Below are 72,089 nucleotides of genomic sequence, written 5' to 3'. Positions count from 1 at the left end.
GGATTATTGGAGTAGAGATTCTTGGGAGACAGCAGTACGAACTATTTTGTGGAATTGAGGATTTTATTATTATTTTTATGGTATTAAACATTGTATTAGAGAATTATTTTGAGGATGTTTTGTCTTTGGTGAATTAGAGCTCTGACTTTTGTGATGAGATTTAAGGTTGCTGGTTCCTTTTATTTAATATTTTTATGGATTATTCAGATTAAATAGACTTTTATTGCTTATGATTTTGGGGTGTTACACTTGCAGTGGCTTGTTCCATCAAATTTGAGTGGGCACGTGTGACACCTTGCATTCTGTCTCCTTCACTGACGTCAATACGTTCAAATTTTTTTGAACCTGAGTTTCTCCAATCTCCAGTGCTACTTGATAGGCCCTCGCCACCGTCGAACACAGAAGCAGAGGAAAGCTTCATTGTAGCAACGTTATTTCCTTTAAATCGGTCCGTACTGCCTTCTTCTCGGTCTCCACTGCTAGTTGATCGTGATTTTTCCAGACCCATCTTTATGTTTCCTTGAGCTCGGATCCAGTCGCCGTATTGCTTTGGATTTTGTTGATTTGGGGGCTCTTTACAATGCTTCTCATCATGACCTAGCCTCCCACATTGAAAACAAAAGGTTGGAAGCCTTTCATATTTGAAGCTCACCCAAAATTTTTCACCTTCCACACTAGCAATTTTACCCCTTCTTCTAAGAGGCTTATCTAATTGGAGATCCACCCTAATTCTCATAAATTTCGCTTGATCCGACTATCTTGCCCGCCGGTCTACTTCAATGAACTTTCCTATGTTGTTCCCAAGCTCTTTACCAACTTCATCTGACATAAGTTCAAAGGGAAGTCCCCATATTTGGACCCAAAAATGGGAATGAGTAAATTTTATATTTGTAGCTGAGAGCCCTCTTCGCCACCTGCACAGCAATAACAGATTTTTGTCAAAATTCCACAGCCCATTTTGCTCCACCCATTTCATTTGATACTCCAATCTGAATTTGAACTACATAATACTATTTCCCACATCCACGATCTGTAAATCTGAACCCATTTTCCTCGCCATCTGTAGCATGTTCTTCAGTGCTCTTAAGTTTTGGTTTCTGTCCGCCAAAAGACGACCAAATAGACTGAGTGAACATTCCTCCAATAAATCTGATTTGCATCTTGACTTAATGGAGATTTCCTCTTTTTCCTCTTTTGTGAGATGTAGATTGGACAGACCCTCCACCACCGTGTGGTCCATGGTAGTGTGGGAAGGAAAAGAGAGATGAAACTCTACTAAGAAAACCCTTGCTGCAGACGAGAGGGAGAGAAAGACTCGACTAGAGAAGATGAGAGAGAAAGACTCCTACTTGGGAGAGTATTCATCAGTAGACCAATAAATTTGATACTACTATATTCCTTTTCTGTCATCTAAGCAATCTTGTTTGTTTGTTCTCTTCTTCATAAGTTCCATTTTATTTTATTTTATTTTATTTCTGTTTCATTTTTTCCTTTTTCTTTTTCTTTTTTCATTTTTTTTGGGTGAAATCTATTTATTTTTTTCTTTTTTTGGGGAATGTGCGTCATCAACGTCACCGACTGTGAAAGTCTGTGAGTTAAGGACTCTTAGAATAAGACCAAAAGACAGTCCTGTCCATGTTTGAACATTTTTTTGATGAAAATATCGGGGATGTTTTTGTCTTTTAGTAGTGGATGATTGACTAAGGAATGGGAGTGGGAGGTGCATTTGGGTGTGCCTTGTTTGTCCGATATGGTCATAGACTCATGAAGAGAGAGTGACATATATTGTTCGAACCAAGAATGTGGCACTTTTTGAAGGCTTCAAATTGAGCCCATCTCTCTCCTTATCTAGAACAATGAAGTCCCACTACCTCTTATTCCACCCAAGATTCTAAAAAAACCTACCATTCCTTGCTCCCATGTCTCAACATACCAAAAGTGTGGACTGATAAATTTTGTGGACCATGCTAAACGAATGAATATGAAAATATTTTTGCAAAATATTATTTTGATCCCTATATTTTGAGGTGGCAATTAATTTAATCTCTATATTTTGGTAGCATTCAATTTTAACTTGCAGTCAATTTAATCTTTACCATTATTTTACTAACAAAAAAAAAAAATCCTTAACATGACTTATAGACCTTACAGTTTGCACATTTAAAGTTTAATAAAATATTTTAATTGCTAGTTAAAAATGTCATGTCAATCTCGTAAAAATCCATGTCAGAGAAAAAAATTGAATTACTAATTTTTAAGGAAAAAAAAATCAACTTAGCAATTTCATTTTTCTTTCAATTTCATTTTTTAGGTTCTGGGTTTGGACCTGAAAAATGAAATTGAAAGAAAAAGGAAATTGCTAAGTTGATTTATTTGATTCATTTTTATTTTTCTTTAAAATTAGCAATTCACTCTTTTTAGACTTGGATTTTTATGAGGTTGACATGCCATTTTTAAATAGTAATTAAATCATTTTATTACCACTTAAGCTTTAAGTGTGCCAACAGCGCAAATTCATTAGCCACGTAGGCATTTTTCATTAGTAAGTTAACCGTAGGGACTGAATTAACTATGACCCCAAAATGTAGGGGTCAAAATGGTGTTTTTGCCAAAAATTAAAGCTAGGGTGTGATATTTTTTCATGATTACAAATTATGATTAGAGAAATATTATTTTTATTTTAGTCTATTTTTATAACTGTGAATAATATTTTATGACATGTAAGAGGTGTATTTATCATGCCAAATTTATCAACCTTTGGAAAGAGATAATACCTCTATCTGTCTTTCTCTTTATAAAGTTTAGTCTTGTTATTCAGTGAAAAAAATATGCTGATTCTAATTGTGGGGACTCAAATTGGATTGACCCTGAGTGATGGGTTTTCAGCCCAATAAGCCCAAACAATAAATTTATAGAGAGTGGGGTGAAAGGTTTAGGTGCTGGCCGTCGATCACCAAGCATGAATTATCTTGCAACTAAGAAAAGTGCTAAGAGTTTCTCTTTCAAGGGGGGAGATGCTCCTCGGCCTGTGGCCGAGGAGGCCTTATTGTTCTCCCCTTCTTTTCCCTCTTTTCTACCTTTTCTTTTATAGTTTTCATCTTCCTATCCCCTCTTTCCATCTGTTGGTCATCTATTTGCCTTCTTATCTGGCCATTCGTCCCATCAGAGGCCTTATCGGTACTCAAGTGGTTCACTCTGATCAATGTTATCCTGCCAAGGGGTTACCTCCCCATTAATGCGGCCAGGGGGAGTTAGTTGAATGCATTAAATGTGAGAGTGACAGCTTACTCTGGGGTTAGTCTCTCTCTAAAATCCCCCTCGTCAGGCCGAGGATGAGGTGGTCCTCGGTGTGGATTGGGAAAAGAGGCTTCCCCCAAGTTAGCCTAACAACACCAACAAAAAATGGCATATGCTCCTCGGCCTGGGCCTTGGGCCTATTATCGGTACTCAAGTGGTTCACTCTGATCAACGTTATCCTGCCAAGGGGTTACCTCCCCATTAATGCGGCCAGGGGGAGTTAGTTGAATGCATTAAATGTGAGAATGACAGCTTACTTTGGGGTTAATCTCTCTCTCTAAAATCCCCCTCGTCAGGCCGAGGATGAGGTGGTCCTCGGTGTGGATTGGGAAAAGAGGCTTCCCCCAAGTTAGCCTAGCAACACCAACAAAAAAATGGCATATGCTCCTCGGCCTGGGCCTTGGGCCTGTTTCGTGATGGGCCGAGGCTGTGAGGCTAACAGGCCCCACACTAATAATTCATTCATTTGTATGCACAAATTTGTTGTGGTTGTGTGTTGTTCTTAATATTTGTGCACGTTTTGACTTCTTTAGTAGAAAAATAAAAAACTGTGAAAAATCCAATCATAGGCTCCGTTTGCATAGCTGATGGCTGATTGCGTTTGGCATTTTTCCCTTTTTTTTTTTTTTTTTAAGCTCAGCACCTCTTGCACTGTTCATGAGACATAAACATTGCATTTAGGTTTTGCTACAGTGTTAAAAGAGTGAACAGTGTTGCAGAAATTATTTTCAGTTTTCAGTTTTCAACAAAATAAGCGGTATCCAAACGTACACATAAATATCCTCAAATTCTTTTATACACACCTTGTCTCATTTTGTTAATCCGGGTCAAAATATCCGATCTTTTAAGTGAACAACATTTAATACATTGTGAAAAAATCCGAGTGAATTAGTATAAGTACAAGAGTATATGTAAAGTGGGGTCTTCTGTGATTGCTTACGAGTCTTCGCTTGAACTGTATCTGTACTGATAGGAACGTTGTTATATAGCACACAAGCCGTTAGTTGGGAAAACCGTGTCTTAATTTCCCATTCCTGCTCGCACAATGAATGTGTCCCTTACTGCCAATAGTCTATGAGACAGTTATCTCAACTTTCTCTAAGACATTAGAAATGGACCTGCTAAGCTGAAGTGTAGAAGCAATTTCAGCATGGCCTTTGTTTTTGTAGCCTTGCCATGGCCCATAGTTCACATAGTTGGCAAAAAATACACATGTAATAAGAGTGGGCTGACAGCCGAAGGGCAGATAGCCCAACATTATTCCATTTTTGTTTGGGCTTGACCTGGCATGTATATGGGTGCCTTGAATCATCTAAAGCTTTGAAACATAAGCTAAAAATAAAAACCCAAGCCGAGTACAAAGAAAAAGAAACATCTAAAGCTTCGAAATATATCATATGATACGACAGGGTTTGTTTGGGAGTGGACCTTGCCACATTCTTTATGGCTGGCTTAGATGATGAAAATTGGGGCCAAGCCCAAATCCCAGTAATCATCAAGAAATTAGCCCTTTCTAAAAGAAAAATTGGGTTGACAAATGTACATTCAAGATAGGATGAAGTCGTACAGGAGACGAAGATATCTATTCAAGAACCTTGAGTTGAATTAACTCTATATAAAATAATATGTTATAAAAAAGTAAAATCATGGTATAGTTTTTTATTTTATTTTTATTTTTATGTGCAATATATTAAGTTCTCTAATCAAATTTAAATTTAATTTAATTATTTTTAGAAAAGATAATATTGTTTGTATTTTATTGGTCAATAAAACTATTTGTTTGAATGTAATTAAAGAGCCTAATATATGGCATCTTATAAGTAACTATACCTAAGTTTTATTCTAAAAATAAATGACTTGTTAATATGTTTTTACAGTATTTTTTAAAAGTTGAATTCAAATTGTGACAATCCTATATATTATTGAAAACTATGTATGCATACACACCAATATATCATTGAAAAATATGTTTTTCATTTTTGAAAAGTGTGCATTGACGCTCATAATTGAATATAATTATTCCTTAACTTATATTTTTAGGCCGGTCGTTACCAAGACAAAACAACTAAACCCCATACTTTCAAACGTGTTACTTCAAACCCTTCAATTTCATTATTGTGCCAAACAATTGAAAATTATTAAACACTAATGAAATTATGGGTTGGAGCACTAATGAAACTCTTTTGATGTGTTCATTCTACTCTTTAAGGTCATATTCCTCCTCCTTCTCCCCACTTAGCACAGATTTGGATGGGAGTTTTGAGGCCAATTAACAATGGTTAAAATTATAACCATTTGGATGGGAGTTTTGGTGGCAATCTTTCATGATCTATTGAACCTGAACCTTGTAACACATAATAATTATAACTTTTTCACAAAATTTAAGTTCTACATACTTGAATTATATGCCAGTACGAAAAACAATAGAGAAAACCTTTTTTGACATTACTTTACTATCTCCACCACCTTTAAAAGAGTAATTAAATAGGTATTTTTATGAAGAGATTTTCTGATACTCAATTAGGAAAACAAATAACAACTTCATATTTCATTTTCAGTTAGAGAGGGGAAAAAGCATAAAATAAAATCTTAGTTCAACGGGAAAAAATTAAATTTTTTTTTTTTATCAAAACTGTTTGCATCACAAATGGAGTATAGAATTTTAAATTGATTATGCATAAAAGCTGCAGGGGATTTAATTATACGGATTTCTGATCTTGGTGTCAAAGGTAAATATTAAAATAGGTTTCAAACGTAAATTAAATATTACTGATGGGGTATAAACTTTTTAAATAAATTTGATAATCGGTTTAGCATATAAATTTAAGATACAAATTAAAGAATGCAAATCCTCTGTACCACTTTTGTGTACTACTTTATATTTCACTAATCACTACTTACCATGTGTATAATTGCTTTCTATTTTAAAATTACAAAGAAGCTATTAGGGTTGATTAACTATCAAGTAGGAGCATTGGCCAGGAGCATATAGGGTAAGTATTAGCTGTATCACCAATCGATACTTACCATGTGTATAATTGCTTTCTATTTTAAACTTACAAAGAAGCTATTAGGGTTAATTAACTATCAAGTAGGAGCATCGGCCAGGAGCATATATGATAAGTATCAACTGTATTTTGGGCTATATCCAATTTAAAATGTATTTTAAAAAGGATAAAAATTGTTATAAAAACACACTATTATACACTCATTTTTTAAATAGAAATTGTGCGTTAAAGACACAATTTTAAAACTGAAATTGTGTTTTAAAATCATGTTTTCAACTTACAATTTCAGTTGAAAAAATAGGTGTGTAACATGATGTGTGTAACAAATACTAATCTTTATAAGAATTATTTTGAGACAACACATGCATGATGCATGCAATCTTCTTTTGTTCTGGTAAGACGTATTTGTTGCAACTTGCAATATATATGTGTGTGTATATATATAGTAGGGTCAACTGTCCTTTCACGTCGTAGACATAATTTAAATAATTAGACAGATGATTAAATGAGTTTAATTTCTTGCAGTTCTGCGAGCTAGATGCACTAAAATTATTCACTCTCACATGTACTCCTCACTCATCTTACTTGTGCCTACCATATATAACACAAAAAGAAAAAAGAGGGTGTGAATATTTTGGCGAAAAACCCAACGCTTATAGACTTACGCCAAAAACCCAACGCTTATAGACTTACTGCTTTTCTTGAAGTTGACTTCAATGGAAAGTATAATAAAGTTTTGTGCCTATCAAAGTTCTGGTACGCATAATTTCTTAAAATTTATTAGATTTATTGGAATGATAGATAAGTTATGATTAGTCTAATATCTGTTAACGTGTATAGTGTTGTAGGTTTTAGGTCTAACTAGATTACTTGTATAGTACACATTCTTGTACTATACTCTTACTTGTACTGCACTCATATGCCTCCTATATAAAGATACTTATGTATATTCTTTCACGAAGAAAAACAATACTATTACGTTCAGTATTTCTATCATGGTATTAGAGTCACTGCTCTAACATTTTCTTAGCAGTTTTGTCTTTATTGGTGTCACTCTATTCTTAACATTGCTTTCGCCGTCACAACAGCTGCTACAACCTTTTGTCGTAGAACCTTCGACGCCTTTCAGCCGTCGTCCTTGGGTTCCGAACTTGCAGCTGCCGTCGTTGAGGAGTCCCGCACCACATAGACCATTGCACTTATTGTCTTCGCCGTGCATCTTGCTCCGATAAGTATTTTTCAGGTACCACAGTGATCGTCTCGCCCCGATCTACTCAATCGTGGAAACCTGATTGTCATCGGAGTTTGCATGCGCCTTCACATGCCGCCCAAAGATTCTACGAACAAGATCACGCGCCGACACGGGCCGGTAGTCTTCTTCACACGTCGACATGCGCCGGCAGTCTTCTTCATGTGCTGCCACGCGCCAGATCTACACCTGCTGACGTCAGTCCTAGGTGACGTCATCTCTGCCACGACATCTGCTGACATCATCGTCCACTCATTTGTTGATGTCACCCGCCACGTCAGCTGACATCATCGTTGACCAAGTCGTTGACCTGCGTTGACCAACAATTGACTTTCTCTCAAGGGTTGACTTTTGCAATCCAGGTACTCTTTACCCAGTTTTTCGGGTAGATTTCATTTTTGCAGTCTGTTTTTGCATATTTTGCTTCTAAATGAAGAATAAGGATATGTATTATTCTTGTTGCAATAATCGTAGCCAACAATCCAACAAACATTTTTGCAATTTTTGCAAACGTTTGGCCACAATATTGAGATTTACTATCGTCGCAACAAATTAGTTGTTTCAATTTTTGCTACTACTGTTGCTAACACTGAGAGTGTCCAGCCAATGGCTCCTGTCTCTGCATAGTCTAAATCTTCAGGACGCACTTTCACCATGTCCATAAATGACCTTAAAAACATCATCACCAATGTTATTCGTATGGTTGGTAATGCATCTTCTTCATCTTCTCTTTCAGCTTTATCTGGTATGTTTCATTCCTCTTGACTTATGAATTCCGCTTGTTACAATCACATGACACCTCACTCATCCTTATTTTTTGAACTCAAACCTGCACCACACCCTTTTAAAATTTGCATAGCAAGTGGTTCCACAATGTCTGGCCATAATATAGGTTTTGTTTCGACCTCCAACCTCTCGGTTCCTGGGGTATTTAATGTTCCTGACCTTTCTTACAATTTATTTTCTGTGGGACAATTACCTGAGTTGGGTTATCGTATTATATTTGATTATTCTGGGTGTATTGTGCAGGATCCGAGGACGGGATAAGAGCTTGGGACCGGTCCCAGAGTTGGGCGTATGTTTGTCTTTGTTAATGATTACTCTTGTTATAGCTGGATTTTTAATATGAAACATTGTTCTGAATTATTGGAAGTATATTCTAATTTTACAAAAAATGGTTGAAACTTAGTTTTTCAGAATTTTTTTATCTAATAATGCTCTTGAATACACTCAATATGCTTTCCAAGCTATTTTGCATTCCTATGGTACTGTTCATCAACTAACTTGTCTAGGTATCTCTCAGCAAAATGGTAGAGTCGAATGAAAACTTCGTCATATTCTTGATACTGTTTGTGCTCTCCTTCTCTTTGCCAAAGTTCCTACTCCTTTGGGGTGAAGTTGCTCTTCATGCTGTTCATACTATTAATCGCATTTTGAGTCCTATTATCCAAAATCGAACTCCATATGAGCGTCTTTTTGGGTCACCTCCAAACTATCACCACATTCACTCCTTCGGTTATGCTTGTTTCGTTCTTCTTCAACCACATGTGCATAACAAACTTGAACCTCGGTCAAGACTTTGTTGTTTTCTTGGCTATGGTGAAACTCAAAAGGGGTATCGGCGTCATGATCCTGTCTCTCATCGTCTTCGTATCTCTTGCAATGTTGTCTTTTGGGAACATCGCCTCTTTGTTGAGCTCTCTCACTTCCGTGCCTCCCTGTCTTCCTCCTCTGTCTTAGATCTTTTTCCAGATGAGACACATATTCCTTCTATAGCTGCTCCTGATCCTCCTATAGTTGCTTCTGATTCTCCTGTAGATTTCTCTGTCCAACCATCAAATATCACTGATCCCTTTCCTAGTTCATCCTTTAATGAACAGGTGGAAGATGAGCAGGTTGAAGACGAGCTACCCAACCCCAACCTTGAGCTTGGGTCCCCTACTCCTGCTTCGCCTGAAGATCTTGCACAAGACATTCAACCTCGTCACTCAAATTTAGTAAGATCTATTCTTGCACATTTACTTAACTATCATTGTTACACTGCCCTTGCTACACTACACGAGCCTCACACCTATCGTAAGGCTTCCACTGACCCTTTATGGTAGATTGCAATGAAAGAGGAACTTGATGCATTATCTAAAAACCATACTTGGGATTTGGTGACACTCCTCCTCGGGAAATCTGTAGTTGGTTGTAAGTGGATCTACAAGATTGAGACTCGCTTTGATGTGTCCATTGAGCACTACAAAGCTTGTTTTGTTGCAAAAGGTTTTACATAGGAGTATGAGATTGATTATGAAGAGACCTTTACCTTGGTTGCTCGTATCTCATTTGTTCGTGCCCTTTTAGTTGTTGCTGCTGCTAGTAAATGGGAGATTTTTCAAATGGATGTAAAAAATACATTCCTTAATGTGGATTTAAGTGAAGAAGTGTATATGCAACCTCCCTTTGGTCTCTCTGTTGACTTAAACAAGGTTTGTCACCTTTGACGTGCATTTTATGGCCTTAAACAAGCTCCACGAGCTTGGTTTGTCAAATTTAGCTCTACCATCTCTCGCTTGGGTTACATGGCCAGTCATTATGATTCTGCCTTATTTCTTCTTCGCAGTGACAAATGCACTATTTTACTTCTCCTGTATGTGGATGATATGATCATAATTAGTGATGACCTCAGTGGCATCCAAGAACTTAAGGATTTTCTCAGTCAGCAGTTTGAGATAAAAGATCTTGGATATCTCAGCTACTTCTTGGGTTTTAAAATCACTCATTCTACAGATGGACTTTATATTACTCAAGCCAAGTATGCCTCTAAACTCTTGTCTCGAGCTGGACTCACTGATAGCAAGACTGTTGACACTCTAGTTAAGCTTAATACGCATCTAACTCCCTCAGGGGGAAACCATTGTCTAATCCCTCTCTTAACAGATGCTTGGTTGGCAGCCTAGTTTATCTCACTGTCACTCGTCCAGGCATTTCCTATGCTATTCACTAGGTGAGCTAGTATCTGTCTGCTCCATAATCGACTTACTATGCTGCTATTCTGCGCATTCTTCGATACTTAAAGGGTACTCTTTTCCATGGTCTTTTCTACTCTACTAAGTTTCCTTTTATTCTCTGTGCATTTTCTGATGCTGATTGGGTAGGAGATCCCATTGATTACAGGTCCAACATTGGTTATTACTTTTTTCTTGGTTCTTCTCTGATTTTTTGGTGAAGCAAGAAACAAACTAATGTGGCCTGCTCTTGTATTGAAGCAGAATATCGTGTCCTTGCTGATACCACATCTGAACTCTTTTGGCTATGATGGCTTCTCAAAGACTTAGGTGTGTCTACATCCTCTGCTACTCCTCTTTATTGTGATAACCAGAGTGCCATTCATATTGCTCACAATGATGTATTCCATGAACGGACTAAATGCATTGAGATCGATTGTCATTTTATTCGTTATCATCTTGTCCATGGTGCTTTCAAGCTGATCTCAGTCTCCTCTAAAGATCATCTTGCAGATATCTTTACTAAGTCATATCCTAAGGGACACCTTCGTATTTTGGTTGATAACCTCAAGTTGGTCTCACATCCACCTTGAGTTTGAGGGGGGCTGTTAATGTGTATAGTGTTGTGGGTTTTAAGTCCAACTAGATTACTTGTATAGTACACATTCTTGTACTACACTCTTACTTGTATTGCACTCATATGCCTCCTATATAAAGGCACTTATGTATATTATTTCACTAAGAAATAGAATACTATTGCATTCAGTATTTCTATCAATTTTTATATGGTTCATCACTTCCACCGTTCCATGCTAACCTCAACCTATTATTTCAACAAATTGGTGTAAGCCATTGTGGTGTTACAAGTTTCAACTTTCAACCACTATAACAAAACGAGTGTGTAAAAATATTTTTCCTAATCATGTAATGGACTCGATTCCGGTGTTTAAAAAAAATTCGGTCCGCTTGTTATTTACTTTAATAAATATGCTTAAAAGCTATTGACCTAAAAAATTATACTTAAAAACAAAGCAAAGTGCCATATATGTGATGAAAGCCTATCCATGAAAATCTGATGGATTAGGTCCAGACGTCCAGTATAAAATCGCACAAACGTTGCACAAAATCACAATGCCAAAATCAAACTTTAATCAGCTTATCTTTATGACATGGATACTTCAAAGCTTTTCTCATTTTTATTTCTCTGGTACATGTTTGTACCTTTTGTCCTAGACCTCGCAAATGCACAGAGACTAAAAGTTGGTTTTTATGCAAAGACATGCCCACAAGCCGAGATTATAGTTAAGAAGGTTATGGTTCAAACCTTGTCAAAAGCACCTACACACTTGCTGCCCCTTTGCTGAGAATGCACTTCCACGATTGTTTCGTTCGGGTACGTATACTGAATGTCTATTTCCCACGTTTATATTTGTAGCATTTTCTTTCAATAATGATTTTCTCACACAACTTATTTTATATATTCTGTATATATCCACTCTTCACGTCTAAATGTGACCATAATTTTTTTGGGTTTTAAAATGTGTACAATAGCACTTGCATTAGTAGAAATTATGAGTATGAGTGTGTGAAAATAGTTACTGTTTTCTTCTCTTTGCCCTAAGAGCATTAACATTGGTGGTATCAAACTCCAATTTAGTGCCCAACATCACGGAGACAAAGGCAAATTTTTTATTTAGAAAAAAAATTATTTTATCACTTAATTGGGTTTTGTGGTAGAGAGGAAGAGAGATGAAGTGAAAAAGAAATTAATAAGAAAATAAAGAGTATTTGGTTGATGGTAAAAATAAGACTATTGATACAGGTGTATTGTGAAATTATGTATTAAAATAGATAAAATAATATTTTGAGGTGTTAAATGCTAAAATTTTTAGCTCTACCAATGTGGATGATCTTATATATATATATATATGTATTAATTCACTGGCATTGTCTACACTCTACAGGGTTGTGATGGCTCTGTGCTTTTGAATTCTTCAACAAATCAAACTGAAAAAAAAAACGCATTTCCAAATCTAAGCCTTCGGGGATTTCAAATTATCGATATAGCCAAGTCTGCACTAGAAAAGGCACGTCCTGGTGTAGTTTCATGTGCGGACATCTTGGCTTTGGTGGCTAGCGATGTGATTGCCACGGTAAAAATATATCCCTAGAATTTACAAGTCATTTCTTATATAGTTAGTGTTTCTTAACAAAAAATTTAATTAGATGGATTTTATTATCATCTCAGATTAAGGGACCATCTTGGGAAGTTGAAAGTGGACGAAGAGATGGAAGAATCTCAAACATAACAGAGGCTTTGCTAAATCTAGTACCGCCAAATGCTAACATTAGTACATTGAAAAAAGAATTTCAACAGAGGGGACTAAGCGTAAAAGAGCTAGTAGTTCTATCAGGTACTCAAACACCATGCAATATTTGGTCTGTGTTCGGATGAGCATATTTTCATCATCTTATTTTGTTTATCTTGTAAAAATACAATTGTTTTTTTTTTTTTTTTTTAAGTGATACTTTAAAAAACTGTACATTATCTTACAGTGTTGTTTTGTTATTAATTCAGGTGGACACACCATTGGAATTTCTCACTGCTCTTCTTTCAATATCCGTCTTTACAACTTCACCGGAAAGGGCGATACTGATCCCACATTGGATCCCAACTATATAATAAGATTGAAGGGCAAATGCAAGCCTGGTGATTTGAACACAATCGTAGAAATGGATCCAGGAAGCTTCAAGACATTTGATGAAGACTACCACACTCTTGTGGCTAAGAGACGGGGTCTCTTCCAATCAGATGCAGCTCTTCTTGATGATACTGAGGCAAAAGCATATGTCAAACTTCAAGCCACTACTCATGGATCTACTTTCTTTGAAGACGCGGTGTATCAATGGTGAATATGGGTCGAATTGGAGTTCTGACGGGCAATATTGGTGAAATCAGGAAATAATGCACCCGGGTCAACTAATTAAGTACTAGGAAACCTAGCTGGCTATATAGTTGGAGAAATGCAGGAAGTTTTTTGCATATATTGTCGCGGTTGTACTTTTGAGTTTTGAGCAAACTTGGTTGGTCAATGTTATTACTTATTACACCAGCTTTATTAATATTATTAATATTGTTTGATTACTATTTTGTTCCCACTTCATTAATTTCTTTCTTTTTCATTCCAGGACGTAAATTTTGTATGATTTGTTTCTGAAGCCTTTCAATTTTGTTTATAGGCCTTAACTCATGTGGGTTTTGTTATAAATTGTTTCAAATTCCTAATTTGACTTGGTTGGAAGATTGATTGGTGCAATTTGAGTCAAGGTGAAGATTTGTTAGAAATTGTGTCAAATTCCAAATTTAATTTGGTTTTGATTTTCTTAGTAAGGAAAAAAAAAAAAAAAAAAAACATTCCTTATCCACTTAGGAAAACACACTCCTTATTCATGAAACAAAATATTCATTGTCCGCTAATAAAAAATATTCATTGTCCACTAAAGAATTGTTATTGAAGTCTTATCAATAAACAATACCAAATAATTTTTTGTGGCTTTGGTCTAGGGGTTCTCCTACATGGAAAATTTTTTGAATTACTTTGAAAGTGCAATTAGAAGATGAGAGATTTTATGTAGAATAGACGCTATGGCCTTTCTAGACTCCCAAGTATGCTTAAAATTGTGCAAGGCAAAAAGATACTAGTAGAAATCATTTGGGTGACGGAGTCGAAATCGTATGAAATTTGGCAAGTTGAAGCAAAATGGTCTTTTGAATAATAGTTGTCCCTTTGCAGTGAGGTACCCTTGAAAATGGTGAATTCTTCATTTATACCCAAAAATGTGATTTTGTTGTTTATAGTAATTTTTGTTTCCTAAATAACTTTTTTCTTAAAAGTTAGGATAAAGTCATGTTTGTTTTGGGACAACCTTAAGATCAATAGTTTATGATTTTGCATTTAACTCAATTTTATCATTTTGGGCAAATTTCAGTATTTTGTCTTAATCGCGTCATTAGTGCGAATTAGGGTTTCAAATGTTTCCTAATCATCCTAGGGTTTTACTTTTTCAATATTATTTGTTTGTAGTCATTAAAGGCGAATTAGACTATTATCAATAAAATACAAACTTTTTTCGAATTCTTTCTCTAGTGGATTCCAGTTTATTACTTTGTGGATTCAATGAACTCCTCGTGGACTTGAGGTATTTAATACCTAGAAACTAACAATTTATTTTTTGTCAATCAAAGAGAGCATCATGTGTACTTTCTTCAGGCTTTCACAACATCAGATTTGTTTGGCAATTTGTATTTGTGGCTTGTTATTTGTTTTTGGTTAGAGAGTATTTCTCTCTTGGTTATGAGATTTTGCTTTGTTTTGTTTGTGATTACTGCTTTGTTTAGTTTTGTGTTGTAAAGTAGTTTGTGAGAGGTTCTCTCTTAGGTGGTGTGACAATTTTCATTTGGTTTGGGAATTGCAGTTATATCTTGGGCTTGGAGTATTTTGCATGTGGTGCTGCAGCTTGGTAATTGAGAACCTTTGGTTCTTTGGTTCGAGTTAGAGGGAAATGTATTTGAGGGTGTTGTGTAATGTAGAAAAGAAACTCTCTTTGTATTAGGAACAATCTATAATCTTTGTATCTGCAAGGGAAAGGCTCTTGAATGTATTGTGGTTTTGGGTTATGTGAGAGTACATCTACACTATTTTTGTATTCTCCCAATTTTTTAGTGAATCTATTCCCTATTATTTGTATTGAAGATCTTTCTGAGGAACATAATATATATTTTCACAATCAGTCTTAGAATTTGGGATTATGATATTACTACGTATTTTTCAACTAGACTTTCAATCCATTGTTTAGTGGCATAAGAGTAAGACTAACAAGATTCTAGGCTTGTAGTTAAAATTTAAAAGTGGGTTTTTTGTTTCCTTCATACTTACAACTATCTCTTGATAATAAGAAGTTTACTTTTTTGTCATTTTTCCCGTCATACCTTGGAGATTGTGTAGTAAGGTAACACACACACACACAGATATTATAACTTGTGGTTATCCATTGAATTACATACTAACTAATAAAGAATTTAACAAAACCTATAAATGTTTAAATTACTATGGCATTAAATTAAAACCGAGAAGAGTAATTTGGTGTTTTAGACATTATAAAGAACATTGTTTTACTCTTTTAGCTTACTCTAAATCATAATCAACAAAAGTACTCTAAAGAAAGAGGCACACCAGGATGAAGCCAGATAATCTTTAAACTCAAAAAATAGTTTAAAGGTTTAAGACATCAAAATTAGGCTTTAAAAAAAAACTATACATCTACTTTGGGTCTACTTAATATTTTTTTTTTATTTGAATACATAAAATGATAAATGCCAATTTACTTTTTTTATTTTTAATACATAATTAAAAAAAAATCCAACATGGCTACAAATGGAGTATTAATTAAAAATGATGTTTTTAATATAACATCTAAATAAAAACAGCATAACAATAAACATAAACCTAAACATGCAAAATAAATATTTTGTATTAATTTTAATCGGTAAACATATGTTATTCTTTATTCAAATAGAAGCATAGGAAAATATGGAAATTTCAATGTGGATATTTGACGTTTTATGCAAGTTATTTATACATTTTCACCTTCAATTTTAACATACCAATTTTTTATTATTTTAGCAAGAGAAGCTAAGCTTTAGAGGTTCTAAGCTCTAAAGAAGTTTCAATATCTAAAGATAATTAAACCATATTTTTGTGACATTTCTCTTATTAGAAATTTCATTGATTATGATTATCATATTTATTACAATAGTTTTCACTTTCAAGTGTTAAACATGAAGTTTTAATTCAAATCTAATTGTATGCTACTCAGTTGGCATTATAATTGGTGCATTGTTATTCATATAGATCAATATTCTAGGAAAATATATATATATTTTTTTTATTGCTGATTTTTTCGAATCCATTTTAGGGTTTGTCTTGACTTCTATCACCAAAATACCGTGGCATATATATAATAGACAAGTCTTTGTCGACTCTCGAGTTGGAATAATAACTTTTTTAATAATATATATATATATATTTCTTTTTTACTTTATTAATTAAGCTTTCCATATATTCTAGGCAAATTGGCTATAAGTTTGATTTTGTTGCCAATTATTATGTCAACACTTTTAATCAATAGTTGCATGGTATGTCTTCTAACTCTACATGCATTTTGCAAGTAACTTTAAGCAAAACAAAAATTTAGATTACATGTTAAGAAGTAGAATAGATAAATTCAAATTGCTATCTTCTAAAACTTCTACAGAAGCCGGCTTTTAGAAATAAGCTTCTAGTGGCAACCGTAGTTCAATTTAGTCAAACTCTTGTAGGATACAAGCTCAGGTCAAATATGGCTCCTAAATTAGTGGACCACTTCGTGATACTATAGGGAACCACACTTGTGGTTTCATTTATAAATATTTTATAATGCATGTCTGTAAAAGAAGAAAAAAAATTCATTTTAATATTATTAATGATCATAAGTTTATGGGCTAGAGTTCTTGTGGGTTTTTCTTATTTATAAGTTCCTTCTAGCTAAATGCCTCTCTTGGCTATGTCATTCATAGGAATAGACCTTCTAAAAAATTGAAATACACATTCTTTATGTGTATACTAAAAGTATTATTAATAATGAAAATGCCATAAATACATTAAAATAATAGTTATTATATTTAAATCTAATGTTTTTAATAAAAGCATTATAAACATAAACATTAGCATTAAATTGAGCATGTATGGTTTTTTTTTTAATTAATGAAATTTAAAAACAAAAAATATATGAAAAATTTGTATATTAACTAGTGAATTCAATAGGCTATTTACAAATTATTGATGACCATTTATGTAAATATCATACATGTTAGGATAATGTCCTAAAACCCAATAGTGACTCCACCTTATTAATTAAGTATTTTTATTTTTTGACATTATTGTGTGAACATTTGAAAATTATATGTCGTAGTCTATGAGATGCATTGCATATATGTTATGTAGGTATGAGAATGAGATTCGTATACAAAAGATCTATATTGCAAAACCTTGTTAACTTAGAATTTCAGTTCATAGTCTATAATATGATTGAGAGTCTTTTCTGATAAGACAATAAATCTATAATGTATTAATTATGATGATTGGTATTGATTATGGAAGTTGAGATTTCTGATTGATGTATTGGTGTATTTGGAATACACTAAACTTGATCAATGTGATATGTTGTTCTACAAACTACTATCATTTGAACAAACAATCTTTACAATTGCTATGTGCATCAAGTCTTAATCTTGAGAGGATAGTGAACTCAAACAAGAATTGTCAATTGTTTTGATGTCTGCTGAAGTGAGATTTTGTATGGCCAATACCAATATGTTGGGTAATTACATATAGTGGTAGGAGAATTTTAATTCTTAAGATGGAATCAATAATCCATTTTAGAGACGTAAAAACATTCAACAATGGTGATGATGTGATGGTCTTACCTAGATGAAAGAGGTGTTCAGCTTGGCTTTTTAGCTGAATATTATGAATTGGGTTAATGGCACCAAAATTAGAAAAGTAAATTGGACATGTGGTGCAAAATTAAACAAATTTGGATTTTGATTGTACTTCAAATTTATTATATATAAAATATTTATATGGTTTTTCACTTATGGTTTGTCATTTATAGATTGATAGCAACTAAATGAAATTCAACTATTTAAAGGATACACAATAGGCAATCTTTAAATCAAATTGTTCAAATTTGTTTTAGTAAATTTACTTTTTAGTTAAAAATTTCAAACCATCCTCGTTAATTTAAACTTTGGTGAAAAAAGATTTCGACTTTTAAAATAAAATAAAGCCACTTTTTTTTTTTTTTAATTGGAAAATTAAGGGCAAGTTATGATATCTATTTATTGACTTTTCAAAGAGAATTACATTTTGGGATGAAGGGATTACTTTATTTAATAATTCAATACAATCTTTTTTATAGAGTTTAAATTAAGAATAATGTTATATTCACAATATTTTCACAATAAATTTTAGTTGATAAGTTGTTATTGGATATAATTTAGACCCGTTATCATTTTTTCTCCATCAATAACAGCTCACTATCTAAGATTTTCATGAAATTGTTGTAGACTTAGCACGCACCCTATAGGACTAAAATGTTATATATATATATATATATAAAATTGTGGTTCCTAATTTTACTTGTGCATATGCAGGTGTTATGAGCTAGTTTTTCTCTATTTTCTCTTCTTCTTCTTTTTTTTTTTTTTTTTTTTTTTTTTTTTTTTTTTTTTTTTAAGCAAGTGTATCTCTGTTGATTTGTCTGGATGTGTTTATGTGTGGATGTGGTTGTGTGCATCTTAGGAAAAAGAGGAAGATGAGAAGTTAGTTTACTGAGTTTGTTGAGCCGGAGAAGAGAGAGAAAAAAACGAGCGAACGGAAATGATTAAAATATTCTTTACACAAGCTACAGTAACCGTATATATTTACACGGTTACTGTAGTTCGTGTAAAGAAATACACATTTTTATACAATTTTAGAAGAGCTGATGGAGTGCATTTTTAAGCAAAAATGTGTAAAAACTATGGTTTACATGATTTTACGTGATTTTAAAGACACTGATGCGAATGCTCTTATGGTTTGATATTTATAGATTTAAAACAACAAATGAAACTGTAAACAATAGGCACTCTTTAAATCAAACTGCCCGTTGATAAATAAAAAAGAAAAGGAAATGGATGAGCAAGCAAAGTACACACATTTTTTCGGCTCTTTAATTTAGCACTATTGAAAGTCTTTACCTTTCTTGGGAATTCCGAATCAAAGAAGAGGCAGATCGAAATACAGCGTGAAAAAACCCAAATTGATATGAATGAAAGATTTCTCTGGAAGATGTGAGATGGGCATTGTATTCTTTTCATACTTTCACCCTGAGTTTGATGTCAAAATTAAGGTTGTTTTAAGGCCGCTATATTCGCACCCGCTTGACTCATACTCTAAGTTATCTAGTGCAATCTCATGTGTGATCATCATTAAGTATAGTTTGTAAGGGTCATATTTTTGTATGTTGGCATATCTGATATCAAAACACACTTTTTATGCAATTGAATTTACGTTCAAGTGTGTTACATTTTATCAACAGCTGATATAAATTGAAGAAACAATATTGCTCAAGAAAAGCTAAAACTGTAGTTGTTGTGTGTGTATCTATTTGTGCCTGTGATCACAAATACAAACAATATCTATTTGTGCATGTGATGATGGCCACAAGATATTTCTTTGAGGCCGTCATCAGAGGCACAAATATAGGGGTGGCAATTCGTGTTCACATGTCGAATTCGTGTCGTGTCAAGTCATGAGTATTCGACTACATAGGTCAACACTAACTCGACATGTTTATTAAACGGGTCAAAATTCTTCAACCCTAACACGATCCATTTATTAAACAGGTCAATCGTGTCGACTTGTTTATCAGATTTTATCAAAATAAAAAGAAAAAAAATTATGAAAAAACAAACAAATAAATATTTTTAATATAAAATGCAGAATTAACGAGTAGTTGCATCACAAATAAGCATTCAAAACTAAAGCATATCTCAATATCACAAATAATCAATCACAATATGTCAAAGAAAATAAATCATAACAACTAATAAGTTTATATACCTAGAGTTTGAAGGGTATATTAATAAAATGTCATTTAATTAAACAGGTCAGATGGGTCAAACGGGTTCTATGTGTTCAACCCTAACCCAACCCGTTTATTAAACGGGTCAGCCGTGTCAACCTGAATATGACACGAACCCGTTAAGCCTCAACCCATAATCTATTAATTTCGTGTCGTGTCGTGTCGGGTTTGCGGGTCGTGTCAAATTTTGCCACCTCTACACAAATAGATACATATATAACAGGAGTTGTTGCAATGTTTGTACTCTTAGGGTTTTGTATCAAGCTGCTACCAATTCATCAAACCGTGATTTGAAGAACATTGCAAAGCTATAACAATCAAAAAGGCTAATGTGCTATTAGTCACAAATAGAAGATTTGTGCAAAGGAGGAGAAGCCTTTTGCAAGAAGTAGTCCAATTGGGGATTGGAGTTGAGATTCCTTATAGATCAGTAGGTTCTACTGTAAGTAGGTGTTTTGGGATAGGATAAGATTCTTTATACTTGTTACCTTTATTCTAGTTAGTGGAATCTTTGGGAGTACTGTTAGTTGACCTTAAATTCATCTGGTGCAGTTTTGCTTGTAAGGGATTTTTGCATTGTGATCAAATCATCGTGTCAAACTTAATTTCCACTACACTTAATTTAGTTTGGTAATTTAATTATCTTAATTGGATTTGCATGTAATTTGAATTAATTAATCAATTTGGATAATTAGTTAAGTAACTGGGGTACCCCAGTCACTTAACCGGTTAATCTGCAACCCAACAAAGTCTAAGTTACTTGTGGGGACTTTTAGAAATCTGTTTCATGTAGCTTGACAAAAGAATTTTGAGAGAAGTTATAGGCCATGAGCACATTCAGTAGGTCAATCACAAAACCAGCTACATGGGCTCTTGTGGCGCAGATGGTATCTATCTTCCGGGGCATACGACAATCCTTTTTCCACCTAAGGCATTACTTTATCTACTAAAATATTGCATAATTTTATTTTATTTTTAATATCTTTTTTGTTACGTACTATAATAGTATATTTTTTGCGTGATTTACCCATCATATTTCAAAACTTGATTATTAATCAATAGTTGGATACAAAAAAAGAAGATTTATGTCTAGACTAGGTTTTATTTTGATAGGCCAAAAATGTATTGATCCCTTTAGTAATTTAATCAATTAATTAGTCAAGTGAAATTAATTAGATTCAATTATATGCAATAAGCGTGGTAGCACATACAAATCACCAAATAACTAAATGCAGCGAAAATTAAATTTGACACGGATGATTTGTTTATGAATAGGGAAAACCACCGAGGCAAAATCCTACCAGGTGAATTTAAGGTCACAACTCCCGATAATCCACTATTATCAAAACAAACTGTTATAGGTAAAAGGAATCCCAATACCTAATACCAACCTACAGTTGAAACCTTACCCTAATACCCAATTGGTCTTGTGATATAGTGACAATCTCTCCTTTCAATGCACGGCTCCCAGTACGTGACTAACCAATTGATGCATGGATCCAAATACATGATTAACACACCAACTTGAGAAAGATGTTGACTGCAAAATTCTTTAGTTTATTCAAATGATGAAGATTAAGAAACTCCTTGGTTACAAAACCCTTGGCACAAAGATGCAGCAGCTTCTACAAGAATATGATGAACTAGAGCAAATTGTCTTTGGTCACAATATGCATGTAACAACAAGTGCAATGACTCTATGACGACCCTTAAAATAATTCTTATATATTTTTAGGGTTATGAGAAAAGAAACCCCACACAAATAACTTAGATATGCGTAAAAAACAGATTTGGGAATCTGAATTTCGTATTTATCAATAGATACTATTTTTGTCAAGCAGCTGTCAAGCACAAGCATTAAACCTCGATATATATATATATATATATATATATAAATATATTATCTGTCGAGCTTTAATGAACAATACTTCTTCACTTGTTTTTTGGACAGACTTGCATGGCTTCAATACTAAACTTAAACTTTTGTTCCTTAAAGTACTAAACCCATCCAATCTACCCAATTACAAGTAAAATACATTTTGTCAAAGGATTAAACAATTTTACATAACATATGTTCTAACAAGTTCCACATATGTCCTAACATATTTTATTTTTTTAATTGAAGTTGTGAGGAATTAATTGAGCCCAAAAACTAATTCCGCTAGGTCATTAAGTGAGATCAATAACAATGACGTATTTGAAAGATCACAATTAATAATTGCAACAACTATATATTATTAATTTTAAGAAGGACAAATCAAATTCTTGAGCAAAAATATTTATTTAGGCACAATTTGCCAATTACACATTATACGTGATTATTAATTACTAGTTGAACATAATAAAAGGAAGATTTATGAATATATAAGTTATTTATTTACTTATTATTATTATTTAGTAAATTTGTGAGGAATTGAACCCCAAAAAAAGTCCATGAGTTCATTGACTTCTAGAGTTTTGACAATCGAGATTCTCCAAAAAAAAAAAAAAAAAAAAGTGTTTAGACAATCGTATTTAAAGGATCACAATAATTGCAACAGTTATTATTAATCTTCAGCAGGGAAAATCAAATTCTTGAGCAAAACTCCTAACACAATGCATGTTTATCTAAGATGCCTTGAAGGTGCTATGGAATCGAAGATAAGTACTTCAAAACCCTAGGGTTAATTAGGGTTATATATCCATAAAATCTTGATATTTGAGTAATGATTGATGATAAATCATCAAAGCACCTTAGATAACTATAAGAATTTGATCTTAGAGTTGATGTTTGAGCAGGGGCAGCTTGATGCATCTGGGAGCCTAAGGCGAAAATTAATTATCTTGTTTTATATGAAAAATTACTATTAATTAACATAAATCACGTAGATTTTTTTTTTAATAAGTTTATAAAAACAAAAATTTGACAACTTTTTATATTTGTTGATGTAGCAGATTTATGGTAGTAAGTAAAAGAATTATGTTAGTGGTGAATTTAGTTGAAAACTAGTAAAAGTTTGCTAACTCGACTATTGTGAAAAATGTTGTGAATTTTTTTGTGGATTGCTTTCTTTCTTTTTTTTCTTTTAGAAGTGCTACATTCACAATGTTTTTCATAACAAATCTTAGATGTTAAGTTACTTCTTGTTTTTTATTTGAACCTACCACTAAAATCATTTTTTGCTGTTAATAACAGCCCTTAACAATTTGCTATTTAGGATTTTTTTTGTAAAAATGTTATGAAAAATATTGTGGATAAAACATTTTTTTCTTTTTTTTATTTGCTTTTCATTAGATAAAAAAATATTATTTTATTTATTTGTTAATATTTTGGCTTAATTAATACCATTAGTTAAAATTTAGGGACTTTTTTTATTTTTATTTTTATTTTTTTCTCTTGAGGCCCAAGGGGACCGCATCAATGGCTTACACCATTGAGCCGGCACTGTGTTTGACTTTGAAAGCAGGAGCATCAGCCATGAGAATGTCAAGTGCCAGTTGTACTTCGGCTCTCTAAATTAGAAAATGACTTTAGCTAACCCACGCAATCATCCTTTGGGCGTAGGTGATGCTCTGTTTTTTTTTTTTTTTTTTTTTTTTTTTTTTTGAGAGTAGGTGATGCTCTGTATATCTAAATAGCATGGTCAACTGTCCTCTCACATCTTAGAGTGAGTTAGTTTACATGATTGTACAGATTCAATTTTTTTTTCTTTCAATATATATATATATATAATATATTTGTTTTTTGCTATATAATTTTTCTTTCAAGAAGTCAATCAGATTTGTAGCGCATAATTCACTTATTTTTATTTTTTACGGTTAAAAGGTGACTTAAATTAAATATTGGTTCTTTCTCAAAAAAAAAAAAAAAATAATAATAATAAATATTGGTTCCTCAACAAGTAGAATTTAAAGGGCACGAGTTAAAGTCTAATAAATACTCAATTATGAGCTGTAATGAATACTTTTCTAAAAGTAAAATATAAAAAGTAAAATATATATATATATACACACAAATGTTAATGATTCATTAGCTTACATATACAAATTCATTGTGGTTGTGTGTGCTTTTTTTGGGTATATGTATACAATTTAATTCAATTTTTTGAAAAATGTATACAAACATTAAATTAATAATCTTAACCATTGCTCTTAGAGTATTCATTAAAAAATCCATCAATTATCAATTAGCAAGTTTTTGTAATTTTCACAACTATCCAATTGACTTAAATTAATTATTACATTAAAAAAAAGGAAAATGGAACTACACTACTTCACAACTTGTTAGGACATTCGCATAAACTCATGTAAAAATTTGTCTATTTTTTAGATATCTTACTTTCTTTATCTATTTTACATACTTTTTAAAATACTTCACATCAAAATATCTATTTTATACTACATTTTATTATAATATCAAGTTTTTTTAATTTTTAAAAATTATTTCACTTTCTTTACACACAACTACCAACATTCATTCTCTTCCATTATTCTCCGGATAGATAAAAAAAGAATACAAAATTAAATACAAAATGAATAATGCTAGTGTAAATTTACATAATCATTATAAGTTGTAACAACTATATATTTTTACTCACTTTTTCTTAATTTAACGTGGATAAATTTTTGGCATAATTGGCTAAAATGTAAAATCTAGTCAATTTTTTATTTATTATACAAGCACATGTACAAGTGCTCTTACATCAGTAAGTGCAATATCATGCGATAAGACAGGCGCACTTCCACAAGTTGTTTGCTAATATTACACCTTTTTATTTTAAGAGCTCGTTTCAGTTCCATAGATGATAGAGAAGCATCATGCAAAATTGTGCCTATTAAGAACTAACAATTAATACAATATACCTGTACACAAATTTTCACAATTACTAGAAGAACAAGTTGTATTTGGTCGCTTAACATAAATTTTATACTCCCCACTATTGACCCACATTCTCTTAACATGTACAGCAATCATAATTTTTTATGACTTTTAACAATTGGTTATAAAGTTCCCTCACATCAACAGCTATAGCTCAATGAAAAGAAATCAGAAAATTATTTAATCATGGGTACTTATTCCTTCGTTTTTTAATTTCAGTCAGCCAATTGCTATGTGATGACAGAATTTCCTTGAAATCTACTAGTTTTGGTTCAATATAAAATCGCACATACGTTGCACAGTATCTCAGAACCAAAAACCAAGCATTATCAGCTTTCTCTTTACAATATGTCTACGTCAAAGCTTTTCTCTTCTTTCTTTCTCTGTTTCATGTTTGTTCTTTTTGTCCTAGACCCCGGAAATGCACAGGGACTAAAAGTAGGGTTTTATGCAAAGACATGCCCAGAGGCCGAGTTCATAGTTAAAAAGGTTATAACTCAAACTATGTCAGTAGCACCTTCACTTGCTGGCCCTTTGCTGAGAATGCACTTCCACGATTGCTTCGTTAGGGTACGTAACTGAATGTCTCGTATTTGTTTTGTACTATTTTCTTTGTCTCTATTTTTTAACACATATGGCTTTGTCTATATAGGGTTGTGATGGCTCTGTGCTTTTGAATTCTTCAACAAAACAAGCTGAAAAAGACGCAATTCCAAATCTCAGCCTTCGGGGATTTCAAATTATTGATAATGTCAAATCTGCACTAGAAAAAGCATGTCCTGGTGTAGTTTCATGTGCAGACATCGTGGCTTTAGTAGCTAGGGATGCGGTTGCCGCGGTAATAAAAAAAATTATCCTTCCAATTAATTTGATAATCAATTTAGTGTTTCTTGTAACATAATATATAATTATATGGAATTTATAATTCTTTCAGAGTAAGGGACCATCCTGGGAAGTTGAAACTGGAAGAAGAGATGGAAGAATCTCAAATTTGACAGAGGCCCTGCTAAATCTAATTCCGCCATTTGCTAACATTACTATATTGAAAAATGATTTCCTACAAAAGGGTCTAAGTGTAAAAGACCTAGTAGTGTTATCAGGTACTTAAACACCAAGCAATATTATTATTATTAATTTTATTGTGTAAAATTGTAGTTTTTAGTCATAATAAAAAAAAAAAAGGTGTATATTTACATAGAAATGTGACTAATTTAATTAGTTGTTTTGTTATTAATTCAGGTGGACACACAATTGGGACTTCTCACTGCTCTTCCTTCACTAACCGTCTTTACAACTTCACCGGAAAGGGCATCGTGGGCGATGCCGATCCTACATTGGATCCCAACTATGTTTTAAGATTGAAGAGCCGATGCAAGCCAAACGATGTGAACACACTCGTAGAAATGGATCCAGGAAGCTTCAAGACATTTGATGAAGATTACTACACTCTTGTGGCTAAGAGAAGGGGTCTCTTCCAATCAGATTCAGCTCTTCTTAATGATCCTGAGACAAAAGCATATGTCAAACTTCAAGCCTCTACTCATGGATCTACTTTCTTTAAAGACTTCGGAGTATCAATGGTGAATATGGGGCGGATTGGAGTAATTAAACCTAGCTAGGAAACAATGCTGGTGAAATCAGGAAACAATGCAGCAGGGTTAACTAATTAAGGACTAGGTAATTAAACCTAGCTAGGAACAGAAATGCAAGAAGTTTCTTACATTGTCACGGTTGTGCTCTTAAATAAACTTGGTTTTTCAATGTTATATGAGCTTTATTAATATTGTTTGGTCATTCCAAAATAAAATTTCAGAAATAAAATTTTTGTTTGATTGGTTTTTGAAGTCTTCAATTTGTGTATAGTTTTTTTCTCATGTAGGTTTTCTCCAACTAGGCTTACCGTTGCTTGGTGGCATAAAGAGTCACAAGATTCTTTATGCATTATTTAACAATTTTATATGGGCCTAAACTTATGATTCACTATTTAGGGATTGAAAACAGCTAAATAAATTCAAGTGTATAATAGGAACTCTTTAAATCTAACGGGCCATTTATTTATTTATTTATTTTTTGGACAATAAATTTAATTTGCACGTCCGAAGTTGGCGAGTGGGGACGTGAAATTATCAAAAAATTTTAAATTAACTACGTAAAGTCTATGTTAATTAGCTTAATTCAGTGAAAAATTTGTACATATTTTATTTTTATTTTTATTTTAATGTATTTTTCCAGAACTTAATTGTAGTTAGGATAGATGTATTTGAGCCTCATTTACCATTTGGAAAGCTGCCTTCAGAATCTGCTTTTGACTTCAAGCGATCTCAAGCTAGTTGCTCTACCCACAAGTGACATATGGTAAACTGCTAGATCAGAGTGCTGTCTAGGCAAGTCACAACCATTTCGTGACTAGCTAGGTCATGACAAGATTGTGAGTTGCACGATTAGTGTACTCTGTTTATTTTACAATATTTGGCCATTGTGATGATGCTAGCACACACCCTCACAGCTATTGTATATGGCCAGGGCTTTAGATAAGGGTTATTGCAAACTCTAGAACAAAATTTAAATATCCAAGAGGCCATTGTTAGGATTAGTGTTCTAAAATCCTATTATATACTATATATGCCATTATGTTATATGTAATAAAGTTGTTTTATTATTATCTAAAATAATGGTAATATGAATATTTGGATATTATCATATAGTTCTTGAAATGCATAGTATGTGATTTATGTGATTTAGTTATAGAAGATATAAATCATAAGTTCTTTGTAAACTCAAAATCTTATTTCGTAGTCGATAATGAAATTAGGCATTTCATCTACAAAGACTATAACATGTTAATTAAGATGATTTGTCTTGATCATGGAAGTGAAGACTTCTAGTTGATATGTTAATATGTTTTAAGTGTATAAAACTTATTACATTGGACTGCTGTGAGACTTATTATTTTATTAATAATTGTCAAATGAATAATAAATCTTATGACTTTCATTTACATAAACTCTTGATGACTTTCATTTACATAAACTCTCGATCTTAAGGAAATAGTGAATCCGATCATGAAATGTAGATTGTTTTAATATATCAGGAATGAGATCTAAACAAATAGTCAAAATCTCAGTATATTGGACAACCACACGTAATATTGAAGGAACACATATTTTCAAGATAGAATTCATAGTTTCTTTATAGAGATATTAAATATTTCCTTGAGATAAGTTTAATGGATTTGGTTATTTAGAGTGTTAAGCCTAACCACTTTTGTAAAGAGTTACTAAAATTTATATTTTATGAAATTGGATTTCATAAAACATATATGAATAACTTAAAGTATTAAAGTGGATACTCAATGATCAAGAGGTAGTAATTTTCAAAGTGATAGTTACATATTATGACTTTGTATTACTACGAATATTTTCAAGAAAGGGTTAAATGTTTAATGAAGTTTTGGGATATAATTTATTAATAAAGTCTAGAGTGCAATTATATTTATATAGTAGTATTAAATATAATTAATGGTAACTTTGAGATTGTCAAGAGTTGACGGATAAGTCCAAAGCCCATGGAGTTAGAGTTTTATTTGTCCCTTTTTGGTCTCATTCCAAGCTACACATTAAAGCCGAATTGGGTTGGCTTAAAAAGCTAATCCAATTAGATAATTAGTTATTTATTTAATAAGAGATATTAAATAAAGTAAATTGCCAAGTGCAGAAAAATATACGTATGATTAAAAAGAGAAATATTTAGTTTTTTCTCAAGCAACTTGGTGATTTTCTTGAACAAATACATATAAAACTGATTAAGAGACCACTCATCTTAGGCACATTGTGAAATTGGAGTGAAGATTGAAAGTCTTCCCAAGTTCAATCTTGTTTTGAATTTCGCTGTATCAAGGTATGCTTTCTTATTATTTGTTTCTAAAATTTAGATGTTGCATGTTATCTCACATGAATGAAGTAGATCCGTTTATTTCCGCTGCATGTTTTTTGTATGAGATACAAAAATGTATTTTCATGTATTTTCCCAACAGCCACTTCTCATAAGAGAAGAGAGAATTGTTGGTTGTTGAGCAAAAACACTCCACATCTCTTTTCCATCTCTTTCAATCCTTGATTGAGATGTGAATTCCCTTCATCTCACCTATTCATAGTCCTTGTGAGTTGTGGTGAAGGTTCTTGAAACTTTCAGAAGCCAAATTCAAAATTCAGTCTATTTGATAGTGTTTCCGTTGGAACTTCAATGGAAGGTCTCTAGCAAGCTAAAAGGAGAAAGGGTAGAGAAGCTAGTTGCTAGTTGGAGTTTGGAGAGCTCAAGTACATTTAAATTTATGGGCTTGGAGGGTATATAATATTCTATTGTACTGCAACTTTCTTGTTAAGTGGAGTTTTTCAACGGTGTGGTTAGGGGAAAATTTTTTTCACCCGAGTTTTGGGTTTTTCTCTTCCTAAACACTTCTTAGTGTTTAACTGTAGTTTGCATGTGTAATGTTGAATTTAATCAACCATTGTATTGGCTTTATTTCGTGCTAAATTTGCTTGTATTTTAGTAATTAGTAACCTTGTATTTAGGTGGGAATCATGTAAGGGTAGTGAGTGAGAGATTGCGAAGAAATGCTTAAGTTTGTACAAGATGTAGGGATTCGCGGTTGGGACTCGTGGGTGACTCTGGACTGGTAAGCCGCCAAATGTAGCACACGAGTGAAGCGTGCGAGAAGATGAACAGTCGCTCTAGCTGGAGCACTACAGGACAAAAAGTCTAGGTTGACAGTTCTGTTATCTCGCGGCTTGAACTCGTGATTCAGTTAAGTCGCGAGGCCAAGCCGCCAGACCATCCTGTTTGGGAAAAAACTAACTCTTCGCATTCCCTTCTCACCCAAGTATAAATACCCCTTAAACCCACGAAATGTAGAGAGCTTCCAGAGAGAATTTTGAGAGAGAAATCCTAGAGAAAAATAAGATTGATTTATCCACAATCTTCACATAGAGATTCTTCAAATTCCTATATTCTCATCCTCTCCATTGTTACATCTTTGAGAGGTTCTTACCCAAATCCTTTTCTCACCATACCCGTATCTGTGAGAAGGCTATTTAGTGCTTTTGGAAGCAGTTAGGAAGAGACCAATAGTTATTGGTTAATGTTATGGGTTATAGCGGAATCTGGTAAGCTAACGAAGACAAAGGTTCGGCGCAACCTCATTAGAGCAAGAAGCTTGGAGGGCTTAGGTATACTGGGTAGATTACGCTTGGAAGGTCTTCTACTGTTCATGTATCCCAACTTTATTCTTTAGTGGATTATTGACTACTTGGAGGGCGGCGGAGAGGTTTTATGCCGAGGGCTTCGGTTTCCTCTTCGATAACATATCGTTGTGTTGTCCTTGTGTTTGCATTTCTCTTCCCTTGATCTTTACAATTTAATTTCTGCTGTGGATGTGTTTTTATTTGGTTTAGATTGTTTATCAATTTTGTTATTAGCTTATGTTCATTTTCCGCACATATATTGTTTGACATTAATCTTGAATTGTTAATTTGTAATTGTGGGTCTAAATGTTCATAGTGTTTTATACGCTATTTGAACACTCAGCGTGCTTTTACTATTTTCCATATTGCTTTACAATTTACTAGAAGAACAAGTTTTATTTGGTCATTTAACATCAATTTTATTCTCTCCAATGTTGATCCATATTCTCATTGTGAAGTTGTGATTTTCAATTATGTTTTGTTAGTTTTAATTTTGTGTCAAATTTGATTATAATTAGTCAATCATTTCCTTGTATGTTTGTGGGATTAAATGTAAGGGTGGAGTGTGAGAGTTTGGTGAAAATTTGTGATGAAAAGTGAAGTTCGCGACTTGCTCATGACAAGCTCGCAAGTGGACAACTTGCAAAAAATTACTTGAGAAGCACATGCTGGAAGCTGAATAGTCAAGTGCTAGGAGGAATTTCGAGAGTCATTTCATAAGTGGACCAACTCATGAGATGACCTGTGAAATCACTTCTTAGATGTTTTTAAATGTGCTTTCCTATTTTCTTTACATACACCATATAAGCCCACAATACCACGAAATTGTAAGAAGACTTTCAGAGAGAAAACCTTATAAATACACTTGAGAGTTAGAGATTGTAAACCTACAATCATTTATACAATTTCTCTTAGTTTTCCTCTACTCCTACTTCTCAAATTACAAATCCTTGAGAGCTTCTTATCCCAAACACATACCTCACCCAATTTAAGTGTTGAGAATTGTTTTGGTACATGTCGGAAGTACTAGAAAAAGCTATTGATTAGTGGATGCAATTTGGAGCTAATTGCGAGATTCGGATAATTAATGAAGACATGACTCAATGAAGTCTGTTGGGATCTGGAATTTAGAGGGCTCAAGTATATTGGGTAGATTAAGTTTGGAGGGTCTTTTTGATATCTTTGTACTTCAAATTTATTCATTAGTTGATCATTTTAGCTTAGAGAGCCTTTGGTTTCCTCTTCAATAATACATTTTGGTGGTATCTTGTGTTTGCATCTTTCTTCCTTTACTTTTTATCATTTACATTTATTGTTTATTATTTATGATTATTCACTAGAGAGTAGTTTCAATTTATTGTATTTTGTAAAGTTGTGATTTACAACTATGTTTTTTATTGGCTTTAATTTCGTGTCAAATTTGATTGTATTTTTGTTCAATCATTTCCCTGTATTTTTTGTGGGATTTGTTGTAAGGTTTGAGTGTGAGAGTTTGGCGAAGATATGTGAAGAAGGTGAATTCGCAGCTAGCTCGCGAGTGGACAAACCATGAAAGGCCACATAAGAAGTACATGCTGGAATCTGAATAGTCTCATACCAGGATGGATTTCACGAGTCACTTCGCAACTCAGGCCAAGTCACAAGTGACCCGTGAAACTCACTACCTGAATTTTTTAAAGTGTGTTTTTCTCATTTCTTTACCAACATTATATAAGCCTACATTGCCCACGAAATGGTAAGGAGTTTTTTCAAGGAACTTTTAAGAGAGAAAACCCTAGCAATACACTTGAGAGTTAGAGATTGTAAACCCACAATCATTTACACCATTTCTCTTAAGTTTTCCTTTACTTCTACCTCTCAAATTATACATCCTTGAGAGATTCTTAGCTCAAACACTTACCTCACCCAATGTGAGTGTTGAGAGAAGTTTTGGTGAGTGTGGGAAGCATTGGAAGAAGCCATTGATTGGTGGATGCAATTTGGAGCTAATTGTGGGATCTAGATAATTAGTGAAGACATAGCTCGGTGAAACTCGTTGGTAGCTAGAACTTGGAGGTTTCAAGTACAATGAGTAGATTAAGCTTGAAGGGTCTTTTTGATATTCGTGTACTCCAACTTTATTCATTAGTGAATCGATTTCAACTTAAAGGACTGCGAAGAGGTTTTTTGCCGAGTACTTCGGTTTCCACTTTGATAACACGTCTCGGTATTATCTTGTATTTGCATCTCTCTTCCCTTACCCTTTAAGGTTTATGTTTGTTATTGCTTGCTTATGGTTGTGGCTTAGAGAATAGTTCCGATTATTATTTATCATTTATTCTTGTTCCACACTTAAATAAGTTAGAACAAAAGCAATTAAGCCGTAACTTAAAATTGGGGGTTTAAACAAGTTGTAGTGTTTTACATTATTTGAGCTTTCACGCTTCATTTACTCATATTCTACACTTAATTAAGTAGAGCAAAAACAATTGAACCGTAAGTTTAAAATTGGGGGTCCAATTAAGTTATAGTGTTTTATATTATTAAGCTATCACACTTACCACACCGATCATAATTTTTTTTGACTTCCAACAATTGGTTATAGAGTGCAGCCACCTCAACAGCTATAGCTCAAAGAAAAAGAAATCATAAAATTATTGAATCAGAGACTTATTCCTTCGTTTTTTAAATTCAGCCAGCAAATTGCCATGTGATGATCACAGCATTTCCTTGAAATCTGCTGGTTTAGGTTCCATATAAAATCGCACATACGTTGCACAGTATCTCTGAACCAAAACTAAACATTATCAGCTTTCTCTTTACGATATGGCTACATCAAATATTTTCACTTCTTTCTTTTTCTGTTTCGTGTTTGTATTTTTTGTACTAGACACCGCAAATGCGCAGGGACTAAAAGTAGGTTTTTATGCAAAGACATGCCCAGAAGCCGAGATCATTGTTAAAAAGGTTATAGCTCAAACTATATCAGAAGCACCTTCACTTGCTGGCCCTTTGCTGAGAATGCACTTCCACGATTGTTTCGTTAGGGTACGTTACTGAATGTCTCATATTTATTTTGTAGCATTTTGTTTGCCCCTGCAGAATTTTATTTTATTTTAACACTCATAGCTTTGTCTATAGGGTTGTGAAGGCTCTGTGCTTTTGAATTCTTCAACAAAACAAGCTGAAAAATACGCAATTCCAAATCTTAGCCTTCGGGGATTTCAAATTATCGATAAAGTCAAGTCTGCACTAGAAAAGGCATGCCCTGGTGTAGTTTCATGTGCAGACATCGTGGCTTTAGTAGCTAGGGATGTGGTTGCCGCGGTAATAATAAAAAAAATTATCCTTCCAATTAATTTGATAATCAATTTAGTGTTTCTTGTAACATAATATATAATTATATGGAATTTATAATTCTTTCAGAGTATGGGACCATCCTGGGAAGTTGAAACTGGAAGAAGAGATGGGAGAATCTCAAACTTGACAGAGGCCCTGCTAAATCTAATTCCGCCATTTGCTAACATTACTACATTGAAAAATGATTTCCTACAAAAGGGTCTAAGTGTAAAAGACCTAGTAGTGTTATCAGGTACTTAAACACCAAGCAATATTATTATTGCTAATTTTATTGTACAAAATTATAGTTTTTAGTATAAAAAAAAGTGTATATTTACTTAGAAATGTGACTAATTTAATTAGTTGTTTTGTTATTAATTCAGGTGGACACACAATTGGGACTTCTCACTGCTCTTCCTTCACTAACCGTCTTTACAACTTCACCGGAAAGGGCATTGTGGGCGATGCCGATCCTACATTGGACCCCAACTATGTTTTAAGATTGAAGAACAGATGCAAGCCAAACGATGTGAACACACTCGTAGAAATGGATCCAGGAAGCTTCAAGACATTTGATGATGATTACTACACTCTTGTGACTAAGAGAAGGGGTCTCTTCCAATCAGATTCAGCTCTTCTTAATGATCCTGAGACAAAAGCATATGTCAAACTTCAAGCCTCTACTCAGGGATCTACTTTCTTCAAAGACTTTGGAGTATCAATGGTGAATATGGGTCGGATTGGAGTTCTCACGGGAAATGCTGGTGAAATCAGGAAACAATGCAGCAGGGTCAACTAATTAAGGACCAGGAAATTAAACCTAGCTAGGAACAGAAATGCAAAAAGTTTCCTGCATTGTCACGGTTGTAATTTTAAATAACTTGGGTTGCTCAATGTTATATGAGCTTTATTAATATTGTATGGTCATTCCAAAATTAAATTTCAGAATAAAATTTCTTTTTTGATTGGTTTTTGAAGTCTTCAAATTTGTGTGTAGCATTTTTTCTCATGTGGGTTTTTCAACTAGGCCATTGCTTGTGGGCACAAAAAGTCACAAGATTCTTCATGCATTATTTACCAATTTTATATGTCTAAATAAATTCAACTGTATAATAAGAACTCTTTGAATCTAACTGCCCAATTTTATTTATTTTTGGATAATAAATTTAATTTGAAGAAGGGGAGTGGGGACGTGAATTTATCAACTTTTGTCTGATTAACTGCATTTGAACTGACAACATATATGTTTAATATGCGTGGTGATCAATAAGTAATTTCTTTAGAGAAGATAAAGATACAAGTTGTGGATTAGAACCCTTTCAATTACAATAGAAATGGACTCTGTATCCATTTTATAATCATGGTTTAGTTTTCAGTCATCTAAGGGTTTATAATTTGTTATATATATAGTTTAAAATTCCATTCAAGTAAATAAAAAAGCCCAACCAGATAACCACTACCGTTGTTTCTTTAGACATAAATTAGCGGTTAAAATTGTCTTAATGAATCGCTAAAAAAAATTGTCTTAATGAATATATATATCAAGAACATGAAAACACCTAGCTAGGACCGTCATGTACTTTTGAATAAACAGGGCTGGTCAATGTCATATGAGCTTTATTAATTAATAGATTGTTTGGTGAATGTTAATTATTTTGAGCGTCTGTTAGGGGAATGAGACGTGAACTTATCCATTTTCATTTGATATCTCTGCATTTGTACTGACTACAAATATGTTTAGGTTATATTTGGTATGGTGTAACACATCCTGTAATGAAATGGTTATATATAATATATATACATATGAAACGAAGATACTTAAATTTTAATTGAACTTATAATATTTTGTTGTATAAATTATTTATTTCTAAAAATAGTATAATATATAGTTATTTTTTAGTAACTGTAACAATTTTTAAAATTATTATTTTTGAAAATACAAACTTTTCATGTGCACTATATTAGTAGATGTAACAATTCTACAACTAAACTTATGCATATGAATAGGTATTACTTATTTCATTACAATATCTTTTATTTTTAATAATTAAAATTACTATTCTTATTACAGTCTCCATCTAATATTCCAAATATGTCCTTAATTTGCAAAAGTAAGCTGAATAAGTTTCCTCACACGACTTAGGAACAGCAAGGTCCTAATGTTCTAGTCCATGACTCCCCCAAACACATTTCTTACATCTAGGGAAGAAATTTCTACAATTTAACATTTTTGGCGAATAAGAAATTTCATTAGAGAAGACCTCTCCATTTCATAAGAATTAATTGCATCCATATATAGCTAGGAATTAATTTTCAGCGATGTACATAATGCCACCTCATATTGAATTATTCCATTTCACCAAATAAGAAAATCCAACCAGATAAGCTCTGACATTGTCGCTTTAGGCTGAAGTAAGCGAATAAATTTTTTAAATGAATTAGGTCAAAATTAAAATAAAAAATAAAAAACATGTATATATATATATATATATAGAATGAAGTATTGTTAGTTCATGAATCATGATAGCTGCATGAATTTCTGGCGCTAAGTCGGAACAGCCTGCCGATCTAATTAGATCCATGCATGTGATTGTCTTAATCCCAATCATATATAATGATTAATTTTTTTAAATTAATGAAAACTGGTTTCTATAATTTTGTCCTAAAATAATGTCTCACGGAATCACAGGAAAATGAAGTCATAAGCACATAATTAGTTCACAAGCTAAAATTATTCCTTGGTTTGTATACACCGACTCTGCTTCAACATGATTAATTAATTATTTTAAATACAAAACTTTACCTACTTATTACTCAAAATATTTTATTCACTGATTAGCTAGGTTAATGTGGGTTCCAGTTAACTCAACGATAAAATCTTTGATGTTGTATAAGAGATTTGGAATTAATTCCCGCCTAACAAAAACTGATTGTGTTTTGGTCTGATGATAAAACTATCATAGAAGCGGATGTATAGGTTGAAACTTTCTCTTCAAAAAAAAAAAAAAAAAAAAAAGCTAGGCTTAATTAATGTCAATAACGCATTAATAAAATAGCATATATATACTACATTTTAGATTGTTTAATCTTCTACATTTTTCATGGGCAAAGCACATGCATGGCTGATTCCAATTCAGTAAATTGCTGGCAAAGCAAAGTAATGTTAAAGAGGATAATATCTATTATCAAAGGCCAGCCGATTTTATTATTATTTGTTTTTCAAGGTCACTTGATTCAAGAACACTCTGACCAAGTTTGATACTGGTGGATTATTTTAAGACTAAATACCTAGCTAACACGATCCCTAATCTTAGACTCTTTTTCAACACGTAAACCAGTTCTCTAGTTAGCTTTAGAATGAGCAAAGCCTCCTTGTACTAAACCTTAGAGTTAGAGTTATGGTTTCCACTAACTAGGCCTCTCTACATGGACATGGCCTGGTATCAACATAACACATTTAGGCTATCAACACGATTAGTGGCTGGGGTCTTGGGCCAATGAGGCTCTAATAAGGGTAGTATCTTGGATTCAAATCACCCCTCCCTTACTAGAGATGCGTTGGTACTCCTTATACTTTATCAAGATGAGGTCTTAGCCTGGGAATAGTTAGGAGTTATTATGATTATACCTAACTAGGTAAAAAAGTTACACTGATCACCATCTTTTAACCATTTTTTTTTCTACCAAAAAAAAAAAAACACACACACACACACTAGCACATTTAGGCAGATTTACATTATATATCTGCTGCTATTTTTGGATCAAGTATTTCAGTGAACTCTTGCTCTTGATTGAATTGAAATGGCCTTTTTCTTTAAGCACAACATGGTGAAATGAGTAGGATAGTATTGAAAGGTGTACCAGATCTAGGCACATTAAGGGTCATCAAATAACCCAAGGCCCACAGCCCTACCCAGAAACCTGACAGCCTATCGGGCTAATGGGCGGCCCGGCCTGTTGTTATTGAGGCCCATGGGTAGCCCACTAGCCCAGTGGGTCAGGCCATGAGTTAGTTTTTATGCCCATAGGTACCCGGTGGGCTAGCCCAGTAACCCAACCCGTTGCCCAGCCTGTTGGCCTAACCCATTGGCCCAACTTAATAACTCATAATTCATAACAAAAATATATAGGAAGTGTATGAAGGATTGATCTTGAGATATCAAAGGAATTTTTTAAGAGAACTCCCTCAACCACTAAGATATCCAAAGTAATTGAGCTAAACTTAGTTTATTAAATATATATTTTTCTAGTAGTTTATCAAATTTGAATTAACCATTTGACATTATTTTATTAAAGATAAAAATTAAAAAAAAAATCTATTTAAAGACTTAATAAATAAAAAATTAAATAGGTTTCCATCAACAAAACAAAAATTAAATAGATTTGACTGTAAAAAAAATTTGTAATTAAGTATTAAATTCTTTAATTCTTTCCTTTTAAAAAATAGATTGATTATTTTCTTATAAAAAATTGATTCTTTCCTTAACAAAATAATAAAATAATATGCTAACACAAGCCCATGGGTGACCCATTAGACCCAACCCGATAGCCCAACTCGCTAAAGACAAAATGGGCATTGCCCATGGGCAGGGTCATGGGCTAAGGTTTCCTCTTTCGGCCCAGCCCAACCTGGCCTATTAGCTAGTTAATAGCCCATTATGCCCAGCCCATTGTACCCATGGGCCAAGTGAAAAAGGGCCGGGCCGGCCTGACCCGGCCCATTGATGACCCTTAAGGCACATGAAGACTATAGAGTCATGATATCAAAATAAAACTACCACATGCATGTTTATCGGCAATTGCATCTCCAGCAATATAGGCATTTTCTCACCTAAGTGGGAGAGTAAAATTATATTTTCATTTTGCCTACTTACTTTTTCAAGACATTTAAAGAGACATATTACTTACTTTTTCAAGACATTTAAAGAGACATATTTATCATTTCTCAATCACCTTATAAAATACTAGTCTTATCATACGCGCTTTTGCGCATGAGATATAACTCTTTTTTTGGGGGGTTTAGTGTACGTGAGATTAGGAATTAAAGAAATTGGAAATTAAAAAAAAAAAAATAAAAGAAACTGGTGAATGTTGATAAAGTTAAAACCAAAAAAAAAAAAAAAAAAAAAACACACACACACACTAGCACATTTAGGCAGATTTACATTATATATCTGCTGCTATTTTTGGATCAAGTATTTCAGTGAACTCTTGTTCTTGATTGAATTCAAATAGCCGTTTTCTTTAAGCACAACATGGTGAAACGAGTAGGATAGTATTGAAAGGTGTACCAGATCTAGGCACATGAAGACTGTAGAGTCATGATATCAAAATAAAACTACCACATGCATGTTTATCGGCAATTGCATCTCCAGCAGTATAGGCATTTTCTCACCTAAGTGGGAGAGTAAAATTATATTTTCATTTTGCCTACTTACTTTTTCAAGACATTTAAAGAGACATATTTATCATTTCTCAATCACCTTATAAAATACTAGTTTTATCATAAGCGCTTTTGTGCATGAGATACAACTCTTTTTTTTGGGGGTTGAGATTAGGAATTAAAGAAATTGGAAATTAAAAAAAAATAAATAAATAAAAGAAACTGGTGAATCTTGATAAAGTAAAAAGGAAAAAGAAAAAAGAAAAAAGGGGAACATGGTCCTCAGGGAAATATCAAAGTGAATAGAGAAGTTTTTTATTTTTATTTTTTCTAGTTTTAATTTTTGAATAAGTTTGTTTCGAAGAAATGGATTAGTAGGAGAATATCTTATTTTGTAGACATTTTAGGTGGAGTTGGAGATATATTTTTACTAGGTTGTCTTTAAGTTTTATTTCTATTAAACCTAGGGTCTAAAAGTATTTTTAAACCATGTAAAAATCTAGTCCAAAAAGAGAAATCATCTTTAAATAGTATATATTATCTTTTCGTTCTTTCTAAAATTCTTTTACTCAAGTCACCTACGTTGGTGACCTTTGATACCAAACTTTTTTGTGATATATATTGCATTTTTCAAAACCTGTTTCTTAGCCTTAAAAAATAAATAGGAGCATTTTTCAGGGGTATATCGTATATGCAAAAGCAACGAGAAAATGTATAAATAAAACATTATAAATCGGAATATTTTAAAGTACACGTAACATTGAAGATTGGACCCCAGTCCACGAAACATATTCCCGTTAGTATTCGTATGTATACTTTCCTCACGCTGTAGGAAATCTTTATTAAGGCTGCATTATCTTTAAAAAGGACAAGGCTACTATTGCTTATCATTCAAAATTGTGATAACTTATAATAGAATGAAGCAACTTATTTCTAAACGCATAGTATAAGTGTAAAAAATGTAAGATTTTGAAAAACTAAAAACTTAACAAAAAATTTGAAGGTAAACAAACGCTTAATCTTAAGATGAAGATTAATTATGTGGGCTATATCATGGCTTCAAGTCGATTCAATTATGTGGTTTAATTATATATATATATATATATATTGATGGAAAAGTTTAATTATATTTGTAATTGAAGAATTTAATATATTAAGATTGTGATCTGATTGCTACTTTGTTTCTATATCTACTTTTTATAGATTTTTTTTAGATGTTTTTTCTTAGTGAATAAGGCAATTTAAAGTTGGTCTTTCTCAAATAATTAAATCTCATCTGGATAAAGCCTAACATTTGAGAAAGGATTCGACCCAAACCATATATGGATGAAATATGTTTATCCCACATATTAATTTTTTATCTCAATTTATGCTACCTTGGGCTTCACAACACAAGATAAAGCTGATTATTTGAGCCCAAAAAGTGTAGTTCTCTCAAGTGCACATAAAATGCAAAGGATCATATGGCAAACGTTGAGCTGACCCATGGTTAAAACAAGGACCTTATTCCTTCCTTTCTCCATGCAAGAGAACCAAAATTCTCCTACATTCCTTTCTTTTCCTCACCACCTTTCTACATAAATCCCTAACCAAGACATCTGTTCATCAACATTTCCCTGAATTCCCCTCCAATTTCTTGCTCCCAAAAAAATGTACTCCCCCGGCGGATTACCAACCCGGTCCACCCCGGTGTCCCGGCCCATAAAACGCCACCACTCCGTCCGGCACATCGCCCACCGGGTCCATGATAGCTTCACGTCCCGACTGTGCAAGTTGTTATGTGCCATTTTCTTGACACTTGTGCTAGTTGTTGGTTTGATCTCTTTCATACTATGGCTTAGTTTACGTCCACACCGTCCAAGGTTTCATATCCATGAATTTGAAGTTGTGGGCTTGGCCCAAGGTTCTGACATTACCCAGATTCAATTTAATGCATCGGCCCGAAATGCAAACCATAACATTGGGGTCCATTATGATTCAATGGACGGGTCGGTTTTTTACAAGGACCAGAGTATCGGGTCAAAATCGTTACTTTTTCCGTTTTATCAAGGGCCAAAGAATACAACAGCTGTGGGAGACACAATCACTGTGACAACGTTAAAAGAGAACGGTCAACGTTGGACGGAGATAATGAATGAACGTCGTATGGCTGGAGCGGTTGTGTTTCGTCTAGAAATAATCTCGATCATCCGATTTCAGATCTCCAAGTGGCATAGCAGGCCCCATCGGATGCATGCCAACTGTGAAGTTTCGGTGGGCCCAGATGGTGTGATGTTGCCAATTTATAAAGACAAGAGATGCCCTGTTTATTTCACTTGATTTATGATTCTTCTTTGTCATTTTCCTCTTTGCAATTCTTTATGTTTCTTTTGGTTTTGGTTATTGGGATTGGGTTTGCTTAGAAATCTAAAGTTCACGATTGCTTAACTTGGTGTACATTCTTTGAGGATTGGTTTCAAATTATTTGATTTGTAATATCATTATTGAGGAGAAAAGAAATCAACGAAAATCTTTTTCATTTTGAGCTTATAAATTTATTTAATGCTTATCTTGGTATACTCTGCCATTTGGTACCTCATTCCACCATTCTGATTCTCTAGCTTCAAATTCAATCTCCAATTTATTTGACATAGTTTTTACTTCTCCCCCTTCACAAATCTCTCAATAATAAACGAATTTTTTTTTTTTCAAATTAATAATTCATTTAAGAGTGAAGCTTGTGTCTATTGGACAATTCCCCTAAACACGCTAAGATGCAAATATGTGTTCGCATATCAACATGTCAAGTGGAACTAACTACTAGACACAAGTCCAACCCTTCCTTCAATGAAATCTTATATATATATATATAAGCTTTTTGCCCTTTGTTTTGGTAAATAGCAATGTTAGTAAAATGATTTTACAAAATAGACTTTTCCTGAACTATTCTTTTCAAAAGAAGAGTCCTATAAATAAAAGTTAAAACAGTGTTACTTAGCCAAATAATTTTAAGATAACATTATTTATATGTATAAAAAAGACCCTACCTAGCTATTGGTGTAAATAGTTGGATTAACGTGTAATTATTGTTTACAGGATCGTAATTCTATGTCTTTAACTTTCATAATAGCCCATATGGCTCACATCCATTGATTATCGTAAATAGGATTGCCGCCATTAGTTTCCTCATTTGGCCACCAAACTAAGATAGTTAAGGTTTTATCAACCCTTTTTATTTTATTTTTATTTTTTGAAGAAACAAACGCATGCACATAAGGGAGAGAAAAAATATTCTAATATAACGACACACCACAAACTCTACACAAACATGCCGTGCATTAATTCACTAGTTGGCTCTTAAAGTGAATAGCATATCATTTGATGTAACATGCATGAAAGCATATGCCATATGCATGATGACTAGATAGACCCTACGACATCTTTTGAATCCACTAGAAAAATTAAAAACTAAAGAGTGAAAATTTATTGATTTCGGTTTCTTAGTTTTGCAAACTTTAGCGGCAAACTTAATTCCTAAGCAAAAATATTCAGAACATAGATCTTCATTAATATCCTATCATATAGCAACTTAATTTTGATTAAAATGATTAAAAAAGAAAAAGAAAAAAAGAGCTATAGAACAAGGAAATAAAATACTATTCTTAAAAGTTCCAAAATTTAATAAAATTATAATAAGAATATCGAGGTGAAAGTGGCATACTGATTTGATATAGAAAAATAAAAAGCTAAATTGAAAATAATTTCCTCTAACTTCGGCCTAATTTGAATTCAGTTTTTTAATTTTCCTTTCGTTCAATTGCATCTTTTAAATTTGAATTTTATTCAATTAAGTGTGTGTTTGGCTTGCTTAATTTTGACAGTTTATTATTTTACTATTCAGCTTATTTTTATTACTATTCATGAATTTTACTGTACTATTACAATTAACTTTTTCTTTATCTATAATATTTTCAGCAATTTTTAGTTTTAACAAAATAAATGGATTCCAAGCAATACCTAAGACTTTTGGTTCGTGATAAGTTTTGCTTCTTTTTGAATTTTTTAAATTAAAGAATCCAACTAATTTTTTTGAAATTTATGTGCCCCCAAGACTCTTTTTTTTTTTTTTTTTGCAATATACAAGAAGATAAAGAAGATAATAGTTAAATAGTTGTCTTATTGAAAAGATGTTAAGCTGTGAAAGTACCGACATCATGGGAAAGACTGTATCTTAGAAAGAGCCATTCATACATCAACGTTCTAGCTAGCTTTTGTGCAAGGTCAAGGTTTGCTTGAGAAGAAAGACAGCCCCAGGTTACATGTACTGATCTGATCGGTGATGCCTAATGGCATTACATTTCTTAATTACACAGCTTCTTAAAAAGAACTAAAAGCAACTGGTAATCCCTTTCATATATGCCTTTTCATCTTTCTCAACAATGCACTAACAAAAAAGCATGGTATTTTGTTTGTAACTTGTAAGAATCCGGGAATGGTATTGGTATCAAGAGGACTTCAGTGCTAAGAAATCTTCTACATTTCTTCGTGCCGATCTACAAGCTTTACTGTATTGTCTTAAAAAGTATGGTTGTCCACCAAAGAGCCACCACCGAAGTGTTTTAGAAAAGTGTAAAGAAGCATTCTTTGAGTCTTTATGATTAATGGACAACGACTCAGCAAACCATTGTGCAAAAGAGAGTTTCAATCACTATTAAGTGTACTTTTGGAATAATAATATTTTTGTTACCAAATCTTAGTTATGTATATGACCATCTAAAAAGAGCCTTTGGACACTGAAAAACACAAAATTTTAACCCTCTTTTCTCACAAAAGTTGATTCACCAGACTAATTAAGTCCTAAAGCAACCTCTATATAATCCTAAGAAACACGTACCCCAGCATGTTCAGTGATCAATCCCTCGAAAAATAGCATTTTTCCAATATGTCTGATCTCGCAGAAACTTCGGAATCTCAACCTATTCTCCCACAAACCTCTAACCCTCAAGTTTCTATATTTCTATTTCTACTTGAGTTTGTAATCTTGTTAACATCGATCGCGGTGTTAATATGGCTGATTCTAACTCCAAAGAGTCCCATTTACATAATCACTAATGTCCACATTCCGCCCTTGCATGGTAGGAATTCCACATCACATGTCTACGTTTCCTCCTTGGTTGCTATGAATTCTACTTCAAATCACACAAGGGATCCCTCTATTCTATTGGATTTGATATTCTCAAACCCCAACAAAAGGATGGGCATCTACTACAAGGACATCTACATTACCTTATTTCATGGTGATGTTCATATTGGCTCCAAGTTATTGCCAGGCTTCTACCAAGGCTACAATAATGCAACGACATATGAAGTGCTAGTGGAAGCTAACAATCAGTTCTGGAAAGAAATTACAAATGGAACAATAGATTTGAGGGTTTGCTTGGAAAATGCTGTAAAATACAAGATATTCAAGTCCAAGACAAAGCATCATCAGATATATACTGAAGCTTATGTGCCAGTTGGTTCAAATGGGAGGATGCTAGAAAGAAGAATATAAAGCTACACCACATTTCCAATCAGATAAAAAATTGAAATCAAGGTTTGTTTTTGTTCATGGACTTAAGTTTGAATTATTTACTTTTCCATCTTGTAAAGTCCGTTTGAGATCCACTTATTTTGCTGAAATTAAATTTTTTTTACTGATAGTACTCTGGATAAATGTAAAAATTAGCTGAAATAAACCTATGAATAGTACCAAAAAGTACAGTGGAACCATAAATAATAGCAAAAATAAGCTAAATAGTAAAATAAACGGACTTTTTAATTTTTGCCAAACAAACATTAATTAAGTATAATTTCTTCCATTATCATTGTTTTTTATTTGCTGAAGTTGGTTTGGCATCTCTACAAGCTAGCCAACAAATATAGCACTCTGAAGCATATGATAATAGTTTAATTACTGGAAGCCTGTGGCTTTGTCTTCCGATAAATTCACACAACTGAACATGCATTTTCTCAGTTCCCCTCGGCCCTTGTTATTTTTCATAAATAGTCTCTCTTGGACTAGAACAAGATGTTTATTTATATTTTGTCATGCAATAACTGGTTTATTGCAATGACTGCATGCGCTATTAGTACAGATAAGAAGCTTGATATATAGGTTTTCATTCCTTAAAGATTCTTAAATTCCTTATACATTCCAAGCACAAACATATGAGCTTCCACATAGCTTCTTTCATGTGCAACTATGAGGCTTGATTAAGGTCATTACGCGTGAGAAAAAGCATGAAAGCAGCCCCGAAGAAAAGAATGATTCTTCTTGTCCATATAACCTGAACAACATGCACCCACCTCTAATATTCCCCTTTCCCTTTGATTAACAACCTTCAAATGAAAGTCTCAAGCCTATCTCCCTTATCCTCATAAAAATCAGTGCTTCTCCTACCATATTTAATTCTGAAATGATATGTAATTCCAGTTGAAACCTCCTTCTGATCATCTTTCTCCACAACAAAAAGATGTGTGAAGCCAAGAACTTCTATATATGGCTGCTCCAAATTGTAGCACTCTTGGGTATCCTAGCCTTGTGTCTATGGCTAATCTTACGTCCCAAACCTCCCAACTATACCATTGTTGACATCACCATCCCACCAGGCTCATTAGCCAGTAGTGAGGGTCAAAATGCCACCATCTACTATGACCTTGAAATTGAAAATCCAAACAAAGACTCAAGCGTATATTATGATGACATTTTGTTCACTTTTTTTTATGGTCAGGATACAGTAGGACAGAAAACAATACCTTCTTTCCATCAAGGAAGAAGTAAAACTCGTCAAGTAGTTGATTATTTGGAGGTCAAACCGAGTGTTTGGAAATCTTTTCACAATGCAATATCAAATGGAAAAGCCGAGTTGAAGGCGAGCTTATTAACTAAAGTTCGATATAAGACTTGGGGACAGAGGAGTAAGCATCATAAATTAGATTTGGTAGGTAAACTACCAATTGGCTCGGATGGGAAGATTTCAGGTAAGAAGAAAAAGATTAAGCTACGCCATTCTTCCAAGAAATGGAGAAGGTATAAAGCTTGAATCATTATGGTTGGTAATTACTACATGATTGGATGTTTTTGTATCATTATACACAGAAAGAAGGGTTGTGGAATTACTTTGTTTCTAGGTTAATCTACAATTTGTTGTCTTATATCTGTGTAGTGTTTTACTAAGTAATACTTGTGTAGCACACAAAAAAGAAAAAAAGAAAAAAAAAATCTATATGTTAATACAATTGCTTGGAACTTGAAAGGCTTTTTTTAATTATCTTTTCCAGGTGAAAATGTTTCGAAGGTTTTACCATAATTGATTATCAATTCTTTCTCTGGTAACAGGCTTCTTTTACGTCAATTAGAGGCAGCCAAGCTCGAGCAATACCAATCTTAAGCTTTCCGAAATCCAAATGCAATATATTTGATTAGATTTCGACCATTCTATAACATCTTTACTCAAAATTTTCTTTAAGGTAATTAGGAGGTAAGACAGCCATTAAGCTCAACTATCCTTGTAAAGTAAGCAAAGGATTTGCTCAAATGTTAGAAAGTTAGTTGTAGCATGCGAAACTACAGAGCAATAGTGTGAATCCAATCTTGCATAGCAACAAAGTATTCCAATTTTTTTTCAAAAAACAAATGCTTATTCTGCAAATTGGTTAAATAATAAATGCACGTCAAAGGATCCCATATTGTGAGTCAAAACACGGCTTTAAAGTTATAATAAGCACAAAGTACATGAAATTTGTTCTTGCAAATTGGAGATTCGAATTTACTATTCAGTGGCAGGGGAAGCAATAAATTCATATTCAATTGGGAGATTCGATTTTACATGAAAACTATGAGCTAAAAAAAGAATGTCTATTTGGCATCCATTTACTTAGGAAAGGATAAATTGAAAGGAAGAAGAAGAGGCAATAAAAGCAAACTAAAGTACAAGTAAAAGATCTTTTTTTTTTTTTTTTTTTTTTTAAGCTAAAAACCAATTAATAAGGTAAGGCGGGGAGCAATCCTATTCTGCATGCAATTCTTTTTCGTCAACGTAGCAGAGAGACTATGGGCCCGTTTGGTTTGTGTTTTCAAACAACATTTTTTAGTTTTTAAACAGTATTTCACGCATTTCAACACACTTTTTCACTCACACATATTTCAAAAAACTACAAACAACAATTTTTAAACTACTCGACCAAACATCCCCTATATTTTTCCCTTTTTCCCTCAAGTTTTCTCATAGGTATTGGGTTAGCAAGAAAAGTTTGTAGGAAATATTTTTAACTTTTTCTTGATGCACAATTTTGTTTACAAATGCGGAAGATTTGAAGAAAACCATTCCTTGCAAGAACGTAGTTAATGGTTTGATCCACACTTTTTCTTGCTAACCAAAGGAATAGAAAATTTTGAAAAACAGTGAAGTTTTTCTTTTCCTTTTATTGTCAATCATTCGGAGGCTTAACACAAACAGATTTTCTACCCCTAATATGGATCCTTTTCTGCAAGCACCCATTGAATTTTTCTAGCAGCTGCCTTGTGCTTGTCCCAAGCCCAAATTCAAAACTAGCTTGCTCCCCAACTCAATGAAGAAGTTTGAGTCCTGAACCTACCATAAACCCTAGACTTTATGATGCTGGGGAATCCATTCAAGTTGTAGTTTCCATAAACTCAAAGTTACTATAAAATTTGCCACAGATCTAGATTCAATGCCAAGTACAGTTCTTTACCGCTAAGCAAGGAAGTGCCTAACAAGCTAGACGTCTATTAGGAGTCGGACAACCTTTGTGCCATCCAGTTGGGTCTCAGACCGAATCCAGAACAGCATATCATTAGACGTCCTACTTAAGGAACCCTTTTCTTTGAAGTCTGGAATTGGGTAGCAATTTGTCTTCGCCACTCACGAATTGGAACCTGCATAGCAACCAAAAGAAATGTAAAACAAATCCATGTATAGTAGCTCCAAATTTCCAGTCAGTCAGCACCAACAAGTTTGGCTGACATGCTCAGTCATCCAATCACGGAATGGGTAATACTTGTTGCATACAAGCTGTTATACAGTTTTACACACCCTATTTTAGAACTGTGTAAAAAAGAGTTAACAGTTCGTCTATAACAAACACAACCTTCACGGAGCACATCAAAATAACAAACAAACTAAAGAACATAATAATACAATCCTTACAGCTGGGAAGCCACCATAATCTCCAGGTTCTTTGATATCCTTGGTGACACAGCTAATAGCAGCAAGCCGGACCTGCAACTCCATGTGAATAGATATCTTGTTTTCAACCCAACATTTTTACTCTCTAGTTGATGAAATGCAGCCCCATAGTAATTCTAAATATCTTAAGATTGAAGCCATGTGCACTCCATATGAACAAATTGAAAGAGCACAGAAGCACATTTTAAGTATGCGGGCGAAAGATGAACATTTCAGGGTTTTATGAATTCACTTCAGAGTTCAAACGAGTGCAGAAAAGGGAGTAAAAAACTAGTAAACCACAGCTTGGATGTGAAAATTCTAAAGCCAGATAAAGTTAAATAGTCTCCTCTCCTGACAAAATTTCCAATAAAATCAGATGTGAAAATATTTTAAATGGTTTATACATTATCACTACATTATGCTACAAAGACAGCCTTCTTTTAATTACAAAGTTGACTCCTTTTATACTGTCTAGCCAAAAAAAAAGTTTATACCTTCGATACAATGGAAACATGATCCCGAACAGCTACCCTTCCCCCCAAAGTTACGTAGTCTCCTATCCTGAAAAGAACATACAAGACAAAGTTGTAAATCTTAATTCTTGGAAAATTAACTTCTCCAAGTACTTATAAAGGGAAAGTTGGTTAAAGCTATTATACTAGGAACTTGATAAATAAATGAACAGTTGAAAAACATTGATTAAAAGTAACATACGTCACTGAACCCGCAATCCCAACTTGTCCACAAAGCATACAACCTCTCCCAATAACTACATTATGACCAATCTGCAATGCCAACAAGACTACAAATCACAAATTCCAGAATTAATTGAATACGAATCAAGAAGGCAAAAAACCAACCTGAACTAAATTATCTATCTTTGAGTGATCCCCAATTACTGTATCTCTCCAACTGCGTAACCAAATACGTGGTGGAATTATTACTCCAGCCTACAGCTTCAAGTTCAAACTGATACAGAAAATATGTATATGCACATGAACACACTATAAATGACACTCAAAAGCCATTACATGTCTCACCTCCCCCTGTCAATGCATGTATTTGCACCAATCTCCACATTGTTCCCTATCCTAGCATTCAGCATCTGAGAAGAAAAAACATGATGTCTAAAATAGGGTACTTTATTGCTGATCCAAGAAGGAACAAGAATACCCAAAGAAGACAATATAACTAGTTAGGTTATAAAAAAACTTTAGTATCACCAACCTGAGGCTTCTTCAACATGTTCCCATTCTCATCCACAAAAAACCCAAACCCTGCAGGTCAACAATGTGGCACTTGCTATCAGAATATAGAAATGGATTTATAATAAAAGCTCAATTTCACATTGAAAATAGTGTTGTTACCACAACAAATAACTCCTATAATTAAAGAAGTGTAAAGGGGAGGAAAAAATATTGGTATGTTGAAGGTTTAGTGTTGGGCCATTATTTAAAATTTAAGATTAAGGTCTTCAAGCAAGGAGCATTACAAGCAGCATAGGTGGCAAGAATTGAATAACAGGTAGCACCTAGCAGAACAGATGAAAAACTAAGATATATTCTACACTATTCCTCAGTAACCACATGTACCATGATACATATCAATAGTTCAGTACCAAGTCTGAAAAGTCATTTATCAAAAAAAAAAATGTTGAAAAGTCAATCACTTGATACATATCAGAGTCAGTAATATGCAAGGGAGAAAATTTGATATCAGTTAATAAAAAGACAACTAATGAACCAAGCTGATAGTTACCAAGCCTTACCATCTTGACCAATGCAAACTCCATTGTGGATTACACACGAATCACCAACAGTGCAATTAGTGAGTACAACATTATACCTGGAAAAAACACAGTGGTTTTGTTAAATGCCTATTAGGATAAATGTTTTTTTATAAGTAGAAGCCATATTAGTATAAATGTAAATGATTTATGGACTTAAATTTGATAAATTGAGCCATATGTGTACACAATACATGTGTATGCTCTTGCATTCACACATGCACACACCTAAAGAGTGCAGGAATAACAATGATCAGGCTTAGTGTCACAACCAAAGAAAACCACTAATAGCTACATTTGTGTTATACCCCAAGAAGACTAGTCAAGTTACAATTGGAGGATCTAGTAAAAGTTTATATAGCCTACATTAACGTAGCACACTTACAATTTGGGACTCAACACACATCCGTGCAACGCATATTATCATCCAATTTAATCAAATCCAAACAACCTAGCATATCACATTCAGGATTGCTGAAAACAAATCTGACATATAAGTTACCAGTCTACCATCATACACGAATTAATAGTCACAACTCAAACTAGCATAAGCACATAACCAGCAAGTTAACTTGCTTCATTCTTCACCTTTTTTTTCTTTTACAAGTATTCTTCACTTTGTTCATGTGTAAGACCAATTTTATTATTTTCCAATATTTTACAAATGAAAAGGGAACCAACAAAAAAAAAGGTTGGGGCACAAAAGTTGCTGCCCAATATTTCCAGATTATAATTTAAAGAATCAAACATTTTAAAATGTCCTCCTTTTTTTGTTTGATAAGTAACATGTTAAAATGTTCTTGTTATTCTGTATTTTCTAGGAAAAGGCAATGAACCTACAGGAACTTTTCATGATATTTCAAAAAATTCAGGGCTTTTAAGGAACTTAACCTTAATCAAGAAACCAAATCCATTAATTAAATACAAGAAAAGGGGTGAGGGAATGACTAATCAACACATTTTACTCTGCTTATCCATAGTGTGTCACTACATAATAAATCCCTCAGGAATTTTTTATTTTATTTTTAACTTTATTCTTAGTGCACATAGGCTTCAGTGAAACTGAAAAGACGAATGAGCAGTGAAGACTACCATACGATATAAAGATCACAGTAACACCACATTGGAATTATACCAAATTAGTTGCAATATCTCTGTTGCTGCATAAAGAAGAAACTTCACCCTATTTTTGTCAATTGGCCGATTGCAACAGAAGGTCCAATAACAGTCCCTGATCCAATATGAACATATGCACCAACAACAGATTTTGGATGAACTATGGCACCCATCTCTATTAGTGCTGTTGGGTCAATGCAAGCCGACTTGTGGAAAGTTCCACCACCATTATGCCATCTTTGAAACTCTTGGTAACGTACTCCAGGACTATCCTCTAATCTTAGAATTCAAGGCATGTGAGTATGTGACATAGTGACAAATGCCAGTTAATGTAAGTCATTGAACTAAAACCACATGAACTTCAATAATGCATGCTTATAAAATTCTTTTAAAAAATCAAAATAATTCTAAGCCCAAAAAACAAAGAAAATTTAATAAGGACAGTTGACATCATACTGAAATGAAAACATTGCAAATAAACTTCATAACCCATGTCAACAAAGCAACATAGTCTTTTGAATTTCAGTAAAAATCAATCATCATTCATTAAAAAGACCTCAAGCTAAACTATTATTACATTACAATATATAAAACATTTGCATTTACTGGGGAGGTTTTTAACACAACAACATAAAATGTGGTCAGCGCCTAGCATCTCAATGATCTCGTAGTAACTGTAATGCACTTAGCAATATTAGACTACGCGCTGTGCTTAATGTTTTTGGACAATGCCTAAGCTCACTTCTCAACAAGCCTTCACCGTGAGTATTTCCCCCTTTTTTTTTTCTTTATAAAATTCATACACGCATTCATTATAAGCTCAATCAACAAAAACGCATATCAAGCATCTACAACGTAGTATATAGCAAGACATGTACTAGTCTCTAACCGGGTTTACTCTCACAGATATTTTCACAAACAGTTCTAGTGCAAAAATAAATAAATAAATAAATAACTTCAACCTCACAGTTCAACAAGACGCACCAGAAGTATCAGAGGAATCACCAGACCCAGTTTGGCCAGCGCCAACAGAGAAGCTGCAACGACTAGTGCCATTAGTCCACGGAGATAAAGCATGAATATAGGCCCTTTTGTTCAAGGACACGAGGTGAGACATTGCAAATTTTTTAACAGTGAGTGCCATGGCTGAGAGAAGAATGGGTCTTATTACGTTGTTTTATGTATTATTATTATGTACTTGTGTTATGTAATGTGAGTTGAAAGTTGAATTTCTGTTTGGGAAATGGGAAAGAACGAGGGTGCCTCGGCTTGTCTGCTACTGAACTCTGAAGATTCAGGTACGGACAGAGACAGAGGGGGCATTCTCGTTATTCCAACTAGGTAATAAGGGTAGTTCGGTCTACCACGTGATAATGTATTCGACGGAAGGTTGTTGCACACGTGTGCTTCCATCCGGCATATAATTATAAGGTATTTTGGTCATTAAATATTTAAGTTGTGTTAAAACATTTTGGTAAGCTAAATAATTATCATATCAGTTTAGATTTTTAGCTAAATTAGTTCAATAAAATTCAATTTTGTAGTTTCTTTTTTTTTTTTTTTTTTTTTGAGGAAATTCAGTTTTGTAGTTTAGCTATTTTAAAAAATAAAATAAAAATTTACACATACATCAAATTAGATATTCCTTCTTTTACTTCATTAAATATTTATTTTTTGTTTCCCAAATATCAATCACCAAAGACCCAACCCCTGCCACACGTAGCCATGGTCAAACCAAATAAGCTAGCCACCACCGGAGATGATAGATTTGGCTACTAGCTAAAATAAACTCCGATCATTTACACAAATCACTAGCCTAGACTGGAGATGAACAAAACACAACACCACCAGTCAACCGTAGCACGACACCACCATATACAACGAAACCCAAACACAATCATACGAAAAACACCCAGACACTCACATTAAACAAATAGATCCAAAAATTTTGATTTGCACAAGTTGTAGAAGACATATTTGTTGGGAGAAGATTGAGTCGTTGGAACAATTTGAGGCTAGAAGCCCCAATAATGCCACTGCTCCACCAACTACCATAACCCAGCGGATTTGCTCTGATCTGTGGCTTACTATGAGAGAGAGAGAGAGAATTATCTCGCCACTAGTAAAGAATTATGTTCATTGTTTACTTTTTTTTAATAGTTAATTTGTTAAGTATACATGAGGTTTTCAGGGTGTTTAGTAATAATTTTAGCATAAAAAATATTAATCAACTTGATGAAAATGCTCTTAGGTCTATGAAATTATTAGGCTGGTCATTCAGATTTTTTTTTTTTTTTGAGTGGGACAAAACTTTGGAAATAGAATATATTAAAAAATTTCAATTAAATCGTTAATTAATATAAAATGCACACAAATGTTATTATTTTTAAGGACAATTAAATTCAATGCAAATATGTATTTGAATTTAATTGATCAATTTAATGTACTGCACTTAATTTTTATCTTATTTTTTGGCCCTTGGGCGAATCCCTAGATATTCATATCAATAATTCTATTTACACGCAAAATTCACACATTTTTTTACTATTGTTGAGGAAGCACATTATTGGTGTATAATAAAAGCAGTGTTAGTGATGGACTACATGAAAGTAACAATGCACTAATCAAAGCTTGCCACATGACTTGTGATGTTTTTGTTGTTTTGTTTTTGTTTTTTATTTCCAACATTAATTGTTTATATTCACATACTCACCCCACCACCAAAAAAAATCACATACTCAAAGAGTGGATGTGCCTACATGTATTGACCGCTAATTGGATGAGAAATAATATTTAATTTTCAAATAAGTTGTGATGAATTGTTACTTTTATATATATATATATATATTTTTAAATTGAGTATTTCTTTTATAGAAGAAAATCAGCTCATATTATTGAAGCAAAGTTAGCCAACATCAGTTAAAATTACATTATTAATGTGTGAATGAACATCTTCTATCCACAAAGAAAACCCGCTAACATTTTAGTATGTTTAGCAAGATTATGAGCAACAAAATCACTTTGTCTACAAACATGATTAAATTAATAGAACAAAATGAATATGTTATAAGCTTTGCCTCAACAATAAAATCACCATATAAGGAGAATGAGCCTTCAATTACTACTCATAGCTTTGATGATAATCTCTGTATCCCCCTCTAAAATAATGAAAGAGAGGCTGAGTTTTGTTTGAATTGAGTATTATAAACGGTACCATTAAGTTTATTATATAATTTGTATAAATTAATGTGTCATTGAATTGACTAATCTAAGACTGAATCTTGTCGTATTTTAAAGAGTAATATATGAAGGGGAAAAAAATGATTACGCTTATGTTGTATGATTCGGATTTCTAAGCTTGATTGCTTGAGATGTAAATGAAACTCTTCAACCTAGGAATCTACAATATTTAATATTTGGAATTTATTTATAAACGTGAAAAGACTTTTAGTTTTGCTATCATTATTTGTGTAACTAATTAATGATGTTCGCCTCATGAGGCATGATTTTTAGTGCTATGTACCAGTCATTGGGATGGAAGATTACTTCACATCCTCTACGGTATGCTCTCGTCTCAAGCTAAAACGAACCAGTCACCCCTTGCTAGTTCTTCTTTATCGGGTTGTTAGTTTTGTAGTATTTCACTATTTTTTTAACTGGTGTTTCCAATTAATTGGTTAGAACTTGAAAATCTCGAAGTTGTTGTGATTATTGCTTGAGGCCAATAAAATAGGGCCGTTTGGTAATATTATTTTAGTGATATTGTTTATATTTTTTTTAAATATGTATGGGTGAAAAAATGTGTAAAAATTATAGTTCCAATTTTTAATGAAAAAATTGTTGAAAAGTAAAATTTGTGAATTCTATAAACGGTGAAAAGGGCTGAAAAGTCAAATATATACTGCTATTGTTTATAAACAGTAAATCTGAAACGCCTGCTGCAGCAGACCAAAAAAGAAAAAAAAAAAAAGGCTGGATCTAAACAGAAAGTTAATATATATTTTCAAAAACACCTTCCTTGAAACTAGCTACCTCTCATTTTTTATTCATATGGCTAAGATTGTTTTAAACTACAAGAAAATTTCCCCTTGTCCGTCATTGTTATCTTCTTAGCCTCCCCGGCCCACTGGATGCAAATCACAGTTATAGACCTAGGACTAGCTATCATTGAATATTTGCTTCCTCCCAGTTTTTTATTCATATGGCTAAGATTGTTTTAAACTACATGAAAATTTTCCCTTGTCCGTCATTGTTATCTTCTTAGCCTCCCCGGCCCACTGGATGCAAATCACAGTTATAGACCTAGGACTAGCTATCATTGAATATTTGCTTCCTCCCAGTTTTTTATTCATATGGCTAAGATTGTTTTAAACTACATGAAAATTTTCCCTTGTCCGTCATTGTTATCTTCTTAGCCTCCCCGGCCCACTGGATGCAAATCACAGTTATAGACCTAGGACTAGCTATCATTGAATATTTGCTTCCTCCCATTTTTTATTCCTATGGCTAAGATTGTTTTAAACTACATGAAAATTTCCTCTTATCGTCATTGTTATCTTCTTAGCCTCCCGGCCCACTGGATGCAAATCACAGTTATAGACCTAGGACTGGCTATCATTGAATATTTGCTTTCATAGGTCAATAATGCATTATTTTTTATTATTTTCCACAAATTGTTAAGTTGAATTTAGAATAAGGATTGACTTGATTTTGGCCTAAGACTCCAAGAAGAAACTAAATTAAATTATTAAGAGCTCCAACTCTCCAAGAATGAATTTTTGTACCTAGCCTAAGGTGTAACAGAGAGAGAAAGTAGCTCCCTCCCATTTTCTATTCATATGGCTAAGATTGTTTTAAACTATGAGAAAAATTTCCCCTTGTCCGTCATTGTTATCTTCTTAGCCTCCCCCACTGGATGCAAATCACAGTTATAGCCCTAGGATTAGCTATCATTGAATATTTGCTTTCATAGGTCAATAATGCATTATTTTTTATTATTTTCCACAAATTGTTAAGTTGAATTTAGAACAAGGATTGACTTGATTTTGGCCTTAGAACTCCAAGAAGAAACCACACTTTAATTAAATTAGTAAGAGACTCCAACTCTCCAAGAATGGATTTTTGTACCTAGCCTAAGGTGTAACAGAGAGAGAAAGTCCTTCAGGGTCTCAGCAACTACGTATTGAGAGATTTTCGTTTTATCATTATCATGGTACAAACATTCAGAAAGTAAACTATGATTCATTCCCGTATAGTTCCTAAAGTCATTCAATTGCATATGCTCTTTGTCTTCCTTGCCCTCCTATGGGATCTGGCCTATGCTGACCCTCCATATCCCAATTGTTCAATCACTGGTAACTATACAGTTACTAGTTCATTTCAGAATAATCTTAACAATATCCTCCATTCTTTATCCTCGAATGCTTCCATTTCCAAATTCTACAATACATCCACTGGAAATGACGTACACGAATAGAGTTTATGCCTTATGGCCTCTACATGTGCCTTGACTATGTTACTAGTGAAAGCTGCGGCGAATGCATAACGGAGGCTTTACGAGATATCTTAAAGCTTTGTCCAACTGGTTTAGAACTTGAAAGTCTCGAAGTACTTATGCTTATTGCTTGGTGTCAATGAAATATTTTTCAAAGTCAGAGACAACCTATGGAACACTTAATTTATATTTTCAAACATGCACCTTGACTGTTTTATGCTACTAGAAAAATTTCCCTTGACTGTCATTGTTAAAAACCGATGACATATCAACATCCTGTAGTTAAGAAACAAATACCGTAGAATAATATAAGAAATAAAAGTCCCATTGGATGCAAATCACAATTGTAGCTCACTAGCCCCTGGATTAGCTATCATTGAATATTTGCTTTCATAGGTCAACAAAATGCTTCTTTTTTCTTTTTTTTTTTTTTTTTTTTTTTTTTTTTTTTTTTTTTTTTTTTTTTTTTGCAATACAGTCAACAAATTGGCAAACCTTGAATTTAAAACAATGATTGACTTGATGTTGGCCTAGGAGCTCTAAGAAGAAATTGATCATTGATTAAATTTGAAGAGAAAGGGGGAAAAAAACAGTTACTATGTGTATTCGGTAAAAATTAAAAGACCAGCTTATTTTAATATTTAGCTTATTTTTTTTACTATTCATGGGCTCCACTGCACTTTTGTTACTATTCATGAGTCCTACTATACTATTTCAACCAATTTTTACTTTTATTTATAATACTTTCAACAAAAAAATTTTAATTTCAACAAAATAAGTGGATCTCAAACAAACCTTATATATAAATAACTAGAAAGATTTCAGATGTCCATTATTTCGATGTAAAACGCTCAGAAAGTGAAATATGGCTCAATTCCACATTGTTCTACCAAAAGTCTTTCAATTGCATATGCTCTTTGTCTTCCTTGCCCTCCCATGGGATCTGGCCTATGCTGACCCTCCATATTACAATTGTTCATACAGTGGTAACTATATAGTTCCTAGTCCATTTCAGAATAATCTTAACAATATCCTCCATTCTTTATCCTCGAATGCTTCCATTTCCAAATTCTACAATACCTCCACTGGCAATGGCACAGATAGAGTTTATTTTCTCTACATGTGCCTCGACTATGTTACAAACGAAAGCTGTCACGACTGCATAACTACGGCTTCACACGATATGTTGAAGCTTTGTCCAAAACCAACAGAAGCAGTGGTATGGGAGGAGATATGTCTATTGCGCTACTCCAACAAAAGTTTCTTTGGCATATTAGACGTCACAGGAAATATGCTCTTAGATAACGAGAAGTTTAATTCACAACCAGAAGAGTTCAAATCTATTATGAACGTGACATTGAATACGCTTGCTTATCGGGCAGCTTTCAATCTTTCAGCTAACATGTATGCTACTGGAGAAGCAGCCGTTCAAGACAAAACACTCTATGCTTTAGTACAGTGCACTAGAGACCTGTCTGCCAATGACTGCAATTTATGCCTTCAGAGTGCTACAGCAGATATTTGAGGATCTACTATTACTCCGTTGGTGCAAGACTTCTCAGTCGTAGTTGCTTCTTGAGATATGAATTGTATTTCTTTTATGGAGGCACATCTAACCCTTCACAACTGGGAGGTAAGTTTTTGCAAACAATAACACCAATTTCGATATGTATATATTATAATATTCACTAGTGATAATTAATAACGAGCTGCAAATGATGGCTTTCAAATGCAGTTATTGGTCTAGTTATCATTATCGCTACGGTTGCACCAGCATGCTTGGCTGTAATACTTCTGGGTTCCTATGTTTATTGTCATGGGAGGAATAAAAATGGTAACAAGAACATGTGATTATATATTGGCTAAATTATTTATTTTTGTCCTCTTAAAATTTGGGTTAGTTCGATTTTGGTACTTTGATATTAGAAAGTTAGGATTTTGGTCCCAAATTATTATTATTTTTTTAAGTAACAAGTTTGTTGCTCCACTTCCGAGGGCAGTTCTACTTTGGTCCTTCAAATATGAGATTGGTTCGATTATGGTCCCTAAAATATTGTTTGTTTGAGTCGATCCCTTAATACTGAAGGGCCTCAATATCCTTTTAGTCATGCAAACATAAAAATAGATGAAATGACCAAATAATTTGCTTCTTTAAATTTTAGGGACCAAACCCATATGCTTTAAATTAAGAGACCAAAATTGAGCTACACCAAATTTAGGGATTAAAAGTATAATGTCACCTTATATTTATTGCTAGTTTTGCTCTACCATTTTCTACTTTAAAAAAAAAAAATTATGATAATGATTTTTTTTTTCCAATTCAGGGAAGAAAGAAATTTTAGAACAAGGAACGGTTCAAATAATCAGTGATACCAGTCTCTTAGACTTCCATCACCAGCATTTTCTACGAAGATATGAATCAAAATCTCAAGAATTCCCTCATTTTAATTTGGCATCTATACAAGTAGCTACCAACAACTTTTGCGATTTAAATAAACTTGGACAGGGTGGCTTTGGCCCCGTTTACAAGGTAATAGCATTTCTTACAAACTAATACCAATGATAATTACAATAAGGGAATAACAGCCCATCCTTGATTTCTAATTTTATATTTTTTTAATTAAAAAAGAAAAAGAGACTCATATGTGTGGTCACTGTCCAATTCACTTAAACCACCCACATTACATCTTGAAACATTAAGCATTTCACTTTTATGTTAGCCAGCTGAACCGACAAATGATCTATTATAGGGTCTACTAAGTGATGGAAAGGAAGTGGCAATTAAGAGGCTCTCATGCTACTCTGAGCAAGGTTTAGAGGAATTCAAGAATGAGGTTCTATTGATAATGAAACTACAACACAAAAATCTTGTAAGGCTTCTGGGTCTTTGCGTAGAAGGAGGAAAAGCTACTTGTTTATGAATTAATGCCCAATAGCAGCCTAGATGTCATTCTCTTTGGTACGTTTCCTGACAACTTCCTATTTTCTTACTTAAATTGACTCTTGAATTAACTTTGTACATATTCAGGAATAACAACACATAGATGTTGTTATATTAAAAAGCAAAAATGACTTCTCTGAATTTCTTTCCATTTTTTATGGTTAAGATCCAAGGAAACGTGCACAACTCAATTGGAGGAGACGTCTTAATATTATAATTGGAATTGCACGTGGAATTCTTTATCTTCACGAGGATTCTAGACTTAGAATTATTCATAGGGACCTAAAAGCAAGCAATGTGTTGTTGGACTATGACATGAACCCTAAGATCTCAGACTTTGGAATGGCAAGGATCTTTGTAGGAAGTGAAGGTGAAGCTAATACAGCTAAAATAGTTGGGACATAGTGAGTAAGCTGCTTTCTAAATTTTCGATTTCATTTAGAGTCTATTGGATGTTTATAGTGATGCACTCTTTCTTAGGGGGAAAAAAATCATACCATGCCATATATTTTGATTACACTTATGTTAAAAATAAATAAATAAATAAAAAATCCTTGGCATGTAAAAATATTCTTACATTTATGTTGACCAGAAACAAAATTCATACCATGCCTATTTAAGTTTGCTTAATCCGTACATTAATTTTTGTTTACACAAAGATAGCCTAAGTGAAGGCTCTAAATTTTTTACATTTTGTGCCATATTTGCAAATGAAAGAAAGCGGAGTGTATGAGGCTTATAGGTATTACTCCCAAGCAATGAGAAGGCCCTACCCCTACGTGATATATATGCTTTCACTTACTCCTAATTCTAAATGATAGTGTGTCTTTTATTATTTAATTTTGTACTACCGGTTAATTATTTGTTATCTTTAAATATATAGCGGATATATGGCTCCGGAATATGCTATGGAAGGATTATATTCTATTAAGTCTGATGTATTTAGTTTTGGAGTACTCTTGCTTGAGATCATAACTGGGAAAAGAAATGCTGGCTTCCATCAATCAAAACGTGCTCCCAGCCTCCTAGAATATGTAAGTTTATTTGTTTCAAGTCAAGACTACTTGTGAGGCTCACATTGCAGTCAAAAATTGTCAAACACGTTGAATCATGGTGCAGGCATGGAAACTTTGGAATGAAGGAAAGGCATTGGAGCTAATGGATCCTTCATTGATTGACTCATTCAATCGAGATGAATTTCTAAGATACGTACATATTGGACTATTGTGTGTTCAAGAAGATGCGCGTGATAGGCCAACAATGTCAGCTGTGGTTGTAATGTTGAAAAGTGAAACTGTCACTCTTAGCCAACCTGAACGACCTGCCTTTTCTATGGGGAGATTCACTGATAATAGCGCAACAGGTCCCGATCTGTCTACGGCTTATCAATTTCCAATATTGAGCCACGGTGAAGGATTCATAAATTCGAAGCTTCATTAATGCCTTATCATTTGTGTTGTATAGAAATAAAAGTCTCTATTAGCTTGTAATTGACTTTATAATATATGTCATTTATAGTTGGTCATGTTAACAAATGTCTTTAGGGTAATTGTTATTTGTTAATAAACTATAATAAAAAAGTTATAACACCACTTTTATAAGAAATATAAAAAACTATCAATAATTATTATTTTATCATTCTCTCAATAAAATGTTTCTAAAAATAGCTCATAAATCAATGCCCTAAGGGCATTGGTTAACATTACCCTTTATGGTTTATACTTTATACATGTAAACGTATAAGATGTGCTGAAAATGTAAATATTAATAATAATGTAACATCCTTTTTTCTTAAACATAAGAAAATGGAATTTTATCAAAAGTTGCCAACATTATATTGAGAATGAAATAGTTTCTCTTTCTACACAATTTTTTTCTCCCAAAGCATCATTGAAGTAGACTGAGTGGACCAAAGTGAATCGGATAGACCTAGATGTGCTATGCTGATATTATATAGCAGAGTAGTAACAAACTAACAATAAATCATACACTACAACTTTAAGATATTATATAGATTTGTAGTGTAAATATTGGATTTGTTATACTATATTGTCAATTGAAAGTGATTTCAACTTTTGAGCCCCCTTGAATTCCAAAGAAAAATAGACTAGATTTTCATTTCAAATTAGCAATTACATAGCATCCGAGAATCGGTCATAGATTTCAATTAAATATTTAGAATCTAAGAGCATTTACATCAAAGTTATGAAAATTGCTGAAAACTCATTTTAGCTCTTATCTCCTCAAAAACCCATTCACATCAAGGTTGTCATACTAAAAAAATTGACAACCTAGCTACAATAAAACTGCCATTTTTGGCAATTTACTATATAAAAAATACTTTTTTTATTAGGTGGTTGGTGTTCTTGGCTGCGGTAGAGATTGGAGAATGGCGATCTTGGTTGGGGTCAACGTGGTCGGCATTCCAGTGATTTACATATCTATGGTTTTGAAATTATATATTTTGATTATATATTGAATTTGGCCCAATATAGTGAGTCTTTTAGCTAAATATTGCTAAATTTAAAACATATTTGCGTTACAGGTACTATTCCAAGTTATTTAGGAAAATGAGGAGAGAGATTGAATTTCGGCAACACTGTTGCCGAAATTCAACAAAGAGTAGGAGAGAGAATGAGAAAAAGGAGGAAAGAGAAAATCTTAATTTCGGTAACAGTAAACCTTGAATTTCAGCAACAGTGTTGCCGAAATTCATCTACCCAATTTTCCTGTGCCTACCCGGATGTGTGAGTGTGAGAAGTGCAATAATGGGTCCGTTTGGATAACACTTATTGTTGCTGAAAATTGCTAAAAACTGATTGTTGCTGAAAACACTGTAGCAAAATAATTTTTAAATATGTGAATAGTGTTGTGGGACCCACTTTTAATATTAAATATTGCGTGAACAGTGCGTGAACAGTGCATGAACAGTGTGTGAACAATGCGTGAACAGTGAATTTTGTCCCCAAAATCAAAAAAGCCGGCCAAAAAAAAAAAAAAAAAAAAACTTCATTGATTGACTCATTCAATCGAGATGAATTTCTAAGATACGTACATATTGGACTATTGTGTGTTCAAGAAGATGCGCGTGATAGGCCAACAATGTCAGCTGTGGTTGTAATGTTGAAAAGTGAAACTGTCACTCTTAGCCAACCTGAACGACCTGCCTTTTCTATGGGGAGATTCACTGATAATAGCGCAACAGGTCCCGAATGTCGCTCTGTCTACGGCTTATCAATTTCCAATATTGAGCCACGGTGAAGGATTCTTAAATTCGAAGCTTCATTAATGCCTTATCATTTGTGTTGTATAGAAATAAAAGTCTCTATTAGCTTGTAATTGACTTTATAATGTATGTCATTTATAGTTGGGTCATGTTAACAAATGTGTTTAGGGTAATTGTTACTCCCTCCGTCCCATTTTTTTGTCCTCTATTTCATTTTGGGATGTCTCAAAATATTGTCCTGTTTCTAAAAATAAAAGTCATTAATTTACTAATGTTGCTATTATAACCCTATTAATTTACTAATTCAATTTTTTAATAAATTTTTTTATAGGTAGTTTTGGAAACTTATACATTTTTAAAAGATAGGCAAGACAATAAATGATGTTCCCTTAAAAAGTTTGACTTTTCAAACAGGACAAAAAAATTGGGACGGAGGGAGTATTTGTTAATAAACTATAATAAAAAGGTATAACACCACTTTTATAAGAAATATAAAAAACTATCAATAATTATTATTTTATCATTCTCTTAATAAAATGTTTCTAAAAATAGCTCATAAATCAATGCCCTAAGGGCATTGGTTAACATTACCCTTTATGGTTTATACTTTATACATGTAAACCTATAAGATGTGCTGAAAATGTAAATATTAATAATAATGTAACATCCTTTTTTCTTAAACATAAGAAAATGGAATTTTATCAAAAGTTGCCAACATTATATTGAGAATGTGACATAATTATCAATGAAATAGTTTCTCTTTCTACACAATTTTTTTCTCCCAAAGCATCATTGAAGTAGACTGAGTGGACCAAAGTGAATCGGATAGACCTAGATGTGCTATGCTGATATTATATAGCAGAGTAGTAACAAACTAACAATAAATCATACACTACAACTTTTAGATATCATATAGATTTGTAGTGTAAATATTGGATTTGTTATACCATATTGTCAATTGAAAGTGATTTCAACTTTTGAGCCCCCTTGAATTCCAAAGAAAAATAGACTAGATTTTCATTTCAAATTAGCAATTACATAGCATCCGAGAATCGGTCATAGATTTCAATTACATATTTAGAATCTAAGAGCATTTACATCAAAGTTATGAAAATTGCTAAAAACTCATTTTAGCTCTTATCTCCTCAAAAACCCATTCACATCAAGGTTGTCATACTAAAAAAATTGACAACCTAGCTACAATAAAACTGCCATTTTTGGCAATTTACTATATAAAAAATACTTTTTTTATTAGGTGGTTGGCGTTCTTGGCTGCGGTAGAGATTGGAGAATGGCGATCTTGGTTGGGGTCAACGTGGTCGGCATTCCAGTGATTTACATATCTATGGTTTTGAAATTATATATTTTGATTATATATTGAATTTGGCCCAATATAGTGAGTCTTTTGGCTAAATATTGCTAAATTTAAAACATATTTGCATTATAGGTACTATTCCAAGTTATTTAGGAAAATGAGGAGAGAGATTGAATTTCGGCAACACTGTTGCCGAAATTCAACAAAAAGTAGGAGAGAGAATGAGAAAAAGGAGGAAAGAGAAAATCTTAATTTCGGTAACAGTAAACCTTGAATTTCGGCAACAATGTTGCCGAAATTCATCTACCCAATTTTCCTGTGCCTGCCCGGATGTGTGAGTGTGAGAAGTGCAATAATGAGTGAGTGCCCAAAAAAAAAAAAATTAATTGTGACAATAGTATTGCCCGGAAAAAAAAAAAAAAAAAAAAAAAAAAAAAAAAAGTGAATGCCAAAATCTGGGGAAGAATTAAAGAAAAATATAATGTGTTACGTACGCAATATTTTTACAATAAATCACAGGTAACTAGTTATTGTTAGTTCAAATTTAAATTTGACATTGAGATTACTATTTTAATTTAACAATAACAACAAGTAACAACCTAATACTTAAAATTTGTTATAAAATATTGTAAAAATTGTGTGCACTTATTATTTCTTAAAAAAAAAAGTGTAATGATTTGCCGAAAATTTTGTGGCAATTGTGGCTTGCCGAAAATGGAAGGAAAAAAAAAGTTTCAATGGGTTTGTGGCAATTTTTTTTGGCAATTGTGGCAATGTCATTGCCGAAAATGGAAAAATAAAATAAAAACTTTTTTTTCCTAATTGTGCAATGGTATTGCCGAAATAGTGGGGGAAATTTTCCCCACAATTTCGGCAATGGATTGCCACAATTGGGAAAAAATTGCCGAAATTCGGCAATGCCATTACCACAATTAGTAAAAAAAATTCCCCCAATTTCGGCAATGCCATTGCCACAATTGGGAATTTTTTTTTTTTTTTTACTAATTGTGGCAATGGCATTGCTGAATTTCGGCAATACCATTTGGAAAAAAAGTTTTTATTTTATTTTTTCCCAATTGTGGCAATGGCATTGCCATAATTGTGTGTAAAATTTTTCCCCCACAATTTCGGCAATACCATTGCCACAATTAGGAAAAAAAAGTTTTTATTTTTTTTCCATTTTCGGCAATGACATTTCCACAATTGCCCAAAAAAAATTGCCACAAACCCATTGAAACTTTTTTTTTCCCTCCCATTTTGCAAGCCACAATTGCCACAAAATTTTCGGCAAATCCATTACACTTTTTTTTTAAAGAAATAATAAGTGCACACAATTTTTACAATATTTTACAACAAATTCTAAGTATCAGGTTGTTACTTGTTGTTATTGTTAAATTAAAATAGTAATCTCAATGTCAAATTTAAATTTGAACTAATAATAACTAGTTACCTGTGATTTATTGTGAAAATATTGTGTACGTAACACATTATATTTTTTTAATTCTTCCCCAGATTTTGGCACTCACTTTTTTTTTTTCCCAGGCAATACCATTGCCACAATTACTTTTTTTTTTTGGGCACTCACACATCCGGGCAGGCACAGAAAAATTGGGCAGATGAATTTCAGCAACACTGTTGCCGAAATTCAAGGTTTACTGCTGCCGAAATTAAGATTTTCTCTTTCCTCCTTTTTCTCATTCTCTCTCCTACTTTTTGTTGAATTTCGGCAATAGTGTTGCCGAAATTCAATCTTTCTCCTCATTTCCCTAAATAACTTGGAACAGTACCTATAACGCAAATATGTTTTAAATTTAGCAATATTTAGCCAAAAGACTCCAACATAGTAGACGGGGTATGGGATTGAAAAGTGAAATGATGATGCTGAGGTGGTTGTAAGTAATAAACCTGAATCAAAAATTTGCCAACCCAAACCACAGTTCAAGCCCCATTGTTTGCATCACTCCTTTAATAAAGTAGCAATGCATTTAGCCCAAAGGTGTTCCAATCAAATTCGTCTAGTATTGTTATCAATGGGTTCCGTTGGTCATGGATGGGGTGGGTATGGGTTTGCTGGATTGAGAAAGTAGAGTGTGAGTTTGTTGGAAGCTCTTGCACCAGAGAAGAGAAAGAAACATATATTGAAGAATAAAAAAAAGAATATTTAAATGAAGTGGTAATATATATATATATATATTTTAAAAGCTCAAAAGTGTAAAACACTATAGTTTGTTTAGACCTCCAATTCCTAATTATGGTTTGATAAATTTTAATCTAAACACATTTGATGTCGAATATACGTGATTAGAAAATTAATTTATCGAAGCACTCAACAATTGCATGGATGAACAAATAAGTGTAACGCTAAAATGGAAAGGGCAGTGGATAAAATAATAGCAAACCCAATATAACACGGCAATGTGTTATCGAAGAGGAAACCAAAGAACTCGGCAAAAAACCTCTCCGCGATCCTCCAAATAAAAATGATCCACTAGTGAATAAGTTGGAGTACAAGGATAACAAAAAGACCTTCCAAACCTAATCTACCCAAAGTACTTGAGCCCTCCAAGTTTCAGCTACCAACAAACTTCTCGGAGTCTTGTCTTCACTAACTTCTCAGAATTTTATTTTTTGTTTCTTTTCTTCTCCTTGACACATGATAAGAATAATAACCATACTAAAATCTCTATATTACAAGTCAGAGCTCTATAATACATTTACAAACAACAACTTAAATCATGTGCCTCTAAATAACGCGTGAATATATTTCAAAGCTCAAAATGGATTAGACAAAAACACAATCCCTTCTAGAATACACAACTTCAACATTGAAGCTAGGCTTACCACGCCTAAGGCTAACAAACCCCAAGTACCCAACCTCCAATAGAATTAATTATAACCTCGTAAAACTTTGTAAGATTGAGTCACCAACCATTTATGGCACAAGTCTTCGAATTTAATATAACACTCCAATCTCCACCAATAAACTAAGCTCCATGTCCGATGTGTAGCTAATTTATCTGTAAAACTATTGGAGATTGGGATGAAAACACAGTAAGTAGCATAACTAATAGGGGTGGGGAAAATGCAAGTTTCATGATAATGGAACAAAACATGTTATTCGTTGGGAATTTCAATGAAAATCCAGCAAATTTAGTTTCATTGGTAAAATGACAAGAATGATTAAAACTATGCAGCGTAAAGCTTTCTCGAAATATCTCAACATGAAACTACATACTATATATTGTGAGCTATCAAAACACCATTCCAAAAATTAAAAATCCAACCCAAGGCAATGTGACAATACCGTCACAAAGACAGAACTCATCGCCGTCACAAAGACGGGTATTAAGATACCAATGTCACAAAGATTATAGTATCTAGCAAGGTAATCAACAAGTAATCGCATGTCATGGCACAAGGGTAAAAACAACATATAGCTCACAGTTAAATGAAATTGAAACTCATAGTTTGTTTCCAAGTAGTTTCATAAAACCTTTTAATATCCAAGCATTTCACAAAGTTCTCAAATTTTCCAAAATCATTTCTTGTCACTAAGATTTTCCATCAATTTCCCAAATATCACAAGTCAAGATAGAATTTGCAAATAATGCAATAAATCCATAAAATTCATTCCCAAGAATTTTATAAAAGATGCTTATCTTTTCTATGCTAACAAATCATGCATTTTTCCATATGCATTACCAAATATGATGCACTTTTCATAAATAGTCATATATAATAGGGTCACAAAAATAACATGTGTTTGACCCAAAAATAACATTTATGCAACATGGTTATTTTTTAAAAATTCCATTAAAAAGCTACTTACCTTGAAAAGCCAACCAATTTTACCTTAACCGAGCACCACCACCTAAGCAAGCAATTCAATTACTAGTTCCATCACCAAGAATCTCAAAACCTAGAAACACAATGATCAAGTCTATCAATAACAAGGCCTATCACAAAGTACCTTCAAATTTGTCTCCATAGATCCAAAATGGTCCCCTAAAATCAAATCAAGGGCCTAAAGCCTAACTTGACTATCCCAAGGCACCCATTCCCAAGGGACATCAAACAAGCATACAAGTGATCTAAAGGAACATAACACAACCAAAGCATTTTAATACACTACTGTAAGTGATTAAACCAAACCATTATTACAATTAACTAAGCAAAACACATGTTAAAGAAAACGCAAGAATTTACAAGCCAACCCACTCGACAAAGGTTTCAAGTAAATTCCACAAAATCCTAACATACTCGTCATACTTTTAAGTTCACTACACAACAGGTCAGCCCTTTTGTAAAAATCGTTTGGCCCATGAAAAGATATCTGATTAACTTGAAATTGAATAGGGATAAGCTTTTATATGTGTAGTATGTACCATAAAAAATTTAGCTCAAAATAATTTTTCTATAATTTATTAAAAATCACGTATTGCAACTGACTCAAATTTATTAAAATCACGTTTTTAACCATGGAACCCCAAATGATCACCATTTGTAAAAACCCATAACTATTTAACAAATAAATCCACCAAATCAAAAGCCCATATACTCAAACACATATATATCACTCAAGTAGCTTAGATTAGGAAGAAATCTTACAACAACATGAAAAGCAACCAAAATGGTTAAGAGTTTTACCTTTAAAATTTGAGATAATGGAGGAGACCTAGAGGTTGCTATGTAGTTTTCTAGTAAATCTTGCTAGAAAGTGATGGTGGAGGGAGGCATTGATGGGAGAGCAATAGAGATAGAGATGTCTATGTATTTGTGTTTGTGACCGTGAGCTGTGCCATTCCACCTCAAAATCAATTGGTGATGAGGAAGATACATTCAAATATTTTATGGCATTCGACATCACATCACGCGGACCTGTTTTTAGAGTGGTTGTAAAGAGTCAAATTGTGGTCTCCCCAACAATCCCTCTCTCATAATGACACTCCTGTGACTTGAACCCATGACCTTGGCTTTGATACCATTTGTCGGACCATGAGTTGTGCTATTCCACCTCAAAACCAATTGGTGATGAGGAAGACACACTCAAATCTTTTATGGCATTCAACATCACACCACGCGGGCCTATTTTTAGAGTGGTTGTAGGGAGTCAAATTGTGGTCCTCCTAACAGTGTTTAAATGTGAAAGAAAATAAATAAGGGGAAGTCCTTAACTAGCCGACCAAAAGGGGGAGATATTTAAGACCCGTTTGGTTAGAGATTTCTAATATTGTTGTTTAAAATAATGTGAAAATTGTGGTTTAAAAAGTGTTGTGAAAACACGTGTTTACAATATTCATAAATTAAAAAAAAAATGTTTTTGGTACTATGTTTCAAGTAACATGTTTCAATGTGTAAAAAACCATAATTGTTTGTTTGGTATGTGTGTATTTTTTTTTTTTAAAGCTGACAAGTACAATACAAATTAATATTTTTTTATTTGAGGAGAGAAAGAAGTCAAATTATGTGTTATCTAATCAAGTGGGCCCCATAATTTTCATCATATTAACAAAAGTGTTATTGAGTAACGTTATTTGAAAACTGAAAACTGATCAGAAGAATATTCTAAATTAATGTTTAAACACCCTAAAATGAGTAGCATAACTCAAATATTCTAGTAAAAAACACTTTTACCAATTGCATTATTTTTTTGAGTCTATAGTTTTCAGTATTTAAATACTAAAAACTATAGTTCAAACGTCCTAACCAAATAGGCCTTAAAAAATTTGTGTGGTTGAGAGGAGTGGGGTAGGTGGTAATCTGCGGGCTTCTAAAAATCTGACTTCTATTTTATTTTTATTTTTTTCAAGTAGGCTGGGGCTTTACATTATATCTTTTGCGACTTCTTTCGGCCTAAGTAGTCATCCTATGTGCTAATATCTTTGGAAAATGGACAAAGATGTAGTTTCAGCTAAGCTTTTCTTAATTATACCTCTATTCATGCCCCTTATCCTTGCTAGTGCAGAACTTCTCGATATCTTTTGTCCCAATGATTCCGGAAGTTACACTCTCTACAGCCCATTTGAAAACAACCTCAAGCAACTTCTTGAGTCATTGCCTTCCAATACTTCAGTAACAGGTTTCTACCACACCTCTATTGGGGATAATCCATATACTGTCTATGGCCAAGCACTTTGTAGAGGGGATGTCAATTCCACAGTTTGTCAGACTTGCATATGGAATGCAAGCCAGGAAATCTTAACACAGTGTAAAAGTGAAGATGCAATGATATGGTTTGAACTTTGTCAAGTTCGCTACTCCTATCAGATGTTCATCTCCTTGATGGATTATACTGTAAAGTATCTGAATAATCTGGGGCAGAATTCATCAGATCCTGTTCTGGCTGTTCATTATAATGAAGTCCTAGCGTATTTATTCAATAACATCTCAACTGAGGCTTCCAATGATCCTTCTAAACGAATGTTTGTTACTGGGGAAATTAAACTTTCAACGGAAACAATTTATGGTCTTGTTCAATGTACCAGGGACATACCTGAAGATGACTGTAATAGTTGTTTGCTGTCTGCCTTAAGAGATTTTGAGACATGCTGCTTTTCTCTTCGAGGTGGAACTTTGCTTAGTAGAAATTGTAACATGAGGTTTGAGGCGTACCAATTCTACAGCGCCTCAAGTTTGATATTGACCTATCCAAGTTCCGAAGGTAAAGAAATACAATCTTGATTATTGCAACGCATTAATGCTGCCACCCACTTTAGAAAAGAGAAACTTTAATATCCTCTTGTCAATTTAAAATTAACTAATTTGGTAATAATTGTAATGTTGAAAAATTATTGTCATAGGTTATTATTCCCTTAAAAGGAGGAATCGGATGGTGGTAGTGATCACGTGTGTGCCACTGTTAGTTCTAGCAGTTCTCGGTGGGTCTTGTGCTGTTTATCATAGGCGGAAGAAGAGAACACAACCAGGTGAGTGTTATCTAAATGAATGATCATCATAAAATGTATTTCGGAATAACCAAAACGCCAAAACGCGCTATTACATGAGTTGGCAGGCCCCACTGGAGTTGAGATTACAGAAGATGGTGAATTGGTACAGGGTTCTGAAGATCTCCATTTCATGAGTCTGTCCACTATAAGCGCTGCTACAGATGACTTTACAGATTCGAATAAGCTGAGACAAGGTGGGTTTGGCCCTGTCTACAAGGTAAGACTTCTACATTTCCATGGGTCAAAACTAAGGACGCGGTTTAGAATCTTTAGATTAGATTCCCCTTTGTTTCTCTTTTTTTTTTTTTTTTTTTTTTCTTCTAATCTAAGGGGAAAAACTGTTTTTCCTATTTCACCTACTTTTGTTGTAAGCAAGCTTAATTATATATATTCAATTTGCTCAATTGCTTATGGAAAAGGGCTATTACTTACTACGTTAGATTATCTGTATTGGATGTTTAATTTATGTTAGCAGCTTCCTTTGAAACAAAACCCACTAAGAGCATCTTCAAAAGCCTTTTTAAAATTTTGCCTAATTTTTGCCTGTTTGAAGAATTATTTAACTTTTACTTATCAACTTTTTCAAATAAACTTTTCCACAGACTTTATATTATTTTCTCTATCCCATTTAAATATTATTTCTTCATTCTTTTTTATTCTTTTTTTACTATCATTTATTCTTTTTTTAACAACTATATTTTTCAATGAGAAGTGTTATGTTCACAATATTTTACACAATACTTTCACATCAAAATCTTATGTAGAAAGTTGTTGCTAGCTATAATTTAAACCCACTATTGAAATTATTTTTTTCTCACCAATATTAGCTAATTACTTTAAATTTATTGTAAAAATATTGTGAGAGTATTTCTAAATGTTCATTTCTTATTCTTTTCCTTTCTTTCAACCATACATTTCCTTTTCTTTTTCTTTTTCTTTTTTCTCCACCACACACATATCCCATTATCTCCATCTACCCT

General features: G+C 33.3%; 5 protein-coding genes and 4 pseudogenes across 6 annotated transcripts; 8 read left to right on the top strand and 1 right to left on the bottom strand.

The window, feature by feature from the left end:
* Window positions 1–11,716: 11,716 nt before the first annotated feature.
* Window positions 11,717–13,531, top strand: LOC112036342 (peroxidase 27-like; annotated as a pseudogene).
* An 11,803-nt stretch (window positions 13,532–25,334) lies between these two features.
* Window positions 25,335–26,975, top strand: LOC112036341 (peroxidase 27-like; annotated as a pseudogene).
* Window positions 26,976–33,102: 6,127 nt separating this feature from the next.
* On the top strand, window positions 33,103–34,666 carry LOC112036324 (peroxidase 27-like). The gene is made up of 4 exons (XM_024069132.2): window positions 33,103–33,398; window positions 33,492–33,677; window positions 33,777–33,942; window positions 34,073–34,666. Exons 1-4 carry the CDS (start codon window positions 33,177–33,179, stop codon window positions 34,486–34,488), a joined length of 990 nt encoding a protein of 329 aa, XP_023924900.1. The 5' UTR covers window positions 33,103–33,176; the 3' UTR covers window positions 34,489–34,666.
* Window positions 34,667–40,480: 5,814 nt separating this feature from the next.
* On the top strand, window positions 40,481–41,583 carry LOC112036304 (NDR1/HIN1-like protein 3). Its single transcript, XM_024069114.2, has one exon. The coding sequence runs from the start codon at window positions 40,723–40,725 to the stop codon at window positions 41,389–41,391; it is 669 nt and encodes a 222-aa protein (XP_023924882.2). The 5' UTR covers window positions 40,481–40,722; the 3' UTR covers window positions 41,392–41,583.
* A 2,303-nt stretch (window positions 41,584–43,886) lies between these two features.
* Window positions 43,887–46,248, top strand: LOC112036303 (protein NDR1-like). The gene has a single exon (XM_065780223.1). The coding sequence runs from the start codon at window positions 45,567–45,569 to the stop codon at window positions 46,134–46,136; it is 570 nt and encodes a 189-aa protein (XP_065636295.1). The 5' UTR covers window positions 43,887–45,566; the 3' UTR covers window positions 46,137–46,248.
* LOC112036302 (NDR1/HIN1-like protein 3) lies at window positions 43,994–44,605 on the top strand. Its single transcript, XM_024069112.2, has one exon. It carries the CDS (start codon window positions 43,994–43,996, stop codon window positions 44,603–44,605), a length of 612 nt encoding a protein of 203 aa, XP_023924880.2.
* Window positions 46,249–47,688: 1,440 nt separating the features above from the next.
* LOC112036340 (probable UDP-3-O-acylglucosamine N-acyltransferase 2, mitochondrial) lies at window positions 47,689–52,657 on the bottom strand. Of its 2 annotated transcripts, XM_024069154.2 has the most exons (10): window positions 52,171–52,651; window positions 51,253–51,460; window positions 50,053–50,129; window positions 49,512–49,561; window positions 49,325–49,389; window positions 49,145–49,196; window positions 48,999–49,069; window positions 48,779–48,845; window positions 48,264–48,335; window positions 47,689–47,992 (listed from the first exon to the last, which is right to left on the bottom strand). In XM_024069154.2, the coding sequence occupies exons 1-10, from the start codon at window positions 52,328–52,330 to the stop codon at window positions 47,924–47,926; spliced, it is 891 nt and encodes a 296-aa protein (XP_023924922.1). In that variant the 5' UTR covers window positions 52,331–52,651; the 3' UTR covers window positions 47,689–47,923. The 2 variants fall into 2 exon arrangements, with proteins under 2 accessions (XP_023924922.1, XP_065636294.1); XM_065780222.1 differs by lacking the exon at window positions 48,264–48,335 and having other exon boundaries at window positions 52,171–52,657.
* Window positions 52,658–57,544: 4,887 nt separating this feature from the next.
* LOC112036333 (cysteine-rich receptor-like protein kinase 10) lies at window positions 57,545–61,061 on the top strand (annotated as a pseudogene).
* An 8,990-nt stretch (window positions 61,062–70,051) lies between these two features.
* LOC112036332 (cysteine-rich receptor-like protein kinase 15) overlaps window positions 70,052–72,089 on the top strand; it is a 5,528-nt pseudogene continuing 3,490 nt past the window's right edge.

This window comes from Quercus suber, unplaced genomic scaffold, assembly GCF_002906115.3.
Source record: "Quercus suber isolate HL8 unplaced genomic scaffold, Cork oak 2.0 scaffold_228, whole genome shotgun sequence".
NCBI classification, from domain to species: domain Eukaryota; kingdom Viridiplantae; phylum Streptophyta; class Magnoliopsida; order Fagales; family Fagaceae; genus Quercus; species Quercus suber.
The sequence above is the reverse complement of the archived record's forward strand: the minus strand, read 5'-3'. Positions and strand labels throughout refer to the sequence as shown.

Coding starts and splice junctions, on each gene's coding strand:
- LOC112036302 (XM_024069112.2), top strand. CDS start 43,994: ATGTCTGATCTCGCAGAAACTTCGGAATCTCAACCTATTCTCCCACAA.
- LOC112036303 (XM_065780223.1), top strand. CDS start 45,567: ATGTGTGAAGCCAAGAACTTCTATATATGGCTGCTCCAAATTGTAGCA.
- LOC112036304 (XM_024069114.2), top strand. CDS start 40,723: ATGTACTCCCCCGGCGGATTACCAACCCGGTCCACCCCGGTGTCCCGG.
- LOC112036340 (XM_024069154.2), bottom strand. CDS start 52,330: ATGGCACTCACTGTTAAAAAATTTGCAATGTCTCACCTCGTGTCCTTG. Junction 49,197..49,324: donor ACATGCATTGACAGGGGGAG/GTGAGACATGTA, acceptor TTGGTTACGCAG/TTGGAGAGATACAGTAATTG. Junction 48,336..48,778: donor ATGTTTCCATTGTATCGAAG/GTATAAACTTTT, acceptor ATGGAGTTGCAG/GTCCGGCTTGCTGCTATTAG.
- LOC112036324 (XM_024069132.2), top strand. CDS start 33,177: ATGGCTACATCAAATATTTTCACTTCTTTCTTTTTCTGTTTCGTGTTT. Junction 33,399..33,491: donor TCCACGATTGTTTCGTTAGG/GTACGTTACTGA, acceptor CTTTGTCTATAG/GGTTGTGAAGGCTCTGTGCT. Junction 33,678..33,776: donor CTAGGGATGTGGTTGCCGCG/GTAATAATAAAA, acceptor TAATTCTTTCAG/AGTATGGGACCATCCTGGGA.